Source organism: Notothenia rossii (genome assembly GCF_949606895.1).
Source record: "Notothenia rossii genome assembly, chromosome: 5".
NCBI lineage: Eukaryota > Metazoa > Chordata > Actinopteri > Perciformes > Nototheniidae > Notothenia > Notothenia rossii.
This window is the reverse complement of record NC_136903.1, coordinates 67,457,180-67,528,931: the sequence shown is the minus strand read 5'-3', so window position 1 is coordinate 67,528,931 and position 71,752 is coordinate 67,457,180. Positions and strand designations below refer to the sequence as shown.

The following is a 71,752-nucleotide window of genomic DNA, read 5'->3' as shown; positions in this document are numbered from 1 at the left end:
CTTTTTCGTATTTTGTGCGTGTTTATTTACTTTTTGCCGTTTTGCTTTTAACATGGTTCGCAACATGCAAGCCGACCTCACCAACTCTGCTATATACAGGAACTTCTTCACATCCGAAACTTCGTGGACAATAACCCACCGACAGACAATGGAGATTCGCCATGGCTAACTGTTGCTGTCCTACCTGAGAGACGCAGGAGGAAGACCAAGCGAGGGTCCCGCAGGTTGCTGGTCAGACTGAGGAAACGAGAAAACCGACCCCCTCCTCCGAGTATTCTTTTGGACCGGACTGTTAACTCGGGGAAAAAGTAAGGGAGGTGGTGTGTGTGTAATGACTAATAACAACTGGTGCACAGATGTACTGTAAGGGTTATTTCTTCGGACTGTTCCGCTCATTTAGAGCACCTCATGATCACATTCCGGGCTTTTCACCTGCCGAGAGAATTCACATCTGTTGTGATAACAGCAGTGTATATGCCGCCGCTAGCCGACAACAACACGGCACTCGATCAGCTGTTTGGGATTATTGACAAGACCGAGACTTCACGGCCAGAGGCGGCGTTCGTTGTGGCCGGGGATTTTAACACCGCTAACATGAAGAAGGTCCTGCCGAAGTACTACCAACACATCAGCTGCCCAACGCGCGGGGGAAACATACTGGACCAAGTTTATTCCCCTTTTCGACATGAATATAAGGCTCTCCCTCGCCCTCCCTTCGGCTAATCAGACCACATCTCACTGCTGCCTGCTTACAAGCAGAAACTTAAAAGGGACAGACCGGTAACAAGGACAGTACAGCGATGGAGTGAGGAGTCAGATTCAGCTCTGCAGGATTGCTTTGCATCTACGGATTGGAGTGTGGAGTGTGTTTGAGGACAATAGCATCAACACACACACAGATACGGTCATCTGCTACATTGGGAATTGCATCAATGACGTGGTACCAAAAGTTTCTGTACGAACATTCCCAAATCAAAAGCCCTGGATAAATGGTGAGGTGTGTGGCAAACTGAAAGTGCGGACTATCGCGCACAGAGCTGGAAATTTGGAGGAGTTCAGGAATTCTGGGTATGAGGGTATCAGGGTGTGGTCATTTCAGCTGGCAGAGTTGTTCACAGACATCTTCAACAGGTCCCTGCTGCAGTCGGTTGTCCACACATGTTTTAAACACTCCACCATCGTTCCTGTCCCAAAAAAGACAAAAATCACAACCTCCAAGCTGGTCATCAAGGTCAGAGACCTCAGACTCAATAGTGCCCTCTGTGACTGGATCCTGAACTTCCTGACGGGCAGACCCCAGGCAGTGCGGGTGGGAAACATCACATCCTGTACCCTGATCCTCAACACCGGAGCCCCTCAAGGCTGCGTGCTCAGCCCTCTCATCTAACCCCTGTTCACTCACGACTGCATGGCCATACACAGCTACAACACCATCGTGAAGTTTGCTGACGACACGACCGTCATCGGTCAGATCACAGATGGCGACGAGACAGCGTACAGGGAGGAGGTTGAAAACCTGACATCTTGGTGCCAGGATAACAACCTCCATCTCAACGTCAGCAAAACAAAGGAGCTGGTTGTGGATTACACGCCCCCATCGCCATCAATGGGACTACGGTGGAGAGAATCAGCAGCTTCAGGTTCCTCTGTGTCCACATCACTGAGGACTTAACATGGACTCTTCACCATCACCAAAAAAGCTTGACAGCGGCGCTTCTTCCTCCACAGGCTGAGGAGGTTCAACATGGACTCCAGGATACTCTGCAACTTCTACAGGTGCACCATAGAGAGTATCCTGACTGGCTGCATCACGGCCTGGTACGGCAGCTGCACCGCCCTCAGTCGTAAAGCTTTACAGAGGGTGGTGAAAACTGCAAAGAACATCACCAGGACAGAACTGCCATCCATGGAGGACCTATTCTCCCAGCAGCTCACGAAGAAATCCCTCCGGATTATTAAAGGCCCCCATCACCCCAGCCACAAACTGTTCAGTCTGCTGCCGTCTGGCAGGCGTTACCGCAGCAACCGGACAAAAACCACCAGATTCACAGACAGTTTAATCCCACAGGCAATAAGACTGTTAAACACCTGAACTGTTGTAACAACATCCATAACATTCATCTGCTACTTAGTAATTATTTATCTAATTATCTAATATATCATTCCAATAGCTTGCTTATAGACTCTTATTTCACAATTTCACTTTTTTTAAACTATTTTTCTTTTTGTATTTACTTTTTAATATTTACTTGCACTATATTTTTTGGGTTTTCTGTATTATTGTGTTGCACGGTTGGAAAAGCCTGTGACCTAAGATTTTCATCGACATAACTACTCTGTAGCTATGTTCGTATGACAAATAAAGAACCTTGAACCTTATATGTTGTGATAATCCCTTAATTTTTCATCGCGCCCCATCATCAGGTAAAAATACCTGCAAAGCTAACAGTATCAGTTATTTGTGTTTAATGCTAAGTAGCACATCTTACCATGCTTAACCATGATGAGGAACATGTTAAACATTAAAACTGCTAAACATCAGTTAATCAGAGTTAATACTCAGCATCAAATAGTATATGTGTATATATATATAGTGGGCTATACTATTATTTTACGAAATATTCTTCAAACCACACACATGTATGCTCTTACATGTTTGTAAGTGACCTGTGCGTGTCTGTTGAATGTGATTCTGCACTATTCCAAGGCTTTCTCCTCTTGTTTTTTCCATGCCTCTGTTTTTTATTTCTCTCATCTTCATTCTTGTTTACAGAGTCTGATGTGGTTTTAACCAGCTCATCACTCACGCTGCTTGTTACAACATCTGTCTGGCTTTTTCGTGCCAGGGTGCAGGTCGTGCCCACGCTGTGTGTTGATGTCGTAGAGAAACGAAGCCTCGAGGTCATCCTGATCAAAAGAGGGTTTTTAATGGTGTTTAGTGTGCTTGCCAGCAGGCTAACCCAGTTGTTTTGGAAAACACGGCAGTATATTAGTCTGTTTTTAACGTGTCTGTGTGTGTGTGTGTGTGTGTGTGTGTGTGTGTGTGTGTGTGTGTGTGTGTGTGTGTGTGTGTGTGTGTGTGTGTGTGTGTGTGTGTGTGTGTGTGTGTGTGTGTTCAAGCAGGGCACGGAGACTCTGTTATGAGCTGTGCAACTGAGGTGAGATAGTCGTTGGAAAGGAGCCAACTTTTTGAGTTCAGAGGGGTCCTTGTGTACCCTGCCATGAACTCTTACAACCTCTGTGCGTGTGCGCGCGTGCATGTGTGTGCATGTGTGTGTGTGAGTGTGTCGTTGTGCCTGTGTGTATGTGTTTGTGTGAGGGGTGAAAGGGGTAGTAAGTAAATGAATGAATGAGCTAAAAAACATGCACCGGTCGACCTCGACAGGGTGGAAAGTGATGCCCCCCCCCCAGCACTTATTTGCGTGGATGTGACAGTGATAACATGCAGTACATCCTGCTGTGAAACACCCTCAATAAACCAACCAGGTTAGAGCACATATGTGTCATGCCTCATGTTTCCTGGAGATGTCCATACAGGGAGAACAGGCTGCAGCCATGTATCTGTTGTCAGACAGCTCACTTGGTGGAAGAAATACTCAGATCCTGTACTTGAGTAAAAGTAGAAGTACCAGAGTGTAGGAATACCCTGTTACAAGTGAATGTCCTGCCATCAATATTCTACCCAAGTAAAAGTACAAAAGTATTGGCATCAACATATACTGAAAGTACCAAAAGTGGAAGTACTCATTATGCAGATTGTACCATTTCAGAATAATATATTTTATATGTTTTGATTATAATGGTATCAAATGTGCAGCTTATATGCATTCCTTTGTATGCTGCAGGGTAGCTTGTGAATGTACTCCATGTGTAACAACAGTTTTATTCAAGTGTTGATTATATTTTGTATCTTTAATCAAAATCTGCAAAGTAACTAAAGGTATTATATAAATGTAGTGGGATAAAACTATAGTAGAAGTACAAAGTAGCAAAAAATGTACAAAGTACAAGGACCTCACAATTGTACTTAAGTACAGTAGTTGAGTACATCTACTTAGTTACTTTACACCACTGCCTGTAATACATACAATAACTTTATTTTATCCTTATATTTACAGACAAAAAAACCTTCTCATAACTCACCAACAGATCCTCAGATAATGATGTCCACATTTCCACAGTAACATGATTGTGGCAGCGGGGTGTGGTTTGGGCGCTGGCTGCTGGAGTGAAGGGAGTGGCTCGGCCGGAGGCCAGACAGCTGATCGGAATCAGGTAATCAGTGCAGGAAGAAAAGCATGTTGTAACCTGGTTCTGTTCTGTTATGCAGTAGGCGGGATCCTGGAAGGTCGCCAAAGGACCTCTGAAGTTTCCCACCCGGGCAACGTTTGAGACCCGCGCATATTATTGTTTGGAGTTAATAAACGCCTGTGTTTCACCAACCTGCTCTTTCCGTCCTGATTTGAACCCTGTGTGAGCGGAGAGGCTCACAGTGGCGCCTGAACAGGGACGATGTCGGAAGGAGAAACCCCGCTGGGTCAGGCCCTCCAACGTCTCGCTCACATGCAGGAGACCACCACAGCATTACAGCGACAGCAGAGCGAGGCTCTGCTCGGGATCGCCTCGAGCCAGCGCGAGGACCAGGCTATCCTACGGGAGCTGCTGCAGCGTCCGGCCGCTCGGGAGGGCAATCCCGCTACCAACCCGGCCCGACCTACTTCAACTGCCCTCCAGAAATTGACGGCAGAGGATGATCCGGAGGCATACCTGGACATATTTGAGGGCACAGCGGCGGCGTGCGGGTGGCCGGAGGAGGAGTGGGCAGCGCGGCTATTGCCTCTGCTATCCGGGAGTGCGCAGCTAGCTGCCCACAGCCTGCCAGCAGCCTCTCGGCATGTGTACCGGCATCTGAGGAAGGCCATCCTGGACCGGCTTGGCAGCACGCCAGAGGGACATCGCCGCCGGTTCCGGGCCCTCCCCTTCGAGGACGATGACCGGCCCTTCTCCTACGCGCAGCGGCTCCTGGATGCAGCGAGCCGCTGGCTCCAGCCGGGGGTGCGCTCCGCTGAGGAAGTCGTCGGGCAGGTGGCGCTGGAGCAGTTAATCGCCGGCCTGCCATCTTCGACGGCGAATTGGGTCCAGTGCCATCGCCCCGCCAACCTGGAAGCAGCCGTCGTCCTTGCGGAGGACCACCTCTCGCTTCCCCGGCGGAGCATGAAAGAGGAGCCCCGACCACCAGCCGTCTCAGCGGGCAGACCCGTCCCAGCCCCGAGGAGGAGGTTTCCTGGAGCAGCTGCCCTTCCCTCCCCACCATCACACGGCCCCAACCCCGCAGCCCCGACACTTTCCCCCTAGCTCTACCTTACCCTCCTGTTTTATCTCTCCCCAGGGTCCGGCCTACGCTTCTGGTCGTCCGGCACCACGGGGGGCTCCTCAGACGTCAGGGCAGGATTGCTGGCGGTGCGGGCAGCCCGGCCACTTCCGACGGGAGTGTCCTCTCATGGAGGTCGGACAGCTGGTTCGGGTTGCAGGACCGCCAGTTGCCGCCCCCGATTTGGAAGGGACGTACCGTATACCGGTATGTATACAGGGGGTACACACCAGGCTCTGATGGACACGGGCTGTAATCAGACGATGATCCATCAGCACCTGGTTCGGCCTGGGGCATTGATTGAAGCATCGTGACTGATCAGGGCACACAGTTTATGTCACGCACACTACGCGAGCTGTATGAACTATTGGGCGTCCATTCAATACGGACTAGTGTTTACCATCCGCAGACCGACGGCCTGGTGGAACGGTTTAACAAAACACTAAAGAACATGGTTCGTAAGTTCGTTCACGAAGATAGCCGTAATTGGGATAAATGGCTAGATCCTCTGTTGTTTGCAGTGCGGGAGGTGCCCCAGGCCTCCACAGGATTTTCTCCCTTTGAGCTGTTATTTGGTAAAAAAGCCCTCTGTGGTAAGCCGCTTCTGTATTCTCCTGACTTCTCTCTCCCTTTTGTGTTGCAGACTGACGCCTCGAACAGTGGGGTGGGGGCCGTTTTGTCCCAGCACGTAGAGGGGGTCGACCGCCCCGTACTGTACATTAGCCGTAAGCTCGCCCAGAGGGAGGTGAACTACAGTACGGTGGAAAAGGAGTGCCTCGCCATACGGTGGGCGGTCGGCGCCCTGCGGTACTACCTCCTGGGGCGCCCTTTCACCCTCTGGTCGGACCATGCCCCGCTCCAGTGGCTCCACCGCATGAAGGATGCCAACGCTCGGATCACTCGGTGGTATCTGGCGTTACAGCCTTTCAACTTCAAGGTGATCCACAGGCCGGGTAACCGGATGGTCGTGGCTGATTTCGTCTCTCGCTCGGCGGATGGGGGGGGGGAGAGTCAGCTTGCGGCCGGCGGGATCCCAGCCTGAGTCGGGCGGTGGGGGGTATGTGGCAGCGGGGTGTGGTTTGGGCGCTGGCTGCTGGAGTGAAGGGAGTGGCTCGGCCGGAGGCCAGACAGCTGATCGGAATCAGGTAATCAGTGCAGGAAGAAAAGCATGTCGTAACCTGGTTCTGTTCTGTTATGCAGTAGGCGGGATCCTGGAAGGTCGCCAAAGGACCTCTGAAGTTTCCCACCCGGGCAACGTTTGAGACCCGCGCATATTATTGTTTGGAGTTAATAAACGCCTGTGTTTCACCAACCTGCTCTTTCCGTCCTGATTTGAACCCTGTGTGAGCGGAGAGGCTCACAGTGGCGCCTGAACAGGGACGATGTCGGAAGGAGAAACCCCGCTGGGTCAGGCCCTCCAACGTCTCGCTCACATGCAGGAGACCACCACAGCATTACAGCGACAGCAGAGCGAGGCTCTGCTCGGGATCGCCTCGAGCCAGCGCGAGGACCAGGCTCTCCTACGGGAGCTGCTGCAGCGTCCGGCCGCTCGGGAGGGCGATCCCGCTACCAACCCGGCCCGACCTACTTCAACTGCCCTCCAGAAATTGACGGCAGAGGATGATCCGGAGGCATACCTGGACATATTTGAGGGCACAGCGGCGGCGTGCGGGTGGCCGGAGGAGGAGTGGGCAGCGCGGCTATTGCCTCTGCTATCCGGGAGTGCGCAGCTAGCTGCCCACAGCCTGCCAGCAGCCTCTCGGCATGTGTACCGGCATCTGAGGAAGGCCATCCTGGACCGGCTTGGCAGCACGCCAGAGGGACATCGCCGCCGGTTCCGGGCCCTCCCCTTCGAGGACGATGACCGGCCCTTCTCCTACGCGCAGCGGCTCCTGGATGCAGCGAGCCGCTGGCTCCAGCCGGGGGTGCGCTCCGCTGAGGAAGTCGTCGGGCAGGTGGCGCTGGAGCAGTTAATCGCCGGCCTGCCATCTTCGACGGCGAATTGGGTCCAGTGCCATCGCCCCGCCAACCTGGAAGCAGCCGTCGTCCTTGCGGAGGACCACCTCTCGCTTCCCCGGCGGAGCATGAAAGAGGAGCCCCGACCACCAGCCGTCTCAGCGGGCAGACCCGTCCAAGCCCCGAGGAGGAGGTTTCCTGGAGCAGCTGCCCTTCCCTCCCCACCATCACACGGCCCCAACCCCGCAGCCCCGACACTTTCCCCCTAGCTCTACCTTACCCTCCTGTTTTATCTCTCCCCAGGGTCCGGCCTACGCTTCTGGTCGTCCGGCACCACGGGGGGCTCCTCAGACGTCAGGGCAGGATTGCTGGCGGTGCGGGCAGCCCGGCCACTTCCGACGGGAGTGTCCTCTCATGGAGGTCGGACAGCTGGTTCGGGTTGCAGGACCGCCAGTTGCCGCCCCCGATTTGGAAGGGACGTACCGTATACCGGTATGTATACAGGGGGTACACACCAGGCTCTGATGGACACGGGCTGTAATCAGACGATGATCCATCAGCACCTGGTTCGGCCTGGGGCATTGATTGAAGCATCGTGGGTGAAGGTGAGGTGTGTGCATGGGGATATTCACCAGTACCCGGAGGTGACGCTGGAAATTTCTTATAAGGGGAAAAAGCATAGAGTCAGGGCTGGAGTTAGCACTCGCCTTACGCACCCTCTGATTTTGGGAACGAATTGGCCGGGGTTTGCTAAGCTAGCGGGGGCTATGGGGGTGCGTTCACGGACGGCAGGGAAATGTGAGTTGTGTGCTGTGTTTAGTGGAGAGTCGGAGGCGGCTGACGACATCGAGGGGGAAACGGACATGGAGGGGGCCGCGGCGGTCCCTCTGGACCCGCTGGTGTTTCCCGTGGAAGATTTCCCCCTCGAACAGTCGAGGGACGAGACCCTTCAGCACGCCTTCGGCCAGGTGGTGAGTATTGATGGCTCCCAGCTACACCCAAACGCAGCACTCACTCACCCACACTTTACGGTGGTTAGGGACAGGTTGTATCGTGTAAGCCGTGACACACAGACAGGAGAGATAAATACCCAGTTGTTGGTGCCAAAAAGCCGTCGGGAAATGGTTTTCCAGGCGGCTCATTATAACCCCATGTCAGGTCACCTAGGGTACGACAAATCACTACACCGGATAATGGCCCGATTTGATTGGCCGGGCATTCGCGCAGATGTGAAGCGGTGGTGTGCATCTTGCAGTGAATGTCAGCTGGTTAACCCGCCGGCCATCCCCAGAGCGCCTTTGCGCCCGTTACCATTGATTGAGGTGCCTTTTGAGAGAGTTGGAATGGACCTCATCGGGCCATTAGACCGGAGTGCACGGGGATATCGCTTTGTACTAGTCCTAGTGGATTATGCAACGCGATATCCCGAGGCAGTGCCGCTGCGTAATATCTCTGCAAAGAGCGTCGCGCAGGCACTGTTTCACATTATCTCCCGAGTCGGGATCCCGAAAGAGATCCTGACTGATCAGGGCACACAGTTTATGTCACGCACACTACGCGAGCTGTATGAACTATTGGGCGTCCATTCAATACGGACTAGTGTTTACCATCCGCAGACCGACGGCCTGGTGGAACGGTTTAACAAAACACTAAAGAACATGGTTCGTAAGTTCGTTCACGAAGATAGCCGTAATTGGGATAAATGGCTAGATCCTCTGTTGTTTGCAGTGCGGGAGGTGCCCCAGGCCTCCACAGGATTTTCTCCCTTTGAGCTGTTATTTGGTAGGAAGCCCCGGGGTGTTTTGGACCTAGTTAAGGAAAACTGGGAGGAGGGTCCAAGCACCAGTAAGAACGAAATACAGTACGTTATGGACCTGCGAGCAAAACTCCAATCACTGGGGCAGATATCACAGGAGAATTTGCTCCAGGCTCAGGAACGTCAGCAGCGCCTGTACAACAGAGGGTCGAAACTGAGACAATTTTCACCGGGAGATAAAGTGCTTGTATTACTCCCATCCTCTAGCTCTAAACTACTCGCCAAGTGGCAAGGACCCTTCGTGGTCACACGACGAGTGGGGGACGTAGATTATGAGGTGGTGCGTTCTGACAGGGGGGGAGCAACACAGATTTACCACCTTAACCTCCTGAAAGCATGGAGGGAGGGGGCGTCGGTTTCGCTGGCCACCACGGTGATTGAGAGAGATGAGTTGGGACCGGAGGTCATTAAAAGCAACAAAGTAGCCCCGGTCGGTTGTGGCGACAATCTCTCACCGGGCCAGAGAGCAGACGTTGCTTCGTTGCAAAGGCAGTTTGCCGACGTGTTCTCTACGCTGCCAGGGCGCACCTCTCTCATACACCACCGCATAGAAACGCCCCCGGGCGTGGCCATTCGTTCACGGCCCTATCGGCTGCCTGAACACAGGAGGAAAATTGTTCAGGCGGAGCTTCAGGCTATGCTAGAGATGGGAGTGATAGAAGAGTCCACCAGTGACTGGTGTTGCCCCGTCGTGCTGGTACGTAAGTCCGACGGGTCAATCCGGTTCTGTGTGGACTACCGCAGGGTGAACGAGGTGTCCAAATTTGATGCTTATCCAATGCCCCGGGTTGACGAACTCCTGGATCGGCTAGGCACTGCTCGCTTTTACACAACGCTGGATTTAACCAAAGGCTATTGGCAGATTCCCCTTTCTCCAGAGTCTAAGGAAAAAACGGCCTTCTCCACTCCGTATGGTTTATACCAATTCATCACACTTCCTTTCGGGTTGTTCGGAGCTCCAGCCACCTTCCAGCGGCTCATGGACCGGGTGCTGCGTCCCCACTCTGCCTATGCTGCTGCTTACTTGGATGATGTCATCATTCACAGTGAAACATGGGAGCAGCATATGCAGCAGGTGGGGGCGGTGCTCGAGTCCCTGAGGCAGGCGGGGCTCACGGCCAACCCGAAGAAGTGTGCGGTTGGGCGGAGGGAGGTACGGTATCTGGGGTACCACTTGGGCAGCGGGCAGGTGCGGCCACAGATAGAGAAAACAACCGCCATTTCAGCCTGTCTGGCGCCCAAGACGAAAAAAGAGGTCAGGAGGTTCATGGGGCTGGCCGGCTACTACAGGCGGTTCATCCCGTCCTTTTCGGAGCTGACCAGTCCCCTGACCGACCTGACCCGAAAGGGTGCTTCAGATCCGGTCCAGTGGACGGAGCGGTGTCAGCTGGCGTTTGAGAGGGTTAAAAAAGCCCTCTGTGGTAAGCCGCTTCTGTATTCTCCTGACTTCTCTCTCCCTTTTGTGTTGCAGACTGACGCCTCGAACAGTGGGGTGGGGGCCGTTTTGTCCCAGCACGTAGAGGGGGTCGACCGCCCCGTACTGTACATTAGCCGTAAGCTCGCCCAGAGGGAGGTGAACTACAGTACGGTGGAAAAGGAGTGCCTCGCCATACGGTGGGCGGTCGGCGCCCTGCGGTACTACCTCCTGGGGCGCCCCTTTCACCCTCTGGTCGGACCATGCCCCGCTCCAGTGGCTCCACCGCATGAAGGATGCCAACGCTCGGATCACTCGGTGGTATCTGGCGTTACAGCCTTTCACTTCAAGGTGATCCACAGGCCGGGTAACCGGATGGTCGTGGCTGATTTCCTCTCTCGCTCGGCGGATGGGGGGGGGGAGAGTCAGCTTGCGGCCGGCGGGATCCCGGCCTGAGTCGGGCGGTGGGGGTATGTGGCAGCGGGGTGTGGGTTTGGGCGCTGGCTGCTGGAGTGAAGGGAGTGGCTCGGCCGGAGGCCAGACAGCTGATCGGAATCAGGTAATCAGTGCAGGAAGAAAAGCATGTCGTAACCTGGTTTCTGTTCTGTTATGCAGTAGGCGGGATCCTGGAAGGTCGCCAAAGGACCTCTGAAGTTTCCCACCCGGGCAACGTTTGAGACCCGCGCATATATTGTTTGGAGTTAATAAACGCCTGTGTTTCACCAACCTGCTCTTTCCGTCCTGATTTGAACCCTGTGTGAGCGGAGAGGCTCACAATGATTTATACAACTATCTTACCAAACGCATAAACAACATTTTAGATAACTGAAATACAAAATAAAAAAGATGAATACATTTCTCTCAGAAATTATATCAAACAACAAGGAAAAGCTTCAGGTCTGACACCCCCAAGGACGGAGTGATGGCTCGGAGGAGAGCAGAGAGAGGAGCTAAGCTAACCCAGCTAGCACTTAATGCTATTCCACTACCCAGCCTATTCCTGGCTGATGTCCATCACAGGAAAATAAGACTCAGTCTAACCAAGCAGCAGCAGGACAGTGTGGCTCCATGGTGGCAGGCTTCACTTCAAGGGTGGACTGAAGGAAAGATGACTCCAGTGGGACAAGAGGAGACGCAAAACGCAAAACGTTTAATTTTAAAGATAAAGGCCGTATTAACTATTAACAGTTCTGATAACTCTCACATTTTTTTGGTTGCCCTTTTTTGGTTTGCTCTATGTTTTGTTTTTCTTGTGAACCATAAATGGACTAATCTGCAACGTCATTGCATTGTGCAGCCCTTTGTTGCGAAATGACAACAAATTATCTTTAAATACTTGTTTGTGTCTTCGAACAAGACAATGCAGTATGCGGTGAAAATAATGTAGCCCTGGGAACAAATTATTAATATTAACAAAAGTTCTTAATAATCTTAGTCTTTTCAACATGACTTTTGGGGAAAGAGAAGGGGACCAGTAATTATTAAATAAGTATTTGAGTGTTTGTTACTTAGCTGCTTCATTGTAGCACTTTAAAAAGTCAACTTGAATGTGGAACAAGCAGTTAGGTGTCAGTTTGTAGGTTTATTTTACTGACTTCAATTGAATATGATTTGTAGCCTTGTGCTTTGTAACCTGTAATCTAAACACAAAGTACATATTTTATGTGTTGCTCAAAGCTCAATACTTTTTTGAGATAATGTCATAAATGTTTAAGAAAAATAGCTAACATTTTATTTGGATACTGGAAACATGAAGATATTTGAGCCTTAAAATCTTTACTCCAGTCTACACTGGAAAATATTAGATATAAGAAATCATTTTGGAAATTATGTTACTAAAAATCTTTTAACCAGCAGACTAAACCTACCTTTATCTTATTGAATATATGTTGCCTTTTTCTCCCTATTAATTCTGTCTTTGTTTCTGTACTTCATTGTTTTATCATTATACTAACAGGGAGAGTTTGTGGGAGTTGGTAACGCAAACAACGTAACATTTTGTTCCTGTTTCTTAAAGAGAATATTGAAAAAGGGGAAAAATATTGATATTACTTGTTTTCTTGTGCTCTGGCTCACTCCTGTCAGATGATGTTTTTGGGGGCCAGCAGGGCCACAATGTGACTGACCTCCACACAGATGTTATTACAAATCGTTGAGGCCACCCATCTGATCAATAACCCCTCACTGCGTAATCACAACAACGTGTGTGTGTGTGTGTGTGTGTGTGTGTGTGTGTGTGTGTGTGTGTCTGTTTGGCCTCTCTGTCTTTCTCCATCTCTCTTTCCACCTCTTTTTTTGCGACTGTATTTCATTTGACTGCATCGATTTCTCCATGAACCACCTCCTCAAGGTCTTTTGCATGAGGACTCTGATCTAGCTGTAAACTTGATGTGTGCTTTTCTTTTCTTTTTTTAAATGTAGGCAAAAAGTTGAAAAACAAGCTTCAGTTTCACGTCTCTGTGGCCTAAGCGATGATGATCCTGAATAACATTATTGAATGGTTTAGCTTCTGGTAAACGTTTCTTGTAAAAGTTGGGAGGTGTAGTAACTCTTAATAATGCATCAGTGACAGTTTATTGGATAGTAAATATTATTTTGCTGTAGCGGAAGTGATTTTTCCCGAAAGAGCATCGTAAAACTTTAATTGCCTCTGTTCAGCATTAAGGTAATAACCCTTGAGCTGAAAGTTTGAAATAACAGAGGTTACTGAGAGTTTTCATTGACACAACAATCTCAACTCAAGGTGTTTCCACTCACCGCCTTCATCAGCAGATTGAGTTACCTCTGCTAATATATCCTTTATTTGACCAGGTAAAAAGTCTGATTGAGATTAAAAAAGTGGGCAGCATGAACAATGTCTCAAGAAATAAACACAAAATAGTGTTAAATAGTAGATATAATAGTGTTAGTACATTTTAGGTAATTATTTAGCTTATACTTATGCTTATACCATTTTTTTATGATTTGGAAACGTACCAAAAGTAGATCACACATTTTTCGAATGTATTTTGTATTTGTTATAAAAAAATCTTAAATTAGGTAGTGTATCAACAATATATTATTAAATAATATTTTCCGATTATTTATTGACTTTTTGAAATGTTAAAAATAAGTTTTTTTATGTTTACCCAAAAAGGAAGAGTAATACATTTGTTTTAATCAAATTAATAAAACAATAAAGTATGCAAATAGTGAAGAGTTTTATGAATCCCCTGTATTGACAATATTGTATGTCCTACAAAATAAGATTAACCAAACACTTATTTCTACAGTAAATCAGGTGTGTCATCTTGATAGGAACTGGCTTAAACTTTGTAAACTGCCATTTTTTTTAAAACTGACTATGCCTTATCATGTTTTTCAGTTAGCGGGTCGCAGAGTCAGAACAACATTTTGATCGTGTTGTTCATTTACGGTAAGAAAAATCCCCCAGATGATAAACTTTGGGACGGAGGGTTGTGTGTGTCACCAGCAGCATGTTTATTTGTTTGACCCGAGCTGTGTTCTCTATTAAGGGCCTGCAGAGGAAGTCAGGGCCCTGCGGTCTGCCGCCTCCCGGGGAGCACAGACGAGATATCCGTCTGTTTGTCATTAAAGGGTCAATCTGTCAACATGACCTGATCGAATAACTATTACACATTTTGGCAGCTGTGTGTATGCGTGAGTGTGTACTTTTGTATTTGTTCTGTGGTTTTCTACAATTGGAGGTTTTTTTGCCAAGGCAACTAGCAGCTTGTTGTGCACCCGCTGTTTCATTTGTTGAACATGTGTGAGTGTTTGCGTGTTAAAATACAGTTGCATAATATCGATCAAAGCATCAGATACACACCTTTCAGATGCCCTCTTGTATTCAATTCTTGACCCCGTTGAAGACACTGGCTCTTCCTACATCTAAGACAGAGTGAAATCATACACTACAGCTCTGCATCGGCCAATCACTCACTGCGAGTGGGTCCGGGAGCTCCTCAAATGAAACATGCCTGTTTGCTATCATGGCTCCAAAATGGCGGAATGAGTTTCCCAATCGACATCAGGACAGCAGAAATTCTACACATCTTCCGCAGCACACTGAAAACCCATTGTTTGCCTGCACCTTGGAAATTAAACCAAAGATAAAAAACACAATAATTGTTGTTCTTAAGATTTAGCTCATTTGAAACTAATGCACCAGCAGTGGTTTGGCTTATTTGAAGCAACACATTTACAGGTTTCTTACTGTTCTGAATGAATTTGTTTAATGTTTTTTTTATATGTGGCTTTGGATAAAAGCGTCAGCTAAGTAAAATGTAACGTAATGACCCTCTAAATTATATTCTTTCTGATTTCATCTACATTTCGCCAACTGGAAGCTCAAAATGTCTTCAAGGCGATACATTTCTAAAAACATCAACAGATAATCAGTGATGGAATGTGACTAAGTACATTAACTCAGGCACAGTAAAGTTAACCCCCAAAACAAAAATAACTCCAACCTGTAGTGCTGTTTATCAATCTAGATTTTTTGCTTCTCTTGAAGATAATGGTCGTAGATGGTACTCAGGTAGCGGGACTCAAAGCGACACAAATTAAATCAACATACATTACATCAAAAATTCAACAGCAATGTCTTTTTCCAGAAATCATGACCCAGCTACTCGGGATACTCTGCATACAGCAGGGGTCGGCAACCTTTTTGATATGAAGTGCCATTTAAAAAAATTATCAGCGTGCCAACGATCGAGAACTATCAACGTGTGGGGGGGGTTGAGGAGCTTGACGCTCGTCAACTATCAGCAGGAGGGCGGGGGAGCCTCGCTGCGTCCCTTTAAGAGAGAGAGAGAGGGGTGTGGCTTGTGCATGTGTGTGTGTGGATGGTACAGCGACAGTGAGGGAACGTGTGTATGTTTCTGGAAGTGAAACGAGGAAGCAGAAAAACAGAGGTCTGTGATGTATTTTGTGAAACAGAAGAACAGCTAAATAAATGCAACGGCCTCCCAAGAAGAGCTCGCCTCTCTCCAGGCATTTAAGCTAAAGTGGGTTATTGAACCTGAAGCTTGTTGCTGCTGCCCTCCTCGACTACGGTCTGGGAGCCGACAGGAAAGTTCAACACACAGATGGCCAGTCCGCCCTTTGTAGCATATTATTTCGATGAGAAATGAGCTGATCGCAACTGGGCTTTCAACTAAATACACAGCCCAGGGCCGTGTGAAGTAGGGGTGCTGAGGGTGCTGCAGCACCCCCTGGTGGAGGACAGGGGATCTGCACTTCCACAAGATTAAATACAAATATAATACAAAAAAAATGAATTTTTAGCCTTGATGTAACAACATTCATAATTAAGTAAAGATAACACCCTTTTCACCCCGGTTACATTTTCCATTTGCCCTGTACGATGGGCGCTGTAAATGATGAAAGTGGGGGATTTTGGCTTATCAGGCTTCCGCTCCTCACAGCCAGCGTGAGAGAGAGAGAGATAGATAGATAGAGAGAGGGGGTGTACCGGTACCGGCGGGGAATGTTGTTAGCTTCTGCTGCGCTAACGGATATAAGAAGCTGTTTCTACAATAATGTGGAGGGAGAGCTTTCCTGTCAGACTCAGTGAGGTAAAGGACTCTGAGTGTTTAGATAGTTCACTTTAGTCTAAATTATCTCAGTGGGTCTCAAACGTTTTGATCACAATTTATGTACAACAAATATTTCCAAGGCACTCCTTTATAATTATCAGGATAAATAAAAACAGGTTTCAAATCATTCTAATGTATACTATAGGACAGTAAACCAAAAATATTGTTTAAAACTGGAGATATTTAAAAATATGCATAAATAAATAAATGTTAACTGATAAGATAAGATATAAATGAACCACAAAAATAAAACAAGTTAGCCTACATTTAGTTGTTATTGGCTATGGTAGGTTATTGGATATGTTCACATACTTATTTGATTATTAAAATGCAAACCAATCTTTTTCATATGGGTGTTTTAGAGTTGTATCCCCTAGATCAGTCTCTAGTTTGGGTGCTCAAAGTGCACCAGATTGAAGCATTTTACTTTAAAATGTAAAAAAAAATCTTCCCGGGGGGGTACCCCCGGACCCCCTTGAGGATGTGACGTCCACCCACCAATTAAAACATGTTCATGCAATACTAAATACATTTGAAGCCTTTTTCTATAAGCTGTCCACCATATCAATACGTTTCTCTGTTTGTAGTGTATTGGTCTTTTGTAGAGGTTTTTCATTGCCAGCTAAAATCTTTCCTAGGGCCAAATTGGTCAAAACCGGTCCTGGTGTCATCCCCACAGCACCCCCCATTTGAAACATGTTCCCACGGCTATGACACAGCCACGCAAAAACTGCAGCATTTGTACAGCTCCTTATGGGTACTGCAATTAGAGAAGTGCTTTCCTCCGTGGTGAAACGATCAGCACTGCACCGCGGAGGAAAGCGGCAGAAAGTCACCTGGAGATAAAGAGAGCGGGGCTGCGTTGCGTGCATGGCTTCCTTCTGCAGGTAACGGGGAGACGCGCTCTGGCGGCGGTCTCGTTCAGGATCCGAAAATACAATTTAAATATTTTGCACACTTATTCCACTTATTCCTAGTGTGCCACTGGTTACGGTGCCGCGTGCCAATGCTGGCACGCGTGCCAAGGGTTACCGACCCCTGGCATACTGATACAGTATATCATGTTGTAAGCAGTTTCATTCAGGAACTGTTTTCTTTCTAAAGACTACACCCAGTAACCATCTCACAAAGGAAAACATCTTCTCTCTGGCGCAAGATGTAAACATTAATTCCATCCTTCTCGTCTGATTCTGTGCAGCTGCTCCTCACCTGTGGAATTCCCTCCCAGACCACCTGAGGACTCCACAGACCACTGATGTCGTCAAGTAAGGCCTAAAAACCTTTCTTTTAAAAAAAGCCTTAGATTAAACTTTTGTTTAATTTGTTTGTTTTCATAATGCCTCCTGTAGCACCTTGGGATTGCTTTTCGCAATGAACGGTGCTTTATTAATAAAATGTATTATTTGTATTATTATTATTATCTGTAACGTTAGGCAGCTCAGAATAGCCTCACGTACATCAGAAGATCCACACTTCCTTTTTCATCTCATAACCCCTCACATTCACAGTGTGACTCTATGGAAGTGGCCTCACCAATAGGTTGGGAGCTAGCTGACAAAAACAACCCAGTAGATCAAGGGCTACTTTCGGTCATGACAAGTACTGACTTTTACTGACAAGAGCCCTTTCGATCAGAACAAATTGAGCTTTGGATACTTTGATTACATTCTGCTCATAATACTTCTGTACTTCTGTAACCTGGATGTTTTCTACTTGGCAGCATTGCAAATGAGCCTGAGAGCTACTGTAGGACAAGGCCATTAGTTTGATATGGAGTAGCCCATTTCTCGGGGTCCCCACCCCCCCACACACACTGTGCGTGTGTGACTTTATATGAAGATTTAATCAAGTACTCTCTGTATCTGCACTGTTACTGCACTATAACTTCAAAACTAAACAAAACGTACCAAATATTTCATTATGCTATGCTACTAACTAATTATCAGTCTTAACTTCAGAGACGAATACATATCTTCTTTCTTTCAGTCTTTTTCACTTTGTAGGTCATCAAGATAACTGACAATGTTTAAAGTGGGTTGACGTGATGACGGACATGTGTTATTTTTGTATGATACTATAAATTGTTTCTTTGAAAAACCTATTGATTTACCATTACAAATAGTTATGTAAAACCTTGTTTGAAGATCATTTTTGTTAAATACATCCAAAACTAGTTTATTTTTTATTTTATTCTCTTTTGTTCTATTTTGTTCATGTTCTGACACAGCAAATGAATCTATAACTTTAAAGGGTGACATTTCATTATTTTGGTTATTGAGCTCCTGGGCATATCCTCCCAATTAAACACATTTTCTTGATTGAGAAATTAAAATGTTTTTTTTGTGTTATATTTTCCTTAAACCTCCGTGTGACGAATATATAAAACACAAAAATCGTTTGTTGGGTAAAATAAACTATATAAATTCACCTGTAAAATCCTAGTAAGTGAAATAACATTGTATACACTGGTTCAGTTTCTGTTTGACATGTAGGTTTCATTAATATTGCAGATCCTTATTTATTATTATTCATTTTATTTTGTGTCTTATTCTGGTACCATCTTATTAGGTAATTTGCATTTTAAATATGTTTTGATACATTTTGAGATAACTACGTAGTTTGTTATTGATAAGGATCAGAAGATGTTTGTCTGACGTACCTGTGAATGTACAGTGTGTTTTCCACTCTCTGGATATCACCACACAGTGTACACATGCTGTGTGTTGACTCTCATGCTGTGGGGCCTTCACCAGTACAAACCTTGATATGTTTGTCCCCTGACACAGATTCAATATTGTCATCTTGTTTGAAGTGTTGAACTCAAAGCCTTTGACGGGCAGATAGAGCACACAAAAACACTGCCAAGTGTTATAACACAGGCAGGAGTAACTCTACCTCTGGTTTCTCAACCGCTCTCTTTGCTTTGGAGAGCTGCCAAGTGTCATTCACCTGAAACGTGTGTAGAGGTGAACTCAAAACAAGTGTCATGTGATTGGGGGTACAAGGATGTGAAGAGGGGGTTTGGGAGATCAGAGAGACAAACTGGAGATGCCTTAGTTATTATTAATGCACGGTGGTGGAATGTGACTCAAGTACCGTATCCAGGTAAAACATTTAGGTACTGATATTTTCAGTAGTTATCCTACTTTATACTTTTACTTACATTTTGTAGGCCAAACTTGTACTCCACTACATTTATTTGACAGATTTAGTTACTTTGCACATTTAGATTATAAATACTCAGTGTAAAGGTCCCATGACATGGCCATTTCTACTGATTATAATTCAATTGTTGAGGTCTACTATAATATATTTACATTGTCTAATGTTCCAAAATCCCATTGGTTTCTCATACAGCATCTCTTTATAGTATGTGTATTCACTCTCTGTCCTAAACGGCTTGTTGGAGCTCCTACCCCCCCCCTATGAGCCCACTGTGATCTGATGTGTGTTTATGTGTTACAATGGCGTTTGTTAGCAAACAGACATTTTTTATTTATTTTAACCTTTATTTAACCAGGATAGGTCTCATTGAGATTAAAAATCTATTTTTCAAGAGAGTCCTGGCCCAAGAATGGTAACAACACAGTTTCAGACAGTTTTACAGTTAGAGACAATTTAAAAAACTCACAATCACAACACAGTCATACACCAAGTTTAGCCAAAGCATTTACAGACACAGCGGCCTGCTTCAAGGTCAGTTAAAGTTGCTTTGAGTGTGTTTAATGAGACCAGCTCTCTGAGTTTCAGCTCAGTTTGAAGCAGGTTCCAAGCTTGAGGGGCAGCGTAACTGAACGCCCTTTTCCCAAGTTCAGTTCAACACGAGTGTATAGATTGCAGTGGTGCGTAAAGGTTTTGAGGTTTGTGATGAATATCAGTGCACCGTGGTAGATGGTGTCCAGTGATGAGAAACATATGAGAATGCTGCGTGGGGTCTGGGTGCCGTACTGTTGGCGGGACGTTGCGGGGCTCGCTGCTCCGCCCTTTGAGACTCGAGGAGCGGACAGTGTGAGCTGGATTACTGGTGTCGTTTCCTGGTTGCTGCGTGGGGTCTGCGAGACAGCGAGACATGGCGAAACTCAGCCTGAGCACACACACGTGAGTGTGTGGCGAACTGTGAGTGGAAATCCACGGAGCCACGGCTGAGAAAAGATAAGGCTGAGTGAGTGTGTGTGTGTGTGTGTGTGTGTGTGTGTGTGTGTGTGTGTGTGTGTGTGTGTGTGTGTGTGTGTGTGTGTGTGTGTGTGTGTGTGTGTGTGTGATGAGCTCCACGGATAGGTCCATTTGGACCGATTGGTCAATTTGGTTGTCGTTACGTCAATTGGTACCAGGAAGAAAAAAGAAAAATCTACAACGAGGCGTTCTGTGGCAGCATAGACAGGTATTTTCTGTGTTAGAGTTTTACTCGCTACAGGGTGTACTTTGAGCAGTGGCGTGCACAGACATTTATAGGGGCAGGTGCTCAAGAGAAAAAAAGGTCACCTTCTGAGTTGTCGTGGCGGTCGCCCGCACGCTTCGAAATTGTGCGCTCCGAAATTGTGCGCGAAAATTTGCCGGATAATGGCGGATTTTCTGATTTGAAGGAGTTTCTTTTCGGTTTTTGGTTACTTTATTTCGGTTTTAGGGTTAGGGTTATGTTATTTAAGTCTTATTTTTGCCTGATTTTAATGATTTATTATCAAAAAATTAATTATTTTAACATTTATTTTTATTATTCTAAATGACTTAGGGGGGTCCATTCTGAAGCTAGGGGGGGACGAAACCCCCCCCTCCCTCCGGGATTGACGCCCCTGGTGGAACTGTTTTAATGGCTTATCAAGAGCACAACTGAAACATAACATCAGAAACGATGTAACAACATAATACACTTTTTGGGATGCAGCTTGGGATGTGAGGAGTGAGGGACACGGCTTAGAACGGGCGTGTCGCCTTCTGTCCTGCCAGTGTTGGCAGGACATGAATTAAAATTTCAAACTCAGACTTCATTTTAAGGACATTTTGGCCAGGGGTGTAGAGCTATATTTGTTTAAGCCTATTGTATGATAACTGTGTGATTACTATTTATTTTCAAATGCATATGCCACCCATTTACAGCGCTCTTCCCGTCAAGAATTGGAATTTGAATATAACTTAGTTTTAGTTTCTGGATCTCACAGAGAACACTGTCCCGCTTCATTGTAGGATTTCTGCCTTGTATCTACTTTATAAATAAGTAATTAGATAGGCTACCTTACCATTAGGCTACTGCGCTCATAAAGAATGATAAGAATAATGCCGGCGTGATCAGATCACATGACCTGTTCAAGCCGGTGCCGCATAAAAACAACAGTCCGGACAAGTACTGGCTTCAGTAGTATTACTGATCCCCTTTCAATCACATTAGTATGCATACAAAGTGACAGTCAGGCGTTCTGAGTATGTCAGTTGGCGTTATGACATCATCGTGTTCCACGGCGAGGGATCGCCTAGCATCGAGCGAACGCAAACTTTGGGCGTGGCCTACGCAATTTTTGACGCAAAGTTCCGGAACCAATTACACATCGAAATTCTCACCACTTCTGACGCGCATGCAAAATTTGGTGAGTTTTCACATATGTTGCGGGGGTCAAAAGTACGCGCAAAGTGTTCAAATAATAATCATAACAAATAATCGGTCCGATATCAATAATGTGCTAGCTCCGCCCACGAAAATCATGACAGCTGATAGGCCGTCATGATTTCCGAACCTTTTCTGTGCTTTTGCCGGTCGTTTTTCCTGTTTTAGGTGTGTTTCGCAGGTTTATCGGTCGCTGGGAGTCCTCAGGTGGTCTGTGGAGTCCTCATGTGGTCTGGGAGTCCTCAGGTGGTCTGGGGAGTCCTCAGGTTCTGACTATTTGGTGATGTAGTTCAGCCACCTGGTATTTCCCTCTCCAAATATGATGACCATCAGAGTGAGCATTCTTAATTTATAAGCTATTGTGCCACTTCTCCCCCATTCGGAATTTGACTGTATCAGAGAAGAGGTAGGCCTATGTTTAAAGAAATCTCACTTGCAATAGAACTGTACCAGATATTTCCATACAACTACTGGTTAGTGTTCAATAGCACCCTAGACAATTCAGTAATGGTATATTCTTTAGGGATTAGGCTACTGTTTTTCTGATAAATTAGAGAAGTGATTGAGTCCTATGTTCCTATCACCAAAAGTACAATTTCCGTCTAAACTAAAGCTAAGTTTACAGGACTATAATTCAGTATTTTTTTAGTTAAATAATTGTCTGACTATTTGGTAATGTAGGACAGCCACCTGGTTCATACCTCAGCAAATCTGAAGAGGACAAGAGAGGTCATTCTCAAGTTATGGGCTTTTTTGTCACCTTTCCCATATTCGGCCTGGTCTAATTTGGCTCTTTTTCAGGGATTTGGGTAGTTCTAAAGAACAACCAAAAAAACATTTTTTCCCCCAAAATAAAATTTGACAACAATCAATTTAATTAATGGGAGACCCTAAAGTTAATAAAAATCATTGTTGTCATTTGTTCTACCTCGGGTAGGGGTATCTCAAAATCTGAGGGCCCTTCCTGCTAGACTATTTGTTGTTATTAGCATCTGGTTAGCTAGCTATGCTAACGAATATAAGAAGCTTTTTCTACTACCAGTGAGGTAGGGGCACATCTTTATATGATATTATAGTTATAAAAAAATAAGAGAATAAAGGAAAAACTGGTATAAAATACTATATGACTGTAAAACAAGAATACAGTTTAAAAGGGGAGTGATTTGTAAAATATCCATAAAGAAAAATAAATCTGCTTACAGTTCTGTTTCATATGGATGTTGAGAGATGTATCCATAGATCTCTTCATGTTGCTCTCAAATTGCACCAGATTGATAGTTTTAACTTCAACATTTAAAAATGACCCCCCTAGAGGAGGTTAGGTCCCCCCCCCACACTTAAATGATGTCCACATGGATCACTAAATACATTTGCACACATCTTGTGTCCATATCTTTCTGTTTTGGTGGTCATGCCACACCGTGCACGTGCATGCATGCGCGAATCATGGTAATATATCTGGATTAAGAGGTTGCTTTTTCTTTGCACAGCATGAAAGAAAGGCGAAATGAATGGGCTGTGATTTTAGTATTTTTAAGCAAAGGTCAATCATTTGTATGGCCCTCAGAGGATGTTGAAGAAATTGAAATGGCCCTTGAGAGGAAAAAGGTTCCCCGCCCCTGCTTTAAATGAACTCATACATTATCACATATTGATATAGGTTAAGCTACCAAGTATTATACAAAGTAACCCAAATAAACCCCACTTTTACCAAGTGCAAAATTAAACTGATGAAGAGACTATTGAATCAATTATTATAATACAATCATTTAAAAAATATTGTGCCTACATGTGCAATTCTGCATATTGAGTACTTTATACTTTAAGTATATTTTGATGCTAATACTTCTACTTGAGTACAATTTGTAATGCAGTACTTTTACTTGTAACAGAGAATAATCTGAGTACTTCTTCCATCTCTGTTTATTATTTCACCATGACAATATGGTGCATATGAGATATAACATTAGTTTATAGGCTACTGCTGGGTATTTTACAGTACAACAATTAATCTTAATAAATAAACGAATCCTTAGAAACTGTGTAGAGCCTGCTTATAAAGTTCATAAACTCAGAAGATATTTTATGTAAAAAATGCAGGGGAAGTGTCATTAAATTGGAAGTACCGAAGTTACATAGTAGAAAACATGTATTATACAAACATCCTCAATCAGAGATAATCTAAAATGACGATTTCTCATTATGGGAATATTTTTGGGGATTTATGAGGCTATTGATAATGCAACAGGATGCGCTTCACTACCCAAACTGAATATGTCTCAACCACATTCAGGTGTCCGTTCACCATCAGCAGGTGTGAGTCCTGCGGGATGAACCCATACAGTAGACTGTGGATGAACCTGCACGGTCTATGGATGAAACACATTTTAAATGGAATTACATGCAGCTGCGCCACCCAGTGGTAGAACATAAAATCACACACTGTGACAGTCAGTGCTTCTTCTTTTTTTTAACACTAGTACCCTTGTTATGTGCAGAGGTGGAAGAAGTACTTAGATCTTGTACTTAAGTGAAAGTAGAAGTAACAGAGTGTAGGAATACTCTGTTACAAGTAGAAGTCCTGTATTAGTATAAAAATATACTTAAAGTACCAAATGTACTCATTATGCAGATGGGTCCATTACAGAAGGATATGTTTTGATTATGATATTTGATGCCTTTCAAAGCTGGTAAAGGTGCAGCTAGTTTTAGATTGAGGCTCCAATCTCTCAGGAGTGGTGGGATATTTAAACGCCTGTGAGGAGTCTTTGAGGACAGAGTGACTAAATGAGAGATGGACGTGGAAGAGGTCGTCAGGCAAAGGCCACAGCCTTGCCAGACATGGAGGAAGAAAAAAGACGAGGGACAATGGAAGAAGAATCGCCACTTGAGGGAGCCGTGGCAGCTGAAAGTGAAGAAGATGAGGAAGAGCTGGTGGTTCACCCCAAAGTGTTTACAGCCCATACTGGGGGTGAGGAACTCTCTACAGGAAGCTTTGTGGAAGAAATTATAGAGTTTGTGCACAGGTCTAAGCAGACTGAGGCAATACTTTTTGAACAGATTAAACAATTAAGAAGTGACATGGTTTCAAAGTCAAGGCAGGACTCAGAAGTATACTATGACCCTGTTCAACAGTATCCCTATGCAACGCGTGCTGATAATCCAAGGCTACAAGCTGAAACCTCAACACACCTGCTAAAAGCTGAGCCACATGGAAAATTCCATCCACTTCAAACTAGCAGGCCTGTCTCCTTATCCGATTGGCCTGTCCAGCCTCTGCAGAATATTGATCCACCAATCCGGACAGCAAGGCCCTATGTAAGTGAGCCGAGGATACCTGACTTCATAGAAGGTGAAGACCCAGAAAGTTTTTTTGTTCGGTTTGAACGGATGGCCAGAACATGGGGGTGGCAGCCATTTGAGTGGGCAGCCAGAGTAGTAACCTTGTTGACAGGAAGAGCTCTTGAGGCCTATGCTGGAATGGATGAGGAACAGTCAGAGTCATATGAAGCAGTTAAAGCAGCAGTGTTAATGAAGTTTAATGTGACTGAAGAGACTTACAGACAGCGGTTCCGGAGCACCATTTTGCCAGTGGGAGAGACTGTAAGAGAAACCTACAACCGTATTAAGGGGCATTACAAAAGATGGATGAGACCGAACAGCCGTACTAAGGAGGAGATTGCAGAGACTATCGTTTTGGAGCAGTACCTCCGTGTGCTTCAACCAGACGTCCGCACCTGGGTCAAGGAGCATAATCCCCAGACTGGGGAAGAAGCGGCAGATCTAGCAGAACGGTATGCAGCGGCCCACAGGGAACCTTCAAAGAAAAGAGCGACTGTTGGGAAGCCAAGGTATGGGGAGGGCAAACCTCACACTTGGCCAGCTATTGAGAGCATGGACACTGGGATTGGTAAGAAACCTGCATATCCAAACTTAAAAAAGAACTTTATATGTTATTACTGTCAGCAACCTGGTCACAAGGCTTCATTGTGTCCATTAAGAAAGTCTAAGTCGGTTGAGATGTGTTCTGTACCTCGTGCAGAAAGTGTTGACCCTGCTAATGTTACTGATAGTGGAATTGTTCCACATAGACATGTAGTAGAGGTCACTGTAAATGGTCAAGCAGTGAAAGCCCTAGCTGACACTGGTAGTTCACAAACCTTGGTGAAGTCCAACTTACTTAGCAATGCAATAACTGCTTTTGATGGCAGGGTAAATATCACATGTGTTCATGGTTGTAAAAAAGATTACCCAACTGCAGATGTTATCATTGAGGTTGAAGGGCAAGCCTTTATGCTAACTGTTGGTGTGCTAGAGCACCTAGTTTATGACGTGATCCTTGGAGATGATTTGCCAATCTTAGACTACTTGGTACAGCAAAACTCACTAGCATACTCCTATGTAGCTACGCGCTCTATGACTAAGGGGTTAGAACCTTTACCAGATGCAGATGATAGTTTGTGTGAAGGGGGTGATAAGCTTAAGAAAACAAGGCGACAGCGCCGTCAAGAGAAAAACAGAAATCACGATAAGGCTAAATGCCCTGAGCTTACTCTCCCTGTAACTCCCCTCATAGAGCCTCAATGGCAAAATCCCAGATAACTTCAGAGAGAGTCAGGAGAATGACCCATCTCTAAAACCTCTATTTTCAAAAGCATGCAAAGTAGATGGGGAGGAAGATGCAAACACAGGGGGGCTGAAAAATCTAATTGGGGATCCCTTCATCATAAAAGACAACCTTTTGTATTTGGCAGACATAGAGAAACCTAGGCTAGTCATTCCTAAAGAGTTTCGCCAAGTAATCCTGCAGGTGGGTCATACTGTGCCATGGGCTGGGCATCTGGGGCAGGCAAAAACGTATGACCGCATAGCTCAGCGTTTCTATTGGCCAGGATTATACAAAGAGGTAATTGATTACTGTAAAACGTGCCATGAATGTCAGGTTGTAGCTCCTACCAAACTTTCAAACAGAGCCCCTCTACAACCATTACCAATAATGAGTGTACCTTATGAAAGAATAGCCATGGATATAATTGGTCCTCTGCCAAAAAGTAGCAAGGGTCACAGGTTTGCCCTGGTTATTTGTGAGTACGCCACCAGATATCCAGATGTCTATCCATTGCGTTCCATTCAGGTCAAACATATAGTGCGGTGTTTAGTAGAGCTATTCTCTAGAGTTGGCATCCCTAAAGAGATCTTAACAGATCAAGGTACAAACTTTATGTCCCATCTGATGAAGTCACTGTACTCGCAACTTGGGGTTAAAGGGATCAGAACGACTCCATACCACCCTGAAACTGATGGTCTGGTAGAACGTTTTAATGGTACACTGAAACAAATGTTGAGAAAATGTATTGATGATACTGGCAAAGATTGGGATAAATGGTTGCCGTTCCTTTTGTTTGCATACAGAGAAGTGCCACAGGCTTCAACTGGTTTCTCCCCTTTTGAATTGTTATATGGCAGACAGGTCAGAGGCCCTTTGGATGTGCTGAAGGAGAACTGGGTGGCTGGTGAGGCAGTGGCAACTACAACCAACAGCATCATCTCTTACATTCTGCAGATGAGAGACAAACTGGACAGTTACAGAGAAACGGTCAAAGAACACATGCATGAAGCTCAACATAAGCAGAAGGTGTGGTACGACAAACGTGCTCGTGAAAGAGAGCTGAAAGCTGGCCAGAAAGTCTTGATACTGCTCCCTACAGGGCCAAGTAAGTTACTAGCCAAGTGGCAAGGCCCTTATACAGTAACCCGAAAGGCAGGCCCTGTGACCTATGAAATTCTCTGTCCTGATAAAAGAAAGTGCAAACAGTTGTTGCATGTAAACCTTTTAAAAGAATATCATGACAGGAAAAACCAGAAGGCAGGTGGAGAACATGTTCTGATGATCCAAGATGTCCAGCTGGAAGAAGAGGATGCGTTGGAAACAGAGGAGGCTGACATGGTGCCGCACAGAGAGAAGTGTAAACCCCAGGCTCCTCCGGAGCATCTGAGTTTGGATCAGGGGCATCAACTGCGTGAGCTTAAACAATCTTTCCCAGCATTGTTCTCAGAAAAACCTGGACGCACTAATGTGATAAAGCATAACATTATACTGAAGGACCCTAAACCTGTTCGCCTGAGGCCTTACAGAATTCCTGAAAGAATGATGGAACCACTGAGGAAGGAGGTGGAGTTGATGTTGGACATGGGAGTCATTGAACCATCTAGAAGTGAGTGGTCAAATCCTATAGTGCTTGTTCCTAAGAAAAACACCACTGAACCTCGATTCTGCTTGGACATGAGGAAGCTGAACAGCATTTCCTGTTTTGATTCATACCCTATGCCGCGTATTGACGAGCTACTGGAGAAGTTGGGGAAAGCCAAGTACATCACAGCTTTAGAGCTCTGTAAAGGTTACTGGCAAGTGCCTCTTGAGCCAGCCTGCAAAGAGTATACAGCTTTTCAGATTCCAGGAATGGGTTTGTTTCATTACACTGTACTACCCTTTGGTCTTCATGGAGCGCCTGCAACCTTTCAAAGATTAATGGACATTGTTCTTAATGATTGCACCAGGTTTGCAGCAGCCTACCTAGATGATGTGGTAATCTACAGTGAATCCTGGAAAGAACATCTGCAGCATCTTAAAGCTGTGTTGGGCAAGATACAGGAAGCCGGGCTAACCCTGAATGCCAACAATTGTTCCTGGGCTCAAGAGGAGGTGAAATACCTTGGATACCTGGTTGGACGTGGGCAAATACGACCACAAGTGGAGAAGGTAAAGGCCATACAGGTAATACCCAGACCCCAGACAAAGAAGCAAGTGAGGTCCTTTTTAGGCCTGGTGGGGTGGTACAGAAGGTTTGTTCCCCACTTTGCTACATTAGCTGCCCCACTTACTGATCTAACAAAAAAATCTCCCACTAAAGTTGTGTGGAATGATGAGTGTGAAAATGCCTTCCAGGCATTAAAGAGGCAGATCTGTCAAGCTCCTGTGTTGCAGAGCCCGGACTTCACAAAACAATTTCTTGTGCAAGTTGATGCCTCTGGTGTTGGACTAGGAGCAGTGCTAGCCCAAGGAGAGCCTGGCGAAGAGAAGCCTATAGTGTTCTTGAGTAAGAAACTGTTTGACCGGGAAAAAAAGTACTCTACGGTGGAAAAAGAGGGACTGGCTATAAAGTGGGCAATAGATTCATTGAAGTATTACCTTCTTGGAAGAGAGTTTGTGTTGCAGACAGACCACAGACCTTTGAAGTGGATGCAATCTAAGCAGCATCAGAATGCAAGGATTCTATGTTGGTGCCTAGCCCTCCAGCCATACCAGTTCACCATACAGTATTGTCCCGGTAAGAACAATCTTATAGCTGACTATCTTTCTCGTTTGCCTGACCTGTGCAAGCCAGAGGGGGAGGAGGTGTGAAATGTGAGGAAGCGCACACACTCCCTCACTAACATGTTGGTCTTAACTATTTGTTTGTTAAGAAAGGTAGTACATGTTTTTTCAGAGTTGTCTTTATTTCAGTTAAAGTTATAAAAACAGTTTACATAGACAAACTAATAAAATGCATCTAAATTAATTTGTCTATGTAAACTGTTTTTATAACTTTAACTGAAATAAAGACAACTCTGAAAAAACATGTACTACCTTTCTTAACAAACAAATAGTTAAGACCAACATGTTAGTGAGGGAGTGTGTGCGCTTCCTCACACAAATGTACTCATTATGCAGATTGGTCCATTACAGAAGGATATGTTTTGATTATGATATTTGATGCCTTTCAAAGCTGGTAAAGGTGCAGCTAGTTTTAATAACTGTGTATGCTGCAGGGTAGCTTGTGAATTTACGTGTTGTTATATTATACATCATTAATCCAAGTCTGTGGAGTCACTAAAGGTACAAAATATATGTAGTGGATTAAAAGTCAATTTACCTTTGAATTGTAGTGGGGTAGAAGTAAAAAATGAAAATACGTACTTAGTTACTTCTCTGGTTATGTGCTTGTACATTTAAATCATTTAAACGCTATAAAATACATTCTTAAAACTGTACCACATTATGACTTTAAAGACCTTTTGAACATTATAAAAGTGGTTTATGTTATTTAATTGTATGGGAGACTAAATTAAAAACAACTGTGATATTGATTGGAGCTGTCTCAGCCAGGAAGAATAGGGTTATGAGGCTTCATTTGAAAAATAAACAGTAGAGGTCCCAATTTGTCTCAGTAACACTTGCGACTCAATAGTGTCTTGCAATTGCAGTTTTTACATTACAGGATTCTCAGTAATTGACACAATTGGTAATGCAAGTTATAGTAATGAGTGCAATACATAACACGTGAATGATGGTTCAGCAGAAGTAAATAAAGTATTCTATATTCAAGTACAGCACTCAAATGGGACTTTAATTATTTTTTGTATAGCTTTAACTTCGATTTAAAATTCAGGATTTTTGTAAAATATGTGGTATAACTACTTTCTTTAAAAGGTAAAAGTGTTGAGTATTCATTCAACCTCTGCCTGTCATAGTAAACGTCTACCTTACCTTAGGAACACTCCCTCCTTTGAATACCTCTTACAGACTGCCTTTCATTTAAAGCAGTTGTTTTGATGATGATCATACATAATGATATTTAAGTTACTTAACAGCTTTAAGTGACTAAAACAAAAATAATGAGTGTCTGAAATCTCACTTTAAACATCACTATTCAGTGTCCATAGTGAGTAGTGAACGAATGAACAATGTATATGTGATAAGAGGGGAAGACTGTTTTACTGTCTTTATGGAGAAGTCACAGCTTTATCATTCCTATTAAGTTTAAGTTTGTTGACCTCCTGTAATACGAGCAGAGCTCCACCCAATTTCCACCTGAGCAGAAGTCCAATCAACCACAATATGTAAAAAATTAACAAAAAATACATAGATAGATAGATGATACCTACCTGGGTGTGCATAGCTATAAAATGTTTATGTCAATGCCTGTGAGAGTCAGAAAGAGGATGGTATGTTAAAGGTCCCATGTCATGCGTTTCTGGTTATTACCCATCCCCTTGTGTGTTAAGTAGCTTTGTATGCATGTAAACGGTCTGCAGAGTCACAAACCCTCAAAGTACACCCTGTAGCGAGTAAAACTCTAACACAGGAAAGAACTGTCTATTCTGCCCCAGAACGCCTCGTTGGAGATTTGTCTTTTTCCATTTGTTTCTTCTTGGCTATAGTGACATATTTTGGTATAGTTACGTTTGGACCAATCCGCGGACTTCCTGACACACACACACACACACACTCGGCGGGATGTTGCGAGGCTCGCTGCTGCGAGGAGCGGGACACTGTGAGCTGGCTCACTGGTGTTTACTTTACAGAGATGCTGTATGAGAAACCAATGTGAGTTTGGAAAATTGCACAGTATAAATCTATTTTAGTATACCTCAACAATGGAATTATGATCAGTAGAAATGGCCATGACATGGGACCTTTAAAGCAAAAGATACAGCGGGGTCATACTTTTGGAGGTGGTTTATTTGTTGGGTTTTTCTGAAAAAGCAATTACATGTGATTGATCAAATGTGATATAAAACAACAGTAGTGGAATCTACAATTAATAAAAACATAATCAACAGTCGTGTATGTTGGTCCAATAAACTCATACGAGCAACATTTGGTCATGTTAGAAACATTACAACAAGGTGGTCACACATTCAGTTCAAGGAAATGTCTCTTTACTCTGACTTTGAGACTTGATATTGAAAAATGTGTTGTGAGACATAGCTTACAGGTTAGGATTCCAGTGAAGGTACTATTGGTGCTAAAGCTTCATCCACTGATACAGAGGAGCATTACAGTAACATTGCTGTGCTCATCAGGCTCATTTCAGCACTACAGGTGTTTTTCCATTATTAAGACAGAGAGCTTAGCCAGTACTACTACCCAATCATAAGAATATGTGTTAGTGTGTGACCTGACATGGCTGAAGCCCAGTTTCTCGTACAGCGACACAGCAGCGGTCTGAATGGAGCTGGTCTCCAGCACGACCTTGGAGAAGCCTCGCTCCTTACAGAAATCAACCACAGTCTGAGCCAGCTTGAAGCCCAGGCCCATCCTCCTGCACGATGGAGAGATAATCATCCTGAATAGTTCCCCGTATCTTTCTTCCCCACTTTGTTTGGCCATTACAGCCACCATTCCCATGATCTGGGTCCTCCCATCCACCTCAGCCTCCGCTACCCAGAAACAATCATCCGGTCTGCTCAGATAGTTACCCGGGATGTCCTGCATGTCTGTCCGGAGTTTCTCCCTAACGTAGCCGGCGTATACCTCATGACAGCAGAAGTAAACGAGGCCCACCCAGGCTCCTGGTAACACCATCGACCCTAACACGGAGCCGAGCAGGTAGCCAGCGACACACAGAGCCAGGGCGATGGCGAGATGGAGAGAGCTGGTCATGGCGGTTCGAAAACACGGACCAATGTGCTCGTTGATGCCTACGCTAAACAGGTGGAGCACTGTGTCCTTGTCTGAGGGACGATACCGGCGGATCAGCAGCTTCATGACCGGAAGGAACTAGAATAAAATAAAATGAAGGTTTTACACATGAAATCTGACAAAAATGTATTTGAGTGTGTTCATTTTGGGAGCCAATATAATGTAGTTTTAAATTGTGTATACATTGCTTGTTATTAGTGCTTTACTGATGTAGATGCTAAAAATATTAAGAGTTGCAATGATGAGTAAAATATTCAACTTTTTCAATTGCACTTTATTACCCCCTTTTTTGGAAAAATATTCGATTACAAAATATTCACTTGTTGTAGCTTCTTAATGTGAGAAGGCTATTTTTCATTTTGGTTTTACATTGTGTATGTATAGTAGAGTATATTGGATATGAGGCAGAACAAGCTTCAGTAAGAACTCAACTTGGCCTCTGGTAAATTCAGATGGACAATAATTTCTGTCTTTTTCTAGATGAAACTCTAAAGTATATTTCTATATAATCATGTAGCTTAGGCCCTAGACTGTATATCGTAGTATAGAGTAATCAAAGGTAATTTATATTGTGAATTTGTTTATACTTAATGCTAGTGTTCATTTGTATTCTTACTATACTTGCCCTTTTAACTCGTATAATGCTTGACAGTACTTCTGGAACAAAATCATTTCCCAATTTGGGATAAATAAAGTTTATATCTATCTATCTTAAAAATTATGTATTATTATTTATTATTATAACTACATTACCAGATCAGCAAAATATGTATTAAATGTAGCTAGGTATTTGTCCAGCTGTTTTGCTTCCAAGCTGAGTCAGAGAAAAGCTAATATCACTGATTGTCTCTCAGATGATGGTTTTTTAAAACATAAAATTGTGCTGTGTTAAAGTTTCTTGTAATAACATGTAATGACCTCACTGACAGTGTTATTAATAAGAGACTAGCTGTATTGGTGACTACGTTTTTAATTGCTATGTTGTACGAGTACAGTAGCCTGTACAGTAGTCTGCTGATTAAATAAGGTTTAGGAGGGATACTTTAAAAATTTATTTTGTTACAATTAGAACTTACCTCTACAAAATGTTACCAGTACCCTGACCTAAGTATCACAATCAAACAGTAATGTAACCTGACTACTTTCAATTACTTTTGTATTACCTGAATATCAAATGTGATGCACCATATGTGAAATAAATATCAATAAGATGTGTAAGAAAACACAACAATGTAACCTTAGAAAGGAAACTAAGATACTTTGTATCAAAAAGGTGTCCTCTGTCCTTTAACAAGAAACTGAATATGCTCTATTTAAGTTTAAAACAGTTTATGGAATAAGAATATCCACAGTATTTTTACAAAAGCCGGTATTCACTTACTGAAATGTCAAGAAGAAAAAAAAAACACAACAAATACAGCAATACAAAACCCAAGTATTCCATATGATTAACAGGCCAGAATAACCTAGTTTACAAATGCTGTTTTAGTTACAAGCATTCACATTAACAAATCAGGTGTCCATCTACTGCATTTTTTTAAAGTGTTGTAATGTGTAATATGTGCTTTGTTATATTTCTGTAATTTAATATGTATTGTAACTTTTTAAACCTATGGCCTAATCCCTTTTTTTGTGTGTAGGCCTATGTACAATAAGAACATGTCCTATAGCTAGCTGAACCAGCTGAACTGTTAGCATAGCCCCATCTGTAAACTCACCAATTGATTAGCACAATACGTCATAAGCTAACTCTCATCACATACATAACAGTGTTAGTTGAACAATTAATTTCAATATAATACTGAACTCACTTTAGAAGGAACTAAACAATTGTAACTGAAAGTAACGCTACGGGCCTGCAATAAACTATTTTATCTGTTCTGGAACCCCATTGTTAATTTGTAGGCTACTGCCCCACACTTAAAGATCACCAAGGGTAACTTGTCGGATAGCTTTGGTTATAAGTTAACACTAACTTTATATGAAAAGTGAAGTTCTCCTTACTTACGTTACTCTGTCAACTTGTTAAAGTGGAGGTCCTTGTCGGTGAGCAGACCGAACACCGTCTGGCATTAACTGTGTGAACATTGGAGGAAACAGTCACTTACCCTGTTCGAAAGTGAACTTTACCGGGGTTAACGGTCATATAAGCACGGCGTGGGAGATATTTTAATACGGGTCCAATCTTTATGTCGGGTCAAAGTGCAGAGAAAGGTTGAAGAAAGATGAAGACAACTCGCTGAGTTTGTGCAACACCGAGGGGACCGTGGGCCTCTCAGAGCCATAACATGGAAACAGACGCCCCCTATAGCCTTATCATGGGACAATTGGACAAACAGTTAAATACCCCCAAAACAAATTTTTGTTCGACCTTTATACATAAACCCCAAATTACCAGCGGTGGAAGAGTGTAGGAATACTCTGTTACAAGTAAAAGTCCTGTATTTAAAATGTTGGCCAAGTAAAAGTAGAAAAGTATAGCATCAAAATGTAATTAAAGTTCCACAAGTTAAAGTACTCATTATGCAAATTGCACAATTTCAGAATAATATATTAACGGTTTTGATTATAATTATTGATGCATTGAAATGTTATCAAAGCTGGTAAAGGTGCAGCTAGTTTTAATTATGTTGTATGCTGCAGAGTAGCTTGTGGATTTTACTCCAGGTGTTAGGCTACTAAAGTCGGATGTAAGTGTTGATTATAAGTAAATTACCAGATTTTCAAAAGTGTACTACAGTACTACTCGGATACTTGGTTAGTTTACACCAATGCAAATTATTGACTTAGTAACGTTTGATAATTAAGATGATACACCTACGTTTTTCACTTCCTTTAATGCAGGATTAATCTCTGGGTTACGTCAGTGCAGTTGACGTTGAACCCAATCAGACAGGGTGGATGGTGAAATGATTGGTCAGTGATATCTTTATAATACTGACCTAGAGCGATGAAGAGGAATCACAGCCATGTTGAAGACTCATTGTGTCGCTGCTCTTGTGCTGAGTCATCTGGAGCCTTGTCCACTGGCTGCAGCAGCTTCTCACTGGCCAGTTACGCAGGCTGGCACACTGAGTCTCTTTTCACATTTATTACATTGCATTTTTGGATGAAAACAAATACACATTTATTTTTCGTGTTCTGACCAATAAACAAAAGGAATAATTTAACGTACAAAAATTAAATGTATCATCTGCTCACTATGTTAAACCAAAGCCTTTTTTGGCATTATACAAATACAAGGCGTTTTCATGATCTAAAACTCCTCAAAGTACCACATCTGCATGATGTTTAAGCATAAGATAATAGTAAATCCCTGACCCTGGCAATGCTATTTTCTACTTTTCTCTGCACAATAAACGATCCAGAAGGTCCTACCAGAGAGGGATATGCACCCGGAGGAAGCGGTCCACAGAAATAGCCGTGAGGGACAAAACTGAGACCAGAGCCAACAGGACAACCACACAGCTGATGATGACACAGCCGACCAGAAAGTCAGCCACAGCCAGACTGACGATAAGACTGAAGGTGGGCTCCTGAATGCTTTCACTGGTCCACAGCGCCAACATCACCAACATATTACCAAGACAGCAGCTAACAGCAATTAGCACCTCAAAAAACTTGTAGATAATTTCATTCACATCCATTGTGCTTCCTCTCTGACTAATGTTTGATAGTTGATGGTCTACTGTCTCTGAGTGTTTGTCTAAACCGGAATGTGCTCTTGTTAAAACTTTAAGGAAGTGCTTAGCCTGTAAACAGTTCTTTTAATGATAGGCTATATATAAAATGAATTTACTCCGAACAAAAATCCTAACCACAGTTGAGGGCAAAATAACAAGCTACTGTACCTGGCCAGAGCAGAGGAAGCCACAAAACCACATCCTTCATTGAATAGTGTGCTATACATCCATACAGAACAGAAAACATATTGACAAGTGTAGATGATGTTCTGTTGCCGATCAGGTGGTGCATTGCATTCTGGTAAACATTTAAGCATTTACATCCAAAAAACAATACCACGGTTCAAGCATGACTTAGTACTTTTCTAATAAGGGTCAGTGTATGACGAAGGTACGTTTTAACCGTTTGTTTTTTCTTTCTAATTGAAACTAAAAAAAAAGCAGAAACGGGTCTTTTTTTTGTTTTTCAATTTTGCCCCAAAATGAAAAAACGGAAATTCAGCTCGTTTTTTCGTTTTTCTGTTCTTACTGTTAAAACAAGTATACCACTCAATGTTTCGTTTCCATAAGTGGGTGTGTCTCCAGCGCCTCCTTGCTTCTGATTGGCTAGGGTGCCCTATGCTTGCGTTGTACTCTTCAAAATAAAGGTTCTACGTCTTTGCCTTTAGACTGCGTTACAAATATACGTATATTATTATATTCATACATACAAGTACAAGTCTGTCCGTATGTCTGTCTTTCTATGTATATGTCTGTCTCGATGTCTTTCTATCTCGATGTCTGTCTGTCTGTCTTTCTGTGACTATATTTTAGAGTTTAAAGCGTAGCCACTTTTACTCCACAACATGTATTTAAAACCTTTAGTAACTTTACAGATTTGGATTAATTATGTGAAATGTAATCAACACTTAAATCAGACTTTAGTTCCACCTGGAGTAAATTCACAAGCTACCCTGCAGTATACAAAGTCATTCAAACTAGCCGCACCTTTACCAGCTTTGAGAACACTTTCATGATCAATCATTATAAAACATATCATATATATTATTCTGAAATGGACCAATCTGCACAATGACTACTTTTACTGTCGCTACTTTCACTATATGTTGATGATAATACTTTTCTACTTTCACTTGAGGAACATTTTGAATGCAGGACTTTTATTTGTAAAAGAGTATTCTTACACTCTGGTACTTCTACTTTGACTCAAGTACAAGATCTGAGTACTTCTACTTTGACTCAAGTACAAGACCTGAGTACTTGTACTTTCACTCAAGTACAACATCTGAGTACTTCTACTCAAGTACAATATCTGATTACTTCTACTTTTACTCAAGTATAAGATCTGAGTACTTTTACTTTTACTGAAGTACAAGATCTGAGTACTTCTACTTTTACTCAAGTACAAGATCTAATTACTTCGACAACCTCTGATTAATGGTTGATTTCCAAATGTTCTGTTGGTGCGTGGATGATCAAATAATAGTGTTTGATTGTATTGCCTTACGTATGCAGCTATTTGCCTGTGTTTAGAAACATAATTAAACATACCATGGACACACATTCAAACTATTTTCCATTTATTAAACATTGCAGATGAACAATTAGTCATACAGCTAAAGAAAACTACAACAATAATTTTCTGTATGATAATATCATGGAACCTGGAATTTGAACACACACCACTTAACAATAAACAATAAACTTAACAATAAACGACTGAACTGCTGTCCACTTTAGGGTAGGGCCCTTAAAGCATCCAGTGCTGCAGACAGTCCAGCATCCTGGGTATACACTGGCTCCTGATCACTTGCCTTTACACATATCTTCTTACAATGCCTATGAGATCCTTTATCCCGTTTTGGAATGGTGCTGGCTCGTTATGAATGGCACGCTCAAAGAGTTCAGCAATGTCCGCATAGTTCCTTGCAAATTCTTGTTCAGCTGCTGGTGCTCCGCAGTGGCAAATGGGTTTCTCCCAAACAGCGACACTCTTGTCAGAGAGGACCCCACGTCCTGATGATAGCAGTCTGCAGCATCTGTAGCTTGAGGCAAAAGATCTGCAGGCAGTCTCTTTGGGCACCCACCATGAGCAAGTTGATCTGGGATACCCTTACCTTAAAAAAAAACACAAATAAGTGGCCATTGTTAGTGTAATGTTACATATCATGCATATCAATGAACCTCATAGCCTGTGCTATTAGTACACTTCTTACAAACTTTAAAAAGCATGTTTTTAATTTGACTGTTTATGTACTTACCAGATATATATGTTTCATGCAATAAGAGCAATCTATAACCTAGATAGTAGATATGTCTTTACTCAGACAATTATTTAAATATTGTAATATATACATGCCACATTTAAACATTTCCATCAACCTAGTGTAAAAAAGGGGATACAGAGAGAAACAAATGTAGGATATAAGTACAACTTATACAAATGCATAAAGAAGGTCATTTGTTATGGGGCTTAAGTAACATTCTGAAAACTGCTATAAAAACCTTGGATTCTGTGTGCATTCCAGGACTGCACCATCCGGTCAAGTCCAATTTGGCTACCTGACAGGTAAGAGTGGACACACAATATCGTGTGATGTTGTCTTCGAGGTTTAGTTCCTCCTGGTCAACAAGGTGGTTGAGTGCACCTTTCAGAGGGTAGTTTACCCTGTTGTTTACCTCTGGCCACATCCTTTCTATAATATGATTCTGTAATTTAAAGTAAACAAAAATGAGAAGAGTCAAATGTAGAGAGCACATTGTAATTTCCCATTGTTCATTTCCCAATTTCTTTCCCAATTTCCGGCTTTGTATTTTATCCATTTCCTGTTGTATCCAGTTCAAAAGTACTGTGTATCTCTCCTATGTCATAGGAAAAAGCTAGCAGTCCCCTAGAGAAGTTTAGTGAACGCCATGGGTCTATTGAAAGCTTTATCAGCTAGCAGTTGGGTAAATAATGGAATGAGATCAGAAATATTTTTATTTGTCTCGCCACAGGGTAATTTACATGATTACAGCAGATAAAGTGAGGAATAAAAGACAAAAATGGCTATGTGGGGATTGTCCACAGTATTGAGTATGTAAGTCGCTTTGGATAAAAGCGTCTAACAAGTAACATGTAATGTAATGTATGAACACGTTGATTGCAATTCAGATAAAAAAACAACTCGCCTGTGTTGACTTTGTTTGCATGTATGGCTGTCTGCCTGTGTTATTCCGGTAGTCTGCCAATTTCTCCTGCATGAAAAGAGTCAAGTAGAATTATTTTCCATGGTCTACTCGGATTTGGTACCACATTCCATATCGTAGGACAGCACTCCTGCAAAACAGCAATACAAAAGTCTTATGACATGTAACAGAATTTCATGTTTGTTGTTACAACCTAAGCATTGCTAAAGCGAATTTTGTACGCAGTTAACATTTTTATCTCATCAATCAATTACCAAGTAACGTACAATATACAGTGGTTACCTGTCAGTAGTTTTCGATTTACAATATTTTTCCCAAATAAAACTGTTCAAATAAAGCTACATTTAGCCATTGTGTTTTTATTTAGCTAAACGTTTACTAAATTATTTACTGTCTGCTGTTTGCAACCTTTTTATTAGGTTATTATTATATTATTATAACAGAAACAGGGCACTGAAACTTACTGGTAAACCTCTTGATATATGGTCAGGTTGTTTTTCACTGGCATGGTGGAGTGGCTTACAATGTTGCTGGAGAATCCGTCCACGGCAAGGACGTGGGTCACCCCATACATCACCAGTTTCTCGTTTTGGTCAATGTGCAATTTGTGACCCATGTACTCTGCACTGTATGGCACTGGATTTAAATTCCTTAATCTCTGAGGAATTAAACACAATGTTATTGTTCTCACAATATGTTCACAGCAACGTACAATACAGGAACATCTAGATGTTTTTTAATAATACCTACACGATACCGATCTGCATGATATGGCTGGTTAGTTTCTCTGAGGACACGGCCAACACGCCCCTCTGATGCTCGGATTCCTTTTGAGGCCAGGTAACCAGTCATCATTTTTCTTCCATATGTTGGTCCAGTCTGAATTTGTAAACACAAAACAAAAACTAAATAGGACCAAGGTACGTTTTAACTGTTTGTTTTTTTAGTTCTAATTGAAACCAAAAAACCCCAGAATAGTTATCTCATTATTATTTACACAATTATGTCCAAAGTTATTAGTGGGTATTTCTGTCACATCATTGTTAAGCCTCAACTCAGCTCCTACGTCTCAAAGAAAACCCATAATTCAGGGCTTGTTACATTTGTTTGTATTGTGAGAATAATCAATATACATATTAAACCGGAACTTTAGTCCACTGATGTATTGTTCCCCCACGGACAAATATCGGGGGTAGTAGCTTCCGGAACCGGAAGTTGCATTGTTTTTAGCATTCACAGTAGGATGTAGCATATCAAGCAGCATTAGTGAAGAGATGGATAAAAACGCGTGTTGTAGTTACATACTAAACACACCCTCTCCAACTGCCACTCATCGATGCTAACATATCAACTGTTACTATATGGTTAACTATCATGTATATAGCTATTTAAATGCTTATGAATGGATGTTTAGCTACGTCAATAGAGGGCAACGGAATATGACGCCGCCAACCAATGGGAGAAGACTGGAAGTACCAGAGTTTATAATCGGAGCTGAAACGTTTATACGGCCCCTCTCCCGTCGCAGCCTCAGAGGAACGTCATGTTTACTATAATTAAAACCCTGTCAATTTTACAAGAAGTTTCTTGGATTCTTTCTGGCCATTTACTCCTCCCAGCATTCCGAAGCCCAACAGTAGGCTATAGAGTCGTGCAGTGACACATCCTAAAATCATAAATCTTTCGATTCGATTTATGATTATAAAATTATAAAAGTAGGGTAGACATGTGGAGATTATCCGACTGAACAAACCGTGTTCCGTCTCTTAAATGTGTGTCAACCGCAGACATTATTTCGAGCTATTTTCCAAAATCCTATGGCGAAATTGCATAGCTTTTTTGTCGAGGGAACCAGAAGGAACTTACTTCCGGGTTTTAGGACGCTTCACTACACCACTCTATTACTATGAAGTAATAAGTACAGTACTTGAGTAAATCTACGTAATTACTTTACATCACTGAATTAAGCCATAGTCCTACCTCACCTCAACAGCTGCTTTAGCAACCTCTACTTCCAGTTGGGAATCGTGCACTCGCTCTCTGCCTATACCATTTTGGGTAAAAAAGCGACGGATATTTGTTTGGGAGAACCCTTTTGTTAAGCCACATTCATACTGGAAATGATCGGATATATTTTGATCAGTATAACCATCTTTTATCATACTTTGTATAACTTCTCTGTAGGCCAACAAACTGGACTCCATTATTATTAATAAGGAGGGTGACTATATTTCCCGCGATCAAACTTTCCTGTCATGCGCATAGCAGTCCTGGTGTCAATTGATGGTACATTTACGGCACCATGCCGTAAATGCACCCTGTGTAATGCACACATTACCGCCAAGAACGACTTGTCAGACACGGCGATAGCAATATATTGTTAACAATAAACACGGAGATGGAGTCATACTTTCTTTTCAGAGGCAGCCAGCGAGTTACTCTTAAAATAGACAACATGCGCGTCGACAGAATCAGCCGCATTTTTCAGGTATTTTTAAGAGATCCGTGATTAATTATTGATTGAACAGGCACATGGTGTGTTAACGTGTAACAAGCTAACCTTGTTTCAATAGCAATAAAGCTACGAGTCGTCTGGACGAGAGAGTCAGTTAGTCATTCAATTTAAAAACAAAACAATGTTTAGATATCACATTGTAAATGGGGAAGGATATTATTAGGATGTTATCGGATGTTATCCTTAATTTGGTGCACAAAATAGACATGGCATGAAAAGATGTGGAAAGATTCAATGATAATTATTTTATATGAACTGTTTTGCACAAATAACTGCATAACTATAATTGAACTTTGCAGAAGCGAAGCAAGAAGAAACTTAAAAACAGCATTTACTTGGTGACAGCCCTGAGACAATTTAGTCGTACAGTCCAGCAAGACATTTATTTATAAACTATATCAGTGACATTTAGATTGATTCTGAGGTCTGATATAGGCATACAAATAATCTTGAGGATTAACTACTAACTGCATGTTTTTTTAATACAATTAATAAACCACTACCACCATTTAAGAAACGACACAAAGGAAGAAATTATGCAAGGACACACATGGAAAGACAAAGAACAATGTAGTGATTGTTTAAAAGGAAATTGTGAAATATATATAACCTGTTATTTTCTTTTAGGTCAACGCAGGTAGCCTTTTCATCACTGATGCCACCAACGTTGCGGTCTTTCCATTGGATAGTGGGTGTTTCTGCTCCCTGGACCTCTCTGATCACGGTCATTATGAGGTTCATGGGGAAAAACCTGGGGAGACTCAAAGGATCCAGACAGAGCTAGCTGAGTCACGGCCGTTTGCTTTTCATCATAGTCAGCCAATGTCTACTGCTAACACGAGTCAGTTGACTAGATCAATTAGCACCCCTCGGTCATTTCAAAGGTAATGAGAGGCCCATTTCATACGTTGGCATGCTTTAGAATGTTACGTTTTAGTCCATGTTGCTAACTAAATGTGTGTCACTGTTCTTTTTGCATTACAGGTCAATACATGTGTCAGAAATAATGGATGGAAAGATTGTTTCCACAAGGGTGGTCATGATCAGATTTGTTGAATAAGAGGCAAGCGTTCCACTGATCACAGGAAAAGTGAATGTGGCCATGGGAGACAGTGAGGAGTACATCCTTACAGACACCGTTGGGAATGAAATCGTTGAGTCTGAAGGGACAATTGGTAAATATAATTATTCTATATTTCATTTTCATTTGTGCAAAAGGTAAGGGTCTGAAAGTGCTATCAGTACAACAATGTGCCCCTTTTAACATTTTATTTTCACGTGTCTTTACTCTTTATTTCTCTCATAAAGGGTCTTTGTACTGGAAGCCGAATGCAAGAAAGATCCATGCTGTTGAGAGCTCTGCTTTCAGGCAATGGCGTCGAAGAGGCTCAAGAAGCAGGTGTGGTTGAATAACAAAACTGATTTTGTCTGGAGAAGGTTTGAACTGATCTATCAATAGGGATAATAATGTAATGTGTAAAGAAGGGCTAGCACTCAAACTGAAGGGTCACGATATGCAGCTTTTCACTTTATTTTACTCGCTAACAACTGTTGGAGATTTGGAGGTTGTTGAAAACCAACCTCGTCTCCGCGTGTCGTTTGATAAGCTGGGTGAATTCGTGAAAAAGGAAGGGATTAAGAAACACCAGAATACAAGTTAAACAATAATCTTGCTTTAATGATAAACAGTGACGATACAAATACAAAGAAATCACGAAGCACTCTGCAGAGTACTCCGGGCTCAGGTTCTACCACCGTGTGAGACAGGTCTCAGGAACGGCCGGTGAAAAACAAGAGCGCGAACCAAAGGAAAACACAGGCTTTCATACTAAAACACAGGAGGAGGTGTGTGCCTGCTTTCCCCCAGAGGTCATCTTATTGGGAGAGACCAACACATGGCCTGTCGCACCCAATCAGTGCGACACAGCAGAAGAAACCCGGAAACAAAAAGTCTCTTTCAGTTTGACGAAGACCAGACACCTTTTGGTGTCTGGTACGAACCGGCTCTCAACAACAAGTTTCCTTATCTTATTTCACATCTTGCAGCCAGCACACACACATCTCCTTTATGGCCCTTTGTCCCTGTGTCCATCTTCCCGCCTCAGGCTGCCACACACAAGTTAAAAGTATGTTTTAAGATATAGTTGTTATAGTTGGCTAAATATACGTAATACATGTTAATTACTTTCATATCAATAACAACGAGGAACACATTACCTATGCTCTTAAGCAGTATTAGAGATGCTTTTCAAATAGTCAAACTTCACACAGGCCTACCTATGGCCCTTCCATTTGTTTGAGCTATTGTTCACATCTTTACTTCAAATAAAAGGTTTCACATTGTATATTTCCAGCTTCCTTTACACATACTGTTATTATTAATACAAAGTAACCAACCACACACATCTATTGAAAACAAGTCGATTCCCTTGATAATTGACATGCTGAAACTCTTCGGAATGTGTCCCCTCCCCCAACTCTCTCGTCCCTGTCATAAAAAACTGCTTCCATTTCATATAGAGTAATGAAAGATGTTTAAGCTAATTTCTCCACAATGTTTGTAGCCATTTAGTACCCACACATGAAAGAATAAGAACAGTGGTATAGTTGACCAGTAATCCTGTAGCACATATATTTTACTGCAATGAAAACACACACACATCTGCTACAAGATTGTGTAGCGCACACCCTTCTTTTACGAGGGAAACATTCTAGAGTTTCGGCACTATCTCCAAATAAGGGTGTCCCATGCTCCCATCTCTTCTCAAAACACAAGGACTTCACCTCAATATATTGGGGGAGGGAAAAGATACTTTGTCCCTTCAAATTTAACACACATGTATATATATAAGGTGACATTAAAATGAATATACCAGATTTAACTTTCCTGCCATAACACGTTACTTTAATCCTTCAAATAATTCAAATAATCCTTCACAACAGACTGGCAAAACCCTCTCATTATTTGAAAAAGGCTGCTTTCTGGCCATTTAGCATTTTTGCAGCTCAAGGGCTATATACGTTTGCCATCTGGGGCAGACATGCATAAGCATGGGCTTCACTGTAGCACACCTCAGTACTCTGTGGGTCAGCACATGGTATGAAGAGTCACAGTCAACATCCGTTCTACAATCAGCATTTATAAACAATATCCTTGAAATGTAATTTCAAGAAATGAAATGTTTCCACATGCTCTTGTTTATTTAGCATCATCTAATTTGCCATGGAATACATAACTTTCTTTAATCTCTAATAAAATGAAGAAAAAATCTTAAATGACTGCTAATACTTAAACTATTTTCAAAATGTGACAAAAACAGAAATGAGCTATCTGAAGTCCACACACTGAGCAACAAGGTGGAGGAACTGCTGGATGCATCGCAAGGCCTGGAAAAAGTCACCAGGAAGATTTCTGACATAGTGGCAGCCAGCCAGGACTTGGTAGTACCAAGGCCAGAAGTCAAACAGGAATTTAGCTGTTTGATCTGCAGAGGTATTGTTTTCTTCTTCTCTTTGAATAATGCTCAGTGTAACAAACAGTATTTAAAAAATAAAACGTATAGGTGCCGGATTTTCATATTATTCTAAGTTAATCTTTTCAAATCTATTTCTGAACAGTATCTTTCTCAGTTTGAGTGCATGCTTCAGAAATACAGTCCATGACATCAATCAGTAACTATCAGCATATCTTTAAAAACCTGTCTTTTTTCTTTTTAAAGACACAATGACTGGACCCATGTTTTCCTCCTGCTGCCGAAGCATCGTGGGATGCAGGCTCTGTGTGGAGGAGTGGAGGATAACATCTCCCCAATGCCTTAAGTGCAGGTATCAGGAGCCAGAGTATACCCAGGTTGCTGGACTGTCTGCAGCACTGGATGCTTTAAGGGCCCTACCCTAAAGTGGACAGCAGTTCAGTCGTTTATTGTTAAGTTTATTGTTAAGTTTATTGTTTATTGTTAAGTGGTGTGTGTTCAAATTCCAGGTTCCATGATATTATCATACAGAAAATTATTGTTGTAGTTTTCTTTAGCTGTATGACTTGTTAATTGTTCATCTGCAATGTTTAATAAATGGAAAATAGTTTGAATGTGTGTCCATGGTATGTTTAATTATGTTTCTAAACACAGGCAAATAGCTGCATACGTAAGGCAATACAATCAAACACTATTATTTTATCATCCACGCACCAACAGAACATTTGGAAATCAACCATTAATCAGAAGTTGTCGAAGTACTCAGGTCTTGTACTTGAGTAAAAGTAGAAGTACTCAGATCTTGTACTTGAGTAAAAGTAGAAGTACTCAGATCTTGTACTTGAGTAAAAGTACTCAGATCTTGTACTTGAGTAAAAGTAGAAGTAATCAGATATTGTACTTGAGTAGAAGTACTCAGATGTTGTACTTGAGTGAAAGTACAAGTACTCAGGTCTTGTACTTGAGTCAAAGTAGAAGTACTCAGATCTTGTACTTGAGTCAAAGTAGAAGTACCAGAGTGTAAGAATACTCTTTTACAAATAAAAGTCCTGCATTCAAAATGTTCCTCAAGTGAAAGTAGAAAAGTATTATCATCAACATATAGTGAAAGTAGCGACAGTAAAAGTAGTCATTGTGCAGATTGGTCCATTTCAGAATAATATATATGATATGTTTTATAATGATTGATCATGAAAGTGTTCTCAAAGCTGGTAAAGGTGCAGCTAGTTTGAATGACTTTGTATACTGCAGGGTAGCTTGTGAATTTACTCCAGGTGGAACTAAAGTCTGATTTAAGTGTTGATTACATTTCACATAATTAATCCAAATCTGTAAAGTTACTAAAGGTTTTAAATACATGTTGTGGAGTAAAAGTGGCTACGCTTTAAACTCTAAAATATAGTCACAGAAAGACAGACAGACAGACATCGAGATAGAAAGACATCGAGACAGACATATACATAGAAAGACAGACATACGGACAGACTTGTACTGGTATGTATGAATATAATAATATACGTATATTTGTAACACAGTCTAAAGGCAAAGACGTAGAACCTTTATTTTGAAGAGTACAACGCAAGCATAGGGCACCCTAGCCAATCAGAAGCAAGGAGGCGCTGGAGACACACCCACTTATGGAAACGAAACATTGAGTGGTATAGGCCTACTTGTTTTAACAGTAAGAACAGAAAAACGAAAAAACGAGCTGAATTTCCGTTTTTTCATTTTGGGGCAAAATTGAAAAACAAAAAAAAGACCCGTTTCTGCTTTTTTTTTAGTTTCAATTAGAAAGAAAAAACAAACGGTTAAAACGTACCTTCGTCGTGTATGTTTTGTCAGTTTGATTTTTCGTTTAAACCAAAAGCCAAAAAACGAAAATACCAGCCGTTTTCCGTTTTTTCGTTTTGTATTTAAAACGAAAAGACGGGAAACCAAAGCCGTTTTCCGGTTTTTGTTGTCTGAATCCAAAGACGGATAATGAGAAAAACCTAATAAAAAAAAGTCTGTACGTTTTGTCAGTTTGATTTTTCGTATGAACCAAAAAAACGAAAATACCAGCCCTTTTTCGTTTTAAATCAAAAACGAAAAAACGGGAAATCAAAGCCGTTTTCTGAATCAAAAAACAGATAACAAGAAGACCTAATTAAAAAAACGGTCCGGTTTTGGTTTTTGATAACAACCCTCTTTCTATAGACAAGTTTACGCGCCAAAACACGGGTAGCGCCATAACCCTACACAAATGCACTTCATTTCCGCCGGAAGTCTTTTGCACAGCGTCTGTCGGTGTAAACCGATGTAAACAGTCAGACGGGCACTGGTGTAAACACAGCGATTTCGATGCTAACAGTGATGCTAGCTTGGGAACACGATTCTACTTCTTTGACTGGAGATGGCGTTACTCTCCCCCACCCGAATTCAGTGCAAAACTGGGAGGATAACATGACGACGTGGCCCAGCATAAAACCAAAATAAACTGCCTTATTTAGGTCATGCCCACAGGAGCCAACAGTTGTCTGTTGTTTACATAATGCACAATTTACATGATCTCTTTATGCTGTGCAATATATCATATGTGCCTGTACTGTTTGAGTGAAAATAAAGTTTGATGTAATTTCATTTCATTATTGCACTGTTATTGCATTATTGCATTTCATATGTTCCTTAGAGTGCTACAATTTCTTTTAACACAGTTCATCATTCATATTAAGCTCATACTGTACATAAATAACACTGAATTAATTAATTGTTGAGAGGAAACTAAAGAAATGGCTTCAACAAGAAAGATCACATGTTTAATCCTAACAGGTATTACAAATTAAAATATAAAAGCAGCCAACACAATTACATCACTATGAAAATATTCATATATAATATTAAAAAATACAATGCATGCAGTATTTGTTGTGTTTATCTGTATTTAATGAACAACATGGCTGGGTGCTGGGTGCTGGTTTGTGGTCGTAGCACTCTCTATCTAACCACTCGTTCAGGTGCTTTCTCGAGTGATTGCAACCAACTACCGCACACGTAGTTCCCGAACCACTTTTCTTCATGTTGTAATTGTTATATCCTCTTTGTCTCTGCGATATCAGTGCTTTGTCGGCACAACGGAGCTAGCTAGTAAAACAAACCCAGTCCGCCAAAACGGAAGTGCATTGCATCGAAGGGAGGAGTTCAGGATGTAGAGCGGAAACGGCTCAATAACTTGTGTATTGTTCGTTTTGAATGAAGAACAAAAGTCCGGTGGACCGGAAGTTAAAGAACATATTTCAAAAATAAAAGACACGAGGCTATAATGGCAATGCTGTAAAAGTTCAATCCTGGAACCCGACCCTTGGCCCCCCTGCTTCCGGCAACCATGCTGACGAGGATACGTTTATTTTTGCATTCACATGAAGATATGCGTTTATAGAGAATACAAGTAATCTTTGCATAACTTTATTTCACTGACTTCCGGTTTTGTACTGTGTCGGCAAATCCAGTGTCCAGCTTGCATACAGGTCTGCAAGTTTACCTGTGACAAATGTCAGCGATGTGAACAGAACTGTCTCCCTACTTTCACCTGCACCCAGCAGCAAGCGGGAGAACGATATCTCATACAGTTCACACAGTAATGGAACAGTTGTTAAGCATTATTTTGTCCAACTAGTCTCTACATTATGAATTTGATATTTGTCTAAACTGCTAAGAAGCTGACAGCTGAGTTAGAACAGAAAGACATGCAGGCCATAATCACTAGACGCTCAAAAGAGCAATGTGTGTGTAAGGCTTACATGAACTGAATTGAAACACTGTCCATTAGTTGATTAATAAACAAGACATTCAAGTCAAAGTTTTAGGCATTTTCATTTGTAGCACGCTGTAAATATGGACTATGAATGAAAACATGCAATGTGGAAACATAGTTTTATTCTCAATACTCATAACAGTATCAGACACAATGACTTTACTGAGAGTGAAGATGACATGAACATAGTTACTGTATGGTATTGAAGACATAATACAGTATTGCATTTACCTCTTCCTCTAACTCTCTCTCCAGTGGCCTTCATTGTTGTGCACAACAAAGTGTTCAAGCTCAGGTTTCTAAGTGATCTAATTGGTTACATGGCTTTTAACATGTGGGTAACATTCTGGGTGCAGGGGCTTGATAATTGAGTATGGTATTTCAATCGCAGTGTTTTGCAAATAACACACAGGCTGTCGGTTTTGAATAACGTGTCAAATGTAAATAAGAGTGTGTAGTTATTTGGTCAATCCAGTGTCCAGCTTGTCGCTGTGTGACAACGTCATGTTTGTTGCGATACCTACAAGATTTACCTGTGACAAATGTCAGCGATGTAAACAGAACTGTCGACCTACTTTCACCTGCACCCAGCAGCAAGCGGGAGAAATGTTTCAAGTTCTACTGAAGTTACGTCTACAATTAAAGGGTGAGTAATTAAGCTTTTATTTCTGTAACGTTAATCTTATTGTTTTTCTTCAACAACTTTGACTACATTGAAAGATAGAGGAGGGTCAGTATGTGCATTCTTAATGAACATACTTTGTATTTTGTATGTATCAGGGTGTTGAAGGTACAGGTCCATGAAGACAGGCCCCACAGTGAGTTCAGGATGAAGTGTTGTTACTGTCTTAGTTACCGTCTGGTTAAACATGTTCCTGGAGATTCGGCTAATTTTAGACAGGTTAGACACAGCCAATAGTAAAACATAAACTTTAATATAACTAGCACAAGGTAGTTACTCCCCGGAAATGGACTGACTGGTCTGTGTGTGCTGCACAGAGGTCACAGTTGTGTTTTGTTCCTGTTCTGTTGTTAAAGAGTCATTTTTCTATAGAAAACGTTTAAGAAAAAATATATGACTTCTTGTTTACTCCTTAAAATAGCACAATGTTATTAAACCAAAATGTTACCCTAAAAGAAATAATACAAAGCAAACTGAATACGTATTTATTTTTGTTTCTCTTCTTACAGGTAGGGCTGAAAGACTCGACCCCCGTTGAGCTGGAGCATCATGGCTGCAGGTGTGACGTGTGTTAATCTCCAGTCCCAGTCACATGACTCCCAGTGGGTACCCAGTACTCAGCTGTAAAGAGCAGAGCAGCAGTGGTGCAAACAAAGAACTATGGCAAGTCTGAGAATAATGTCATTGTAATTCGAATACTAAAACTACACACTCATCATGTCTCATACACACATTATCTCATCATTCCTATATCTTGCTTAAACCCACAGTGTGTAAAACCAGGCCCGGTAGAGGACATGGCTGGGAGGTCCGCAGTCCATAGCAGAGAACAATGTCAGAGAAAGTAAAGTGAGAGATTAGTAGTTATGTGAAAGTAAGCTATGCACACAGAATAGTTGATGTGTTGATGTCTCTGGTTGATGAGAGCTGAGAGCTGCTGGATCTGTCTGCCCTCAAAGTGGATCTACAAGGACTTCACTGCTGCTTCTGCACCAAGAGGCGCTTTCACACCGCAGTACTTTTCCCACAAAGGTTCATGAGAACTTAGTTCATCAGAACTCTTTAGTTCTGATGAACTAAGTACAGATCGCGTTCACACCGGAATAAGTCCCTGGGGGTGGATTAGGCAAATGAAGCCGCTGACGTCACTTCTTCTTCTTCTGCTTTGGGTTTACTGGCAGGCCGCAAACCACTTCACGGCGTATACTGCCTTCCAAAATCCCCGGCCGGAAGTCCCCGGAGTTGGGGACTGGCTTCAGTGGAAACTGCTGGGACTCCCAGCAGCTTCTACTGAAGCCTTCCGAGTAAATCACTAGAACGCCGAAACCTCCTCATCTCCACCGCTCCCATGTTTTATTTTGTGTTGCCATAAATTAGTCTCTCTGCGTTTCTGCGCTGGGCTAATGCTAATGCTAATAATGCTAATGCGAGGATAATAAAATGGTGGCTTCACAACACTTTTTTTTTGTTTTACGGGGCGTGGTTTGCAATCCGCCCAGCCAATCAGAAATATAGCTCTTTTCTCACAAGAGAGCCGCATGAGAGTCCCTGCTCTCTAGCAGGGACGGAAAAGGGGGTAAAAAGGTTCTCATGAACTAATTTGAGTTCCGGTGTTACAGTATAAATTGAGTCATGACAACTGGCGACATTCTATTATTTTCGTCATAGGAATCCGGGGCGTGTACATTGAGGACCCATTGTTGACTTACCAGGAAAGAAACATCGTTTGTCGTTTACGTTCATCTTTTGCTATATCTGCCTTCCTAAGATCACTTTGCTGCACATTCAGTACTCGTATGTGAGGTTGTGGGTGAGAGTCCGATATCGTGAAGCTTACAGGGAGGTATCGAACATTACAAAGTAGGTGACTGTGTAGATGCCTGTTCAAAACATTGCAAACTTCAATAAATAATTTAAATTATATATTTGTGTCCGACTTTCATTTGTTCATCGTTCTTAATGTGATGTATAGTAGCTTTGATAGCTGTCCATACCTTCAGACAGCCTAAAAGTAAAACACAAGTTGTTTATTCACAGCCCGAAAGCTCATCGAGATGACTGGATCAGTCATGACAACTTGTGATCAGCTCCGATTAAATTGTGATATCAATTCTGTAGCTATTCTCCAGGGAGCACGTTTATTTTATGAAATACCTGTATCCCTCTCATCACAACAAGACTCTACACTGTGCAGGAAAAACAATTACATACATGAAAATAACCTTGATGCATGGGAATTAAACACACAAACTAACAGATAAATCATCAGAAGAAGGCAGAGAGGAAGTAAATAACAACAGGAACACGGAAGGCAGACAGAATTGCTTAGACACGGGTGTCACATGAAATTTAAATGTTCTGGAAAGTTCCTTATACAGCTTTAGCCTTTTTTATCTCATGAAGTCCCAAAGTGACACACACTGAACAGTCTGGGGTCATGGTCCTTGTCATTTGCTTTTGTCTTCCCATAACAACATGTCCAAGATGTCCATGTGTCAGGCTAAAACATGTGACAGAACTAGCTAGATTTGGAAAGGTTTTTTGTTGCTAAAGTTAATATTCAAGCCATTTAAGAACACAAATGCTTACATGACATGTCATTTGTTAAACATTAAGCTGTCTTCGGCTCTTTTCTGCTGTAACAAATATAAATGTCCCCTCTGTGGGACGAATAAAGGTATTCTGATTCTGATTACATTTAACCTGTTGTGGAAACATTTCTTGATGAAATTGATATGAAACATATGCCATAAATATTGCTGTGACACATTGTGTCACATCGGGACTTTAACCCTAAACATTCACAGTAAACCCGGAGTGACATATGCACAATTAGAAATATGATATATTGATATCACAATTTAATCGGAGCTGATCACAAGTTGTCATGACTGATCCAGTCATCTCGATGAGCGTTCGGGCTGTGAATAAATAACTTGTGTTTTACTTTTAGGCTGTCTGAAGGTATGGACAGCTATCAAAGCTACTATACATCACATTAAGAACGATGAACAAATGAAAGTCGGACACAAATATATAATTTAAATGATTTATTGAAGTTTGCAATGTTTTGAACAGGCATCCACACAGTCACCTATTTTGTAATGTCCGATACCTCCCTGTAAGCGTCACGATATCAGACTCTCACCCACAACCTCACATACGAGTACTGAATGTGCAGCAAAGTGATCTTAGGAAGGCAGATATAGCAAAAGATGAACGTAAACGACAAACGATGTTTCTTTCCTGGTAAGTCAACAATGGGTCCTCAATGTACACGCCCCGGATTCCTATGACGAAAATAATAGAATGTCGCCAGTTGTCATGACTCAACTTATACTGTAACACCGGCTCTTTTTGGTGTGAACGCAACATTTCGGAACTATATCAGAACTAAAGTGGGAAAAGTACTCCGGTGTGAACGCGGCTATAGGTATCCCTGTGAGGTGCCACTAGTGGACTCTGCTCTCGGTAAAGTTCAAGCCGGCAGTCCTTTGTCATATGAACATCACCATGACAGAAGTTACACCTCTGCCCACCACCATGCTCCACCACGGCCAGATCTACCACTGTCTGGCTACAGAGTACAGACTACAACCTGCATGCGTTTTTTGTTGTTGTGAACATCAACAGCTGCCCTTAAGGGGATAGTTCTGGTATTTTTAAGTGGGGTAGTATGTGGTATCCATAATCAGTGTACTACAGTAGTCGTGTGGAGAAACACACAGGAGCCCCGGCACAGCAGAGCCATGTACTGCTGAGGACGTGGGCAAAAGCAACATGTATTTTATCCACCCAAAAAAGCTATATCAGTTTAAGTGTAGGCTACGTTGTTTAATGCTAAAAAATAGCGAGGTGGGCCTTCATTTTTGGGTGGATAAAATAGGTTTTGCTGCTGTGTTTTTAGAAAAAATTGATTATTTGTAGCCTATTACAGCTTTGTGCAATTACCAAGACACAAACTGGTACTTTTGGCACAATTATTAAACTCAAGTTGCCTTTCATCTATTGAAAATATATGCTAAATCATAAGCACATCGTCTGCTTTACACTAAGTTTGATATTCCAAAATACTCTTTTTGCAAATAACTACTCACTCTTATTTAGCCTACATTAGATACGTTATTCAAAACCAACAGCCTGTGTTGTTTGCAAAACACTGCCACTGAAATACCAAACTCAATTATCAAGCCCCTGCACCCAGAATGCTATGTTAAAATTAGATCACGTAGAAACCTGAGCTTGAACACTTTGTTATGCACAACAATGGAGGCCACTTTTGGAGAGAGAGTTAGAGGAAGAGGTAAATGCAATATTGTAGTGCCGAGAGACGGGAGTCGGAGGCGGGGTATCGAAGGTACAAGCTAGACTTTTATTTAACATCAGAACAACATGTAAACAGCTTTCAGCCCGGGAAGATAAGACCGGGGGAAACAGGAAGTCCGGTCAACTCACTAATGTCCGTGCGGAACAATACCCCAACCCATAGTTCCGTGGGTGAATAATGTCAATCACCACACAAGCCCCCCCAGAATTCACCCATAGTCAAAACCCTCACGCCTGGGAGGAAGTACCGCCCGACCCCGGCGCGTACGGACCACAGGGGCTGAGGAGGGCGGGGCCGCAGGCGAGGGCAGGGGCAGGGGCGGCAACGAGGGCGAGGGCATCCCCACAGGGGGTGGGGGGCGGGACATGGGAGGGCGGCCCCGACGTGGGGGCAGAGCCAACTCCAACGGCCTGGAAACGTCCACGTGAGCAGGCTTAATCCGATCAACGGACACAGTCTCAGGCCTGCCACCAACGTCCACCACCAGGCTCTTGTCCCCGTGACGTATGACCCTGAACGGACCGTCGTAAGGGGGGCGCAGGGGACCGCGGTGAGCGTCGTGGCGAATAAAAACGAAATCCGCCGACCGTAATCCGGGGGACACCCGAAAAGCTGGGTTGCTGTGCTGCGACGTGGGGACGGGCGTGAATGTCCCGGCGGTCTCCAGCAGGGAGGAGCGCTGCCCGGCTGCAGACCAGGGCACAGTGGCGGTGGGAATGAATTCCCCGGGGACCCGTAGCGTCTGGCCATAGACGAGCCCCGCCGACGAGGACTGCAGGTCTTCCTTGGGGGCACACCTGAGGCCGAGCATAACCCACGGGAGCTTATCCACCCAGTTGCCGTCTGTCAATCCGGCACGCAGTGACGCCTTCATGGATCGGTGAAACCGCTCACACAATCCGTTAGCCTGGGGGTGATATGCGGTGGTGCGGTGCAGCTTGACCCCCAAACCCACAGCAACAGCGTTCCACAGCTCCGAGGTGAACTGAGAACCGCGGTCAGAGGAGAGGTCAGACGGGGTCCCGAAGCGCGCCACCCACGTGCCGATGAAAGCGCGGGCGACGTCGGAAGCTGACGTCGAGGTGAGGGGAACGGCCTCGGGCCAGCGGGTCATCCTGTCCACCATCGTAAACAGGTAGGTGAAACCGTGAGAGGGGGGAAGCGGACCTACGAGGTCGACATTGACATGGTCAAACCTCCTCTCAGGAAGCGCAAACAGTTCAAAAGGGGCCCTAGTATGGCGGTGGACTTTAGCCCGTTGACAAGCCACGCATGCGTCGACCCAGGACTTCACGTCCTTCTTAAGCCCCTGCCACACGAACTTCTCCGACACCAACTTCACGGACGGTTTCCTACCGGGGTGGGAAAGATTGTGAACCGCCTCAAAAACGGGTCGGCGCCAGTCCGTAGGGACTAGCGGTCGAGGCTGGCCCGTGGAGAATTCACACCACAGCTTCGCGCCCGAGTCACCGACCGTGACCTCCTCCAGTCGCAATCCCGTGACCGAGGCCTTGAGGGTCTGGACCCCGTGGTCAGAGGCCTGGTCAGCGCCCATGCGGAGGTAATCGAGGCCCAGCTGCACAACTCCGATGACCGCTCTGGAGAGGCAGTCCACGACCACATTAGCCTTGCCAGCGATGTGTCGTATGTCCGTGGTGTACTCGGAGATGTACGAAAGCTGGCGTTGCTGTCGGGCGGACCACGGCTCGGCCACCTTGGACATGCAGAAAGTAAGTGGCTTGTGATCCACGAACGCCGCAAACTCCTGGCCTTCCAGCAGGAAACGGAAGTGGCGAACAGCCAAATAGAGACCAAGGAGTTCCCTGTCGAAAGCGCTGTACTTGCGCTCCCTGGGAGTCAACTGGCGGCTGAAAAAGGCAAGCGGTTGCCAGGCGCCGTCGACCCATTGTTCATGCACCGCGCCCACAGCGTAGTCAGACGCGTCGGTGGTGATAGCGATGGGGGCCCTGTGTGACGGGTGAGCCAACATGGCGGCTTCGCTCAGGGCGGCTTTGGTGGCATCGAAAGCGGCTTCCCTTTCAGCCGTCCAGTCTATGGCCTGGCCGGGGGACTTGTCCTTGAGGGCCTCGTACAGCGGGCGCATGGTGTGGGCCGCCCGGCGGATGAACCGGTGATAAAACGTCACCATCCCGAGGAACTCTCGGAGCGCCCGAGCTGTAGACGGTCGTGGAAAGGCGGACACGGCCTCCACTTTCGATGGGAGGGGGGCGGCTCCATCTTTGCTGATGAGATGCCCGAGGAAGTGGATGGAGGACAACCCGAACTGACACTTTGCCGGGTTGATAATCAGGCCGTGTTGGCTGAGCCTCGCAAAAAGGACACGGAGATGTGCCTGGTGCTCTTCAGAGGAGGAGCTGGCGACAAGGATGTCGTCTAAATAGACGAAAATGAATGGCATGTCTCTGAGCGCCGAATCCATCAGCCGCTGAAAGGACTGAGCTGCGTTCTTAAGTCCAAACGGCATACGCAGGAACTCGAAAAGCCCGAACGGCGTAATCACCGCAGTTTTGGGGACGTCTGAGGGGTGCACCGGAACCTGATGGTAGCCCCGCACCAGATCCACCTTGGAGAAAACCAGCTTGCCCGCCAGGTGTGAAGAGAAGTCCTGGATGTGAGGGACCGGGTAGCGGTCTGGCGTAGTGGCGTCGTTAAGGCGGCGGTAGTCACCACACGGTCGCCAGCCACCGGCTGATTTAGGGACCATGTGGAGCGGCGAAGCCCAAGGGCTGTCCGAGCGGCGGATGATGCCCAGACGCTCCATGCTGTCGAACTCCGACTTGGCGACCGACAGCATCTCAGGGTTGAGCCGCCGGGCCCTAGCATAGACTGGGGGGCCTTCAGTGTCAATGTGGTGCTCTACCCTGTGTTTGGTAGTGGCAGCGGAAAAGGTGGGCTGCGTCAAGTCGGGAAACTCACTGAGAAGGTGCTGGAACTTGTCACCCTGTGAGAGTGAGCTGGAGAGCCCGCTGAATGACGCCTCGCCGCGGGTACATGCGAACGAGGCAAACGTCAGTGCGTCCACCAGGCGGCTGTTCTTGACGTCCACCAGCAGTCCGTGAGCGCACAGGAAGTCTGCGCCAAGGAGGGCGAAGGAGATGTCAGCCGTGATGAAATCCCACTTAAACCGCTGACCCTCGAAACACAGGTCCACTGTCTTTGTGCCATAGGTGCGGATAGGGGTGTCGTTAGCGGACGTCAAAGGTGGGCCGTGGCCCCCACCGGCGGCGTCCTCCACCGTAGCCGGCAGGACGCTCCGCTGGGCTCCTGTGTCACAAAGGAGTCTGCGACCAGAGAGGGTGTCCCTGATGAACAGGAGCCGGTTGGATGTGCCCACGCTCGCGGCCACTACCGAGCGCAGGCCTTGGCGTTTCCCGTTTCCTTGTAGGTGCAGGGGGGACGGCACATCCTCGCTTTTGCCCCATAGCGTGCATGGTACTGACACAGGCCAGGGCTGGAGTCGCTGACGTCGGCCCTGGAGCTTCTGCTAGGTGGCATGCCTCTACCAGGGAAGGAGCCGCTGCGTGTCGGGGCCAGCACCTCAGGGGTAAAACGCTGGGTGGCCAGGAAGAACCGGTCAGCTTCTTCGGCTAAAGCGCGTGGCTCAGTAATAGCCGTGTTAGCGAGCGCTGTCTGAACATGCGGCGGCATGTGCCGAAGAAACAGTTCTATGAACAAAAAATTGGGTTCTTCCGTACCTAGCAGGTTGAGCATCATTTCCATGTGGTCAGAAGGCTTGCTGTCTCCCAGGCTATGAATAGCGAGCAGGCGTCGGGCCCGTTCCGACCGAGACAGCTCGAAAGTCTTTAGCAGGAAAGCCTTGAACGCTGCATATTTATCCTGGGCAGGGGGAGATGTAATAAAGCCCACCGTCCGGGTCGCAGTGGAGCTTCCCAGTGCCGAAACGACGTGGAAATAGCGTGATGCGTCATCAGTTACTCCGCGGAGGGCGAACTGAGCCTCCGCCTGTGCGAACCATGCAGCCGCAGATGTATCCCAAAACTCCGGCAGTTTGAAAAAAACGGCGTTATTTGCCATGCTCGGTTCAGTCTCGGATCCTTCTACGAGACTTATGTCGGGGTCACCAATGTAGTGCCGAGAGACGGGAGTCGGAGGCGGGGTATCGAAGGTACAAGCTAGACTTTTATTTAACATCAGAACAACATGTAAACAGCTTTCAGCCCGGGAAGATAAGACCGGGGGAAACAGGAAGTCCGGTCAACTCACTAATGTCCGTGCGGAACAATACCCCAACCCATAGTTCCGTGGGTGAATAATGTCAATCACCACAATATACTGTATTATGTCTTCAGTACCATCCATTAACTATGTTCATGTCATCTTCACTCTCAGTAAACTCATTGTGTCTGATACTGTTATGAGTATTGAAAATAAACCTATTTGTGTGTTTCCACATTGCATGTGTTCATTCATAGTCCATATTTACAGCGTGCTACAAATTAAAATGCCTAAAACTTTGACTTGAATGTCTTGTTTATTAATCAACTAATGGACAGTGTTTCAATTCAGTTCATGTAAGCCTTACACACACTATTTTTGAGCGTCTAGTGATTATGGCCTGCATGTCTTTCTGTTCTAACTCAGCTGTCAGCTTCTTAGCAGTTTAGACAAACATCACATTCATAATGTAGACTAGTTGGACAAAAATAATGCTTAACAACTGTTCCATTACTGAGTGAACTGTTTTAGGGGCCGACTTTATGATATATTGTTCTCCCGCTTGCTGCTGGGTGCAGGTGAAAGTAGGGTGACAGTTCTGTTCACATCGCTAACATTTGTCACAGGTAAATCTGGCAGGTTTGCCACAAACATGACGTTGTTCAATGGTTGTAACACAGCGACAAGCTGGACACTGGATTTGCCGACACAGTACAAACCGGAAGTCAGCGAAATAAAGTTATGCACAGAGCTTGCATACTTTTATTCATCTCTATAAACGCATATCTGCATGTGAATGCAGAAATAAACATATCCTCGTCAGCATGGGTGCCGGAAGCAGGGGGGCCAAGGGTCGTCAGACTTCTGGGTCTTTTACAGCATTGCCATTACATCCTCGTGTCTTTTATTTTGAAATATGTTCTTTAACTTCCGGTCCACCAGACTGCTTTTCTTCATTCTTCAATACAAAACGGAAAATGTAATGAAGTTGTGATCAAAAACCAAAATCAGACCGTTTTTTGTATTAGGTCTTCTTGTTATCCGTTTTTTGATTCACACAACAACAACAACAACGGGGAAACGGCTTTGGTTTCCCGTTTTTTCGTTTTGGATTTAAAAAGAAAAAAGGCTTGTATTTTCATTTTTTGGTTAAAACGAAAAATCAAACTAACAAAACGTACACTTACAATCCGTGTATCTACCGTCCAATTATTTTTCTTTATTAAACACGTAAACGGAAGAGCGTCTGAGAGACCTTTTTGCTTTTTGCTTTTCACCTTACTAAATGGTCTAATGGTCATTGGAGCGAGGGGCGGGGCGAAACTCACGGAAATGATTTCAAAACAAAAGCGGTGATAATATTATAAACAAAGGGAAACAAGGTGAATTTAGCGATCACAACGAAAACGGCCAAGACACTTATTGAGCCCAGAAAATGGATGTTATTAAGGGCTATAAATATAATAAGCCTCTGTCTAAAATGGACAACATTGTTAGGAGATTTAAACTATACAGCGATTCTGCACTGCGGTCAACTCCGCCGCCTCTCGAGTTTGTTTTTTCAAATCAGCTGCTCTTCATTCCTGCTATATTTGACGAGTGATAAAAATATGTTTTACCACAAGTTCTTAAGAAAACTGACTCTGTTGGACTCGATTCTAGTTTGACTTCTACCAGAAATAAAATGAAGTACTTTTACTGTGTACTTTGTGAGTAATCCTCTGTCAGAGTCCCCTCCATAGCACATAATGCATGTTTTTCTGCTATCTTTGATAAATGATAAAAATATAATTTTACCATCCATCCATCCATCCATCTTCTCCCGCTTATCCGTGGTCGGGTCGTGGAGGTAGCAGTTCCAGCAGAGAGCCCCAAACTTTATTTTCCCTGGCCACATCAACCAGCTCTGACTGGGGGATCCCAAGGCGCTCCCAGGCCAGAGAAGAGATATAATCCCTCCATCTGGTTCTAGGTCTACCCCTTGGTCTCTTCCCAGCTGGACGTGCCTGGAACACCTCCCCAGGGAGGCGCCCAGGTGGCATCCTAACTAGGTGCCCGAACCACCTCAACTGGCTCCTTTCGACGCGAAGGAGGAGCGGTTCAACTCCGAGTCCCTCCCGGATGACCGAACTTCTCACCTTATCCCTAAGGGAGACACCAGCCACCCTGTGGAGAAAACCCATCTCGGCCGCTTGTACCCGCGATCTCGTTCTTTCGGTCATGACCCATCCTTCATGACCATAGGTGAGGGTAGGAACGAAAATGGCCCGGTAGACAGAGAGCTTTGCCTTCTGGCTCAGCTCCCTTTTCGTCACAACGGTGCGGTAAAGAGACTGCAGTACCGCTCCCGCTGCTCCGATTCTCCGACCCATCTCACGCTCCATTGTTCCCTCACTCGAGAACAAGACCCCGAGACACTTGAACTCCTTCACTTGGGGTAAGGACTCATTCCCTACTTGGAGTGGACAGTCCATCGGTTTCCTGCTGAGAACCATGGCCTCAGATTTGGAGGTGCTGATCCTCATCCCAGCCGCTTCACACTCGGTTGCGAACCGATCCAGTGAGTGCTGAAGGTCGCAGACCGATGAAGCCATCAGAACCACATCATCTGCAAAAAGCAGTGGTGCAATCCTTAGTCCACCGAACTGAAGACCCCCTCCCCCACGACTACGCCTCGAAATCCGAACCATGTATATTACAAACAGGATTGGTGACAAAGCGCAGCCCTGGCGGAGGCCAACCCTCACCTGAAATGGGTCCGACTTACTGCCGAGGACCCGGACACAGCTCTCGCTTTGGGAGTACAGAGATTGGATGGCCCTGAGTAGAGACCCCCTCACCCCATACTCCCGCAGCACCTCCCACAGTGACTCCCTGGGAACCCGGTCATACGCCTTGTCCAAGTCTACAAAACACATGTAGACTGGATGAGCGTACTCCCAGGCCCCCTCCAGGATCCTTGCGAGAGTAAAAAGCTGATCCGTCGTTCTACGACCAGGACGGAATCTGCATTGTTCCTCCTCAATCTGAGGTTCGACAATCGGCCTGACCCTCCTTTCGAGTACCTTCGAGTAAACTTTCCCGGGGAGGCTGAGTAGTGTGATGCCTCTGTAATTGGCACACACCCTCTGATCCCCCTTTTTGAAAAGGGGAACCACCACCCCGGTCTGCCACTCCTTCGGTACTGTTTCCGACTTCCACGCAACGTTGATGAGACGTGTCAACCATGACAGTCCCTCAACACCCAGAGCCTTCAGCATTTCTGGGCGGATCTCATCCACCCCCGGGGCTTTGCCACTGTGAAGTTGTTTGACGACCTCAGTGACCTCCCCCCGGGAGATTGGTCTCGATCCCCCGTCATACTCCAGCTCTGCCTCTAACATAGAGGGCGGAGTTGTCGGGTTCAGGAGTTCCCCAAAGTGCTCCTTCCAATGCCCTAACACTCCATCAGTTGAGGTCAACAACGTCCCATCCTTACTGTACACAGCTTGGATGGTTCCCTGCTTCCCCCTCCTGAGGTGTCGGACAGTTTTCCAGAACAACTTTGGTGCCGCCCGAAACTCTTTTTGCCATGTCTTCTCCGAACTTCTCCCACACCCGCTGCTTTGCCTCGGCCACGGCTGAGGCTGCTGCCCTTCGGGCCTGTCGGTACCTTGCAACTGCCTCGGGAGTCCCCCGGGATAACAAATCCCTGAAGGCCTCCTTCTTCAGTCGGACGGCTTCCCTGACCACCGGTGTCCACCAGGAGGTTCGAGGGTTACCGCCCCTTGAGGCAACTAGGACCTTGAGACCACAAATGTCAATGTCCCCAACCTCCACAGGAATGCCCGAAAAGCTCCGCCGGAGGTGTGAGTTGAAGGCCTCCTGAACTTGGGCCTCCTCCAGACGTTCCCAGTTCACCCGAACTACACGTTTGGTCTTACCAGGTCTATCCAGAGGCTTCCCCCGCCACTCGACCCAACTCACCACCAGATGGTAATCAGTTGACAACTCCGCCCCTCTCTTTACCCGAGTGTCCAAAACATACGGCCTCAGGTCCGATGATACGATAACAAAATCGATCATAGACCTTCTGCCTAGGGTGCTCTGGTACCACGTACACTTATGAGCATCCTTATGTTCGAACATGGTGTTTGTTATGGCCAATCCATGACTAGCACAGAAGTCCAGTAACAAACCACCACTCCGGTTCAGATCAGGGGGTCCGTTCCTCCCAATCACTCCCCTCCAAGTGTCTCCATCATTGCCCACATGTGCGTTGAAGTCTCCCAGCAAGATTAAAGAGTCCCCTTCAGGAGCCCCATACAGGACTCTTTCCAGGATCTCCAAGAAGGCCGTATACTCTGAACTGCTGTTGGGTGCATAAGCACACATAACAGTCAGAGTTTTCCCCCCCATAACCCGCAGGCGTAGGGAGGCAACCCTCTCGTCCACTGGGGTAGACTCCAACAACGAAGCACCCAACCGGGGACTTGTGAGTATCCCCACACCCGCCCGGCGCCTCACACCTTGAGCAACTCCGGAGAAGAATAGAGTCCAACCCCTATCCAGAAGTAAGGTTCCAGAGCCGACGCTGTGCGTAGAGGTGAGCCCAACCAGATCCAATTGGTAACGCTCCACCTCCCGCACAAGCTCCGACTCCTTCCCCCCCAGAGAGGTGACGTTCTACGTCCCCAAAGCCAGCTTCTGTCGCCCGGGTCTGGTCCGTCGAGACCCTCTGCCTTCACTGCCACCCTTCTGGCAGCGCACCCGACCCCATCGCTGTTTCCCTTAGGTGGTGGGCCCGCGGGACAGAGAAGCGGAGGTGTTGCCCACGTCGCCTTTTCGGGCTGTGCCCGGCCGGGCTCCGTGGCAAGCCCGGCCACCAGACGCTCGCCGACGAGTCCTCCTTCTGGGCCTGGCTCCAGAAGGGGACCCCGGGCTTCCTCCGGGCCGGGTATCCTCACTTCGTGTGTCGTCTTTCATGAGGTCTTGTGAACCAATCTTAGTCTGGCCCCTTGCCGGAGACCAATTTGCCATGGGAGACCCTACCAGGAACACAAGGTTCCACACAACACAGCCCCCAGGTTCATCAGGGCACACAAACCTCTCTACCACGGTAAGGTGCTGGTTCTTCAGAGATACTTTTACCATTAGTTCTTAATGAAATTGATACTGTTTGACTTTGTATTAGTTAGCCTACTACTTACAATACATTGAAGTACTTTTACTGTGTATTTATTGAGAAATAGTCTGTCAAAGTCCCCTGCTGAGAACAAAATCAAGCCACTTCTGCTAAGTTTGATGAGGGAATTCTTTTTTGTTGCCATTAGTTCTTCGTGAGATTGATCCTGTTGGACTCAGTACTATTGAAACTACCCCCACAAGTACTATGAAGTACTTACTGTGTATTTTTCCAGTAATCCTCTGTCAATGTCCCCTCATGAGAACAAGAATGCATGTTTCTCTGCTATTTTGAGTAAGCGTTAAAAAAACCTTTCTTCATGAGACTTATATTGTTGGACAGAGTATTTTAAGAGGATATCGTAGACATGATATCAGCAATACTTCCAGTCAGTACTCCGGCAGCAGCATTTGTACCCCTTGGAAAGTCTTTAGAGTCTGGCCTGGATAGCTGGTCTATCCTTCAGCAAAGTGACACACTCTGTCACTCTTGTTGGCCTCTTATGATACTGCTGTCTTTTAAAATATGATTATTTCTCTGCCCCTAGTTCATTCCTCTCAGATTCTTCCATCAGTCCCAGTCACTGCATGTCAGTCAATAGAGCTTTGAAAAATGTGTCCAATTCAACAAAATGTTTTTTTGTGAGGGAAGGCCAGAGCTAAATTATTGATGGTTTGATTGTGTAATTACAAGGTGAGAGAAAATAAATCCACATCCTCCTATGAAACATATTTTATTTCCTTTTCCATGTTATACTTATACTTACTTGCATTAGAACATTTGCATGTTGAACTACATGATATCTTCCCCAGCCTCAAGGAAATACAATAAAATAAATGGATTCATAATTTTTAAAAATTTATAAAAATGTATATATTAATGATGTTGTGTGCAAACATTTCAAATTTAAATATAAAATGAAAAAAAAGTTTACTTTTGAAATGATTTCTCACAAAAACCTTTCTAAATTATAGTAAATTATTAAAAAAGGTTTAGTCAATATACATTTTTCTGCCTAAAATAGTTGAAATTGAACGTAAACTATATCAAACACATGGCAATTAACCCATTTGTGCCCGCTATTTAAATTGACTTTGGTTAGTTAATACAAATATTGATATTATATATATATAGCATATAATTGATGCAGTCTTTCTGAACACTTTTTAAAAAAAATACTGCAAATGAAGAATATTTTTAATTTTCTGCACAGATAGTGCCCTAACTTACAGCAGTTGAAAAGATTTGTGGAAGGATAAATTCTTCATGGGCTTCAATGGCTCTCTAGTAAAGGGTGTTTTATGGTTGCTTGTATTATCCTCAGATAGTGGTTTGTTTAAATAACTAGTGACATTTTAATAAATATTGCAAAAAAGGGCTCCAAAAAAGGCATATATAACCTATCCGGCTTAGCTAGTGTGAATTTCTTCAAGCACCACAAGATTCATAGTTTATAAAGTACAATTCTGGGCCATTGATTGTGTCATTTCTCCAAACACATACAGTAAAAATGCCTGTTTTGAAGCCTTCAAATGGTGCAGGAAAAGGACTTTATATTGTATTATACTTAAAGACAGGACTATTCAGTTAAGAGAAGAGGGAAAAGGAAAGAACATTTTTATAATGGGTGATGTAACATTAATGACAGACATAATATGAGGTCCTTGGCACTCAGACTCTAGAGGGGTCATTGTATGATCATGGGGCATCACCCTTGTATACAGCATCAGGACATTATCATATGGAGTCAGACACTTGAATTGTGCTGGAGGCGTTGACTGGGACTGATGGAAGGATGAGGCTGATGAGACTGAAGAATCTGCGAGGAACGAACTAGCGGCTGAGAAATAATCATATATTAAAAGACACGCTTATTCAAAAATAGCAGAGAAACATGCATTCTTGTTCTCAGGAGGGGACATTGACAGAGGATTACTGGAAAAGTACACAGTAGTACTTCATAGTTCTTGTGGGGGTAGTTTCACTAGTACTGAGTCCAACAGGATCAATCTCACGAAGCATGGCAACAAAAAATAATTCCCTCATCAAACTTAGCAGAACAGGCTTGATTTTGTTCTCAGCAGGGGACTTTGACAGAGTATTTCTCAATAAATACACAGTAAAAGTACTTCAATGTATTGTAAGTAGTAGGCTAAATAATACAAAGTCAAACAGTATCAACTTAATTAAGAACTAATTGTAAAATGATATTTGTATCATTCATCAAAGATAGCAGAAAAACATGGATTATGTACCAGGGAGGGGACTTTGACAGAGGATTACTCACAAAGTACACAGTAAAAGTACTTCATTTTATTTCTGGTAGAAGTGAAACTAGAACCGAGTCCAACAGTGTCAGTTTCCAAGAACTTGTGGTAAAGAATATTTGTTTCACTCATCAAATATAGCAGGAATAATTAAGAGAAGCTGATTTGAAAAAACAAACTCGAGAGACGGCTGAGTGACCGCAGTGCAGAATCGCTGTATAGTTTAAATCTCCTAACACTGTTGTCCATTTTAGACATAGGTTTATTATATTTACAGCCCTTAATAACATCCATTTTCTGGGCTCAATAAGTGTCTTGGCCGTTTTCGCTGTGATTGCTAAATTCCCCTTGTTTATAATAATCACCGGTACTTCAGCAGGATACTGTAGTGATTCAAAGTGTGATTTTAGCAAACGAGTGCTTTTGTTTTGAAATCACTTCCGTGAGTTTTGCCCCGCCCCTTGCTCCAATGACCATTAGACCATTAGTAAGGTAAAAAGCAAAAAGCAAAAAGGCCCAACAACTTCATTTAAAAAGTGCAATAACCAGGGACCTTCACCAGTGCTCTTGGAAAACTGCAGAGATGGCAGCTGGGCAGTAGTGAGGTGATACTTCATCCGCAAACAGTCGGGTCAAAACCAAAGAAGGAACCCGGAAGTGGAAGTGAAGTCGGAGACGCGTGACAGAAAGCTCAGAGAGAATCGGAAAACTCGGATACATACAGAAACGGTAGCATTGGACTGTTATTTTTTGGCGGATTTGCATAAACTGTACATTGAGTGTTTCATCATGTCAACCAGCTCAGATGGTAGCCAAAGAGACGATATGGAATGGATGATATCCAAAGCTGCGAGGAAGAAAAGGTCTTTGAAAGAAAGAGATAGTTCAGAAAGAGCTAGAAGGTGGTCGGATTGGTCGGGTGAAGCGGACAAGGCTAATCAAATCAAAAAATCAAAAATCAGTCAAAGTGTCAGCCAAGCAATGTTGGATAAAGAACTAGAACACGAGTGGAAAGTTGTAATAGAATTCAATCAGGATGGTGGGCATTACCACCCGATTAAACTTACCAAAGCAATTGAAAAAGAGATTGGAAAAATTAAATTTGCTAAATTCATGAACAACAAGCGGGTTTTGATACATGCCAATAACAAACAGCAGCAGGAAAAGATTCTGGGAATGAACTCACTGAATGGGGAGAAAATGAAGGCGCATGTACCAGGAGCAATGGCAAAACTGAGAGGAGTAATTTCAGGAGTACCATTGGACATGTCAGTGGAAGATATTAAAAGTGAATTAAAAGGAGGTAAAGTAGTGGAAGTCACAAGGCTTAAAAGCAAATGGGATGGCACATTCAAAGAAACATTATCAGTTCTCATTCAGTTTGAGAGAACATTACCTAAGGCAGTACAAATGGGATATTTGAACTTCACTGTTAGGGAGTACATTCCCAAACCTCTCAGGTGTTACGCATGTCAACGAATGGGGCACACAGCGCAGCAGTGTAAAGGGCAGCTAAGGTGTGCGAGATGCGGAGGAAAACATGAGTATGGAAAATGTGAAAAGGATGCAAAGGTTAAATGTTGTAACTGCGGAGGAGATCACAGTGCTGCGTTTGGAGGATGTGAAGTGCAGAGAGAGGCCAGAGAGGTGCAGAGGGTTAAGATTACAAACAAAGTTTCATACGCAGAAGCAATAAAGAAAGTAAGGGGAACAATAACAATCAATAAGACCCCTAGTGTAATGGAGCAGAGCATTACAATACAAAATGGCAGGAACACACCAAAAAGTAATCTTCAAATCCAACCCCACAGCGCCACCAAGAGTAAAGACGATGATGATGTTCTAGGAGGGAAAAATGTGAATTTTGTGGTATTCATATGCCATACTGTAAATGTTGCATTACAGTTAAAAAAGAAAAGTGATAGAATCAAAGCCATTGTGGAGGCAGCTGGAAAATTCCTAGACATGAAAGATATTAAAGCAGATCAGATACATGCAATGTTAGCTATAAATGGAGCTTGGGAAAATGAAAATCAGGATGAGGGTTGGATCCTTAATCATGGTTCTGCACATACTACAGTGGAACGCAAGAAGCCTCATAGCTAATGGTCAAGAATTCAAGAAATATATATATGAGCTAGAGGTGGTCCCTGAGGTAATATGTGTGCAAGAAACCTGGTTACGACCTCAATTAGACTTTGTCATCCCAGGATTTAGCTGTATAAGGCATGATAGAGCTAATAGTCAAAATGGTGGAGGGTGTGCCACGTTTCTCAAAGATGGTGTGGTATATGGTGCAATCTCCTGATGATATAGAGTGTATTATAGTGGAAATGTGCAACCCTAGGAAACAAGATAACATTAGGATAATCAATTTATAAAACCCATGTAAAAATCTAACCACTGATATATTTAAAGAAATAGCAGGCAATAAACATAGGAAGTACGTTTGGTGTGGTGATTTCAATGCACACAACAGTCTATGGGGCAGCAACCATACAGATAGTAACGGAAATATAGTGGAAGAAATGCTGGAGGAAAGAACACTAGTATGCCTTAATGATGGACATGGCACAAGAGTAGATGTACACAGGGGGAAAGTCTCATGCCTGGATCTGACATTAGTGTCAAACTGTTTGGTTCATACATGCGAATGGTTTGTTTTGAATAGCTCCACTGTAGGAAGTGACCATTATCCAGTGCTTACTAAAATGAATACTAATGTATATATGCAGGAAGGAGGTGTAATAACCAGGTGGTGCTTTGCTAAAGCTGATTGGGGGAAATTTAGGATATGGTGTGAGGAGTCGGTACACCTGCTAACATCAGAGGGAAGCATAGAGGTCATCACAAGCCAAATAACGCAACATATACTGAATGCAGCAGAGAACAGTATACCCAAAACAACAATCAAGGGTAGGAAGAAAGTGGTGCCATGGTGGAATGAGGAATGCAGCAGGGCTATTAAAGAGCGAAATAATGCATTTAGAGAATTAAAGAAAAACATGACGCAAAATAATGTTATAGAGTTTCAAAGGAAAAGGGCATCTGCTCGAAGGACAATTAAATATACAAAAAAGAGAACATGGAGAGAATTTTGTTCTACCATTGGCAGAGGAGTTAAATTGGGTGATGTCTGGTCCATGTTTAAGCGGATGAGTGGGAAAAGGAAATCCATTAAAATTCCAGCCTTGGTGGATGGGGAGAGGCTGGCAGTGACAGATAAAGAGAAGGCAGATATGTTAGGAAGGACACTTGCAGCAGTACATAGTGGGGAGCATCTCAGTGATATGCATAGGCAGCAAAAACAGCAGTTACTAGCAGAGAATGAAAACGTGAAGGAGAAGAGACAGGATAATAGGTCGGCTCTGGACGTGGAATTTACAATGTCAGAACTCAAAATAGCCTTACAAGGTACAGGATATACAGCCCCAGGACAAGACCAGCTATGCTATGCTATGTTTAGACAATTACCTATGGAAACTATGAAAATGGTGTTGAGTCTTTTCAATAAAATCTGGAGAGAAGGAGATATGCCAAGTGTGTGGAAAACAGCAATCGTGCTACCATTCAATAAGCCAGGGAAGGTACAGTTAACCCTAGTAACTACAGACCAATAGCTCTTACATCACACCTATGTAAATGGATGGAAAAGATCATTGTCCGTAGGCTCTCACATGTACTGGAACAGAAAGGGCTGCTGAGTAGTTTTCAGAGCGGATTTCGTAAAGGGCGTTCCACAATAGATGCGCTAGTAAGAGTGAGTAACGATGTGGAAAAAACATTGAAAATGAAAGAGATAATGGCAATAGTGTACTTTGACATTGAAAAGGCGTATGACTCTATGTGGAGGGATGGGTTACTGATCAAATTGGGTAGAATGGGTATTGGAGGGAGAATGTACAATTGGGTAAGGGCCTTTTTAACAGACAGGACATTTAGAGGAAAGGTTGGAGCAGATATTTCCAACTATTTTGAAATAGAAAATGGTATTCCCCAAGGGAGTGCAGTCAGTCCAATATTATTTAACATCATGATTAATGATATATTTACATGCTTAGACGCATGCATACAATCGGCTCTGTACGCAGATGATGGGGCTATTTGGATGAGGGGAAGAAATGCCCCATACGTAATGGAGAATATAGCTAGAGCGATTACAAAAGTGGAGAGGTGGTCATATAACTGGGGATTCAAAATTTCAGAAAGCAAGTCATGCTACATGGTATTTACAAACAAACGCAAGATTGATGGCCAACAGCTAACACTATATGAGCGTCCAATGACAAAGGTGAATGAGTTCAAATACCTAGGACTGTGGTTTGATAGCAAATACACATGGAAAATGCATATTAATCAAGTGGAAACAAAATGCAAAAAAGTATTACATTTATTGCGAGCTGTAGCTGGATGCAACTGGGGCGCAGATAAACAAGCATTAATAGACATTTACAGATCAATTATGAGGTCCACAATAGACTACGGTTGTATAGTATATGCAGCAGCAGCAAAAACATCGCTTTTAAAAATTGATAGAATACAATATAAAGCATTGCGGCTGTGTATTGGAGCAATAAAGTCATCCCCTATTAATGCAGTTCTGATAGAAGCAGGAGAGACACCTCTGGAGATCAGAAGAGAGAAACTTGCTCTGTCATACTGGGTCAGACTACAAGGTAGTGGAGAAGAAAGTATTCCAAACAGAATATTACAGGATTGCTGGGAATATGCAAAATTCCAGGGACGTGGGTTTGGCTGGACGAGTAAGGAAAGAACGAGGGCATATGGAGTGGAGAATATCCCGTTTGCCAAAGCAACTCCATTTAGCAGTGTTCCCCCATGGCTGTTCCCAGAAGCTAACATAGATATGAATATCATAGAAAGGAAAAAAGAGTGGCAAATAAATGAAGTGGGAATTAAAACAAGTATGTATCTGAACGAAAAGTACTACAATTACCTACACATTTATACAGATAGCTCTAAGAACAAGGAAGAGCGTGTTGGAGTTGGCATATACATCCCAGACTTTAAAATATCTATTTTAAAAAGAACATCTGATCAATTATCAGTGTACACAGCAGAAATGCTTGCTGTAATAATAGGATTGCAGTTTGTTGAAGAGGTCAGACCAGATAGGGTGGTTATATGTACAGATTCATTGTCCATATTACAAAGCATACAATCAACAACAACTACTAGAGAAGACATTCTCATAGAACTGAATCATAGCCTGTTAAGACTGCACAGAAGGGGCATAGATCTGCAGTTCTGCTGGGTGCCTGCACATGAGGGGGTGAAAGGGAACGAGTGTGCTGATAGATTAGCAAAAACTGCACTACAAAAGCAAATAACACTACCAGTTCAACTTGGTAAAGGAGAAGGAAAAGCAGTCATTAAGAAGAAAGGGATGGAGATCTGGCAGAAAAGGTGGGAGAAAGACCAGAAAGGCAAGGACTATCACAAAGTACAAAATACAATTACAATTAATATTCATAAAGAAAGAAACAGAAGGGAGGAAATCATGATGGCTAGACTCCGAATAAATCACACGGCTTTGAGTAGTACGCTGTATATCATGGGGAAAAGTGACAGTAACAAGTGTGGGAACTGTGCAGTAAAAGAAGATGTAGAACATATATTGTTAAATTGTGACATCTATAAAGCGGAAAGAGAACAATTAAAGGCTAAAGTCTTAGAGGCAGAGAGGGAGTGGAGTGTGGTTGGTGTTTTGGGAACAAAAGGAGAGGGAGTAAAAGCTACCAGAAAGGCACTGTTTACATTTTTGAGTGAAACTGGGGTAGGAAAAATAATTTAACATTAGGTCAGGAAAGAACATAGATTTGTTTTGTTTTGTTTTATTTATTTAATGGTTTTATTAATTAATTTTTATTTTATTTTGATTAGAACATAGGTTAATGAGTTGGAATGATGTGATGATGCATACTCATGTACAGTAGGTGGCGGTATGCACCTTTTAAGTTGTTTGCAATCCGCCAAAAGCAAGAGAAGAAGAAGAAGAAAAAGCAAAAAGGCCTCTCGAACGCTCTTCCGTTTACGTGTTTAATAAAGAAAAACAATTGGATGGGAGATACACGGATTACTTACCTTTTTTTAATTATGTTTTCTTGTTATCCGTCTTTGGGTTCAGTCCTGCTTCATTCACAAACCGTAAAAATTTTCTCTTGCAGGTTTATCACATGGTGAGTTCCTTTTTTTATTTCCTGCTTTTTAAACACATGTGCTC

General features: G+C 43.5%; 4 protein-coding genes across 9 annotated transcripts; 2 read left to right on the top strand and 2 right to left on the bottom strand.

Annotated features, from left to right (window-relative positions):
- Positions 1–6,454: 6,454 nt before the first annotated feature.
- On the top strand, positions 6,455–11,013 carry LOC307038868 (uncharacterized protein; the record flags this gene model as incomplete). Its single annotated transcript, XM_079680542.1, has 2 exons — positions 6,455–6,516; positions 7,631–11,013. The coding sequence occupies exon 2, from the start codon at positions 7,822–7,824 to the stop codon at positions 11,011–11,013; it is 3,192 nt and encodes a 1,063-aa protein (XP_079536668.1). The 5' UTR covers positions 6,455–6,516; positions 7,631–7,821.
- A 20,227-nt stretch (positions 11,014–31,240) lies between these two features.
- nat8l2 (N-acetyltransferase 8-like 2) lies at positions 31,241–35,711 on the bottom strand. 3 transcript variants are annotated; one of them, XM_079680109.1, is made up of 4 exons: positions 35,600–35,711; positions 35,164–35,300; positions 34,230–34,297; positions 31,241–32,299 (listed from the first exon to the last, which is right to left on the bottom strand). In XM_079680109.1, exon 4 carries the CDS (start codon positions 32,285–32,287, stop codon positions 31,616–31,618), a length of 672 nt encoding a protein of 223 aa, XP_079536235.1. In that variant the 5' UTR covers positions 32,288–32,299; positions 34,230–34,297; positions 35,164–35,300; positions 35,600–35,711; the 3' UTR covers positions 31,241–31,615. The 3 variants fall into 3 exon arrangements, with proteins under 3 accessions (XP_079536235.1, XP_079536236.1, XP_079536237.1); XM_079680110.1 differs by lacking the exons at positions 35,164–35,300; positions 35,600–35,711 and having other exon boundaries at positions 34,226–34,485; XM_079680111.1 differs by lacking the exons at positions 34,230–34,297; positions 35,164–35,300; positions 35,600–35,711 and adding an exon at positions 34,330–34,485.
- On the top strand, positions 35,665–45,812 carry LOC307038597 (uncharacterized protein). Of its 4 annotated transcripts, XM_079680113.1 has the most exons (7): positions 35,704–35,749; positions 38,433–38,473; positions 42,236–42,492; positions 42,593–42,783; positions 42,917–43,007; positions 44,929–45,101; positions 45,328–45,812. In XM_079680113.1, the coding sequence occupies exons 4-7, from the start codon at positions 42,711–42,713 to the stop codon at positions 45,504–45,506; spliced, it is 516 nt and encodes a 171-aa protein (XP_079536239.1). In that variant the 5' UTR covers positions 35,704–35,749; positions 38,433–38,473; positions 42,236–42,492; positions 42,593–42,710; the 3' UTR covers positions 45,507–45,812. The 4 variants fall into 4 exon arrangements, with proteins under 4 accessions (XP_079536241.1, XP_079536239.1, XP_079536238.1 ...); XM_079680115.1 differs by lacking the exon at positions 38,433–38,473 and having other exon boundaries at positions 35,665–35,749; XM_079680114.1 differs by lacking the exons at positions 35,704–35,749; positions 38,433–38,473 and adding an exon at positions 41,543–41,581.
- On the bottom strand, positions 39,166–41,329 carry LOC307038867 (uncharacterized protein; the record flags this gene model as incomplete). Its single annotated transcript, XM_079680541.1, has 6 exons — positions 41,258–41,329; positions 41,079–41,137; positions 39,840–39,972; positions 39,706–39,751; positions 39,558–39,656; positions 39,166–39,223 (listed from the first exon to the last, which is right to left on the bottom strand). Exons 1-6 carry the CDS (start codon positions 41,295–41,297, stop codon positions 39,166–39,168), a joined length of 435 nt encoding a protein of 144 aa, XP_079536667.1. The 5' UTR covers positions 41,298–41,329.
- Positions 45,813–71,752: the final 25,940 nt, after the last annotated feature.

Excerpts from the sequence above, each read along its gene's own strand:
- nat8l2 (XM_079680109.1), bottom strand. The coding sequence starts at position 32,287 with ATGAAGCTGCTGATCCGCCGGTATCGTCCCTCAGACAAGGACACAGTG.
- LOC307038597 (XM_079680115.1), top strand. The coding sequence starts at position 42,711 with ATGGGAGACAGTGAGGAGTACATCCTTACAGACACCGTTGGGAATGAA. Across the intron at positions 42,784-42,916 it reads TGAGTCTGAAGGGACAATTG|GGTCTTTGTACTGGAAGCCG; the intron begins GTAAATATAATT and ends TCTCTCATAAAG. Across the intron at positions 43,008-44,928 it reads CGAAGAGGCTCAAGAAGCAG|AAATGAGCTATCTGAAGTCC; the intron begins GTGTGGTTGAAT and ends TGACAAAAACAG.